A 72,089-nucleotide genomic window follows, 5' to 3' on the forward strand; every position below is an offset into this window, starting at 1 on the left:
GTGTGTGAAGAAATAGATGTAAATGAAGATATTTTGGGATTTTGGGGGTATTTATATCCCTGAAATCCCATTCTCATTTAACCCATCTCAATTAATCCAAGTCCATAACCCACATCCATTACCCGACACTAGCCCGACCCATACCAACTCCTATTCTTTTATTTATTTCCTGATAACCCGAGTAAACTTTCCCTCTATTATTAAGTAATATAATTAATATTATCTTGAAATTTCGGGATGTTACAAGTCTTCCCTCCTTAAAGAGGTTTCGTCCCCGATACCTAACTTATTCCCTATAAAAGGAAAACTTCTTATATTTACACGCTTTATTGAATCGCCTTCGCTTTTTGAGTTATCCTTCTTACTCCTGACTTGTAGTCATCGAGCGGTGATCATGTGTCTTAACTATTACGGTAGCTTGTCCAGGAAGCCCTCGATGTACCAAGTCTCGTATCGCCTTCCCGAGGAACCTTGTTTTATATAATAACGCTAGCTCCTAAGGCGACGCTTTACCATCACACAACTATTTATTATAACCAACATGCATTCAAGATAAATTCATATATCGTTCATACAAAAGCACAAGAAGTCTCAAGTACTTCATAACATAAAAGGAAATCATTCAAGCTTGCTAAACACACATAGGTTCAACTGTAACATAAAACACTCTTTAACTACTAAACATAAAACAGCTGTGACATGCCACATATTCTTCTTAAAGGGACAACACAAACATCATCACTCAAGGAACTATTTAGTACAAGGATAGCAAGGCTAACAGGTAATAACAGTGGCCAGCTGTGACTAGCTGATCACGTTGCTTTCCGTGTCCTATACACTTCCCTTTATGAGTCTATTTGTGCTGGTTCTACTTAAGCAATTAGTCAAATCAACAATCAATTATTCCTATCCCTTTTGTTCACATATATCTTCTTTCTCATTAACAAACTAACAAAACATTAAACTTATAAATATAAAGTTGTGACATATATCTTCTTTATATTAAATTTATAAATTGTATTAAATAAAAAAGAAAATAAAGAATGATAGAGAATGAGCAGAATTGTGTATACCATTGGTTGAAGGGTGATGTTGAAAGATAGAGGAAAAACAGGCTGGATAAACGAGGAGAAATAGAGAAAGTGATGTATACTCCTTAGCCTTAGGAGTAGCGGTGACTAGAGATGTTCAAAACGGTTTGGGACTAGGAACCGGAACCGGTTATATTCAAAACCCCCTTTTAAACCGGTTCCAGGCTCGAACCGGTTAGGGAACCTAACCGGTTCTCCCACCCTCGGACCCCTAACCTATCTAACCGGTTCTTACCGGTTCCTAACCCGGTTCCTGTACCGTAACCGGTTCCAACCGGTTACAGTGTAAAAAAATTTTTTTTTTTTTCGTTTTTCGTTTGCATTTGGATTCTAAACTACGATTCGTATTTGTATAGCATGAAAAATAAACAAAACAATTAACATAAAATTCATTTTATTTACTTTTAGAAGTTCAAAAAAAAAAGGTTACATGTTTTAAAATCTTCAAAAACAAACTAACAAAACATTAAACTTATAAATATAAAGTTGTGACATATTATTTCTAGAAAAGCCTTCTTGTTCGTCGTAATTATTGAGCGGCGACTTCTTCCTCGGAATTACTTGTAGAAATGCCTTCTTGTTCGTCGTGCACTCGAACATCAACTGGTGTTTCATCTTCGAGAGTGGTTACGTGTTGAATACGATCGATTGAGTCCAAGTGATCCTTTAAGCAAATGCACATCTCCACCGACTCCGAATTTAGTCTTGTTCTTCTCACCGATATTACCCTGCCACTAAGAGAAAAAGCGGATTCCGAAGCTACCGTAGAAGCTTGGACGGTTAGTAAATCACGGGCCATGGTGGCAAGAATCGGAAACTCGGTTTCCTTTACCTTCCACTAAGCCAAAACATCAAAAGTGCCATATTCCTCTTCGGATAAACCGGTAGAGTAATCATTTGCACTATACCTTCCTAGTTCGCTTGAAGGGGTGTTACCCCTTTGTTTTTTAGCTGTTACGTTGCGAACGGTGTTCATAAGGCTAATCATGGGATCTCGTACTCTAGTAGCACTTGAACTTGATGAAGACCCCCCCGGCATAGGCATGTGTATGTTTGACCCATTTAAATAAAAGTCATACATAAATTTAAAATTCAAGTTAAAATCATTTTTTGCCTCTGTTGAAAAGTTTGGGTCAATTTCTTGCATATCTAAGGCTGAAAAATTTTCGTCTATCACACATTCAACCCCCGTAACATTTAACATTGGGTTTAAAGCGGCGGCGCAAGTAAAAACCGGTGGCAATTCAAGAAAGTATTTTTTTAATTTAAACTTCATTGGTAATATGATGTTTGAAAACATTGGACTTTTATTTTCAAATTCTTTAAGATTGTTAACGATTAAAAATAACTCCGAAAGAACCAAGGGACTTGTCGGATAATACGTTCCCGATAGTTTCGTAGTTGATGTTTTAAAAACTTCTAGAAAAGTCGATAAGTCATTGATAATTTCCCATTTTTCATTTGAAAAGGGGATTGCCAAATCATTCTCGGCAAGACTAGAATGAAACATTTGTAAAGTTTCTCTTTGTTCCAAAGCACTTTGAAACATTATGCAAGTGGAATTCCATCGATGAGGTACATCCCAATTAGCTCCCAAAGCTTTTCTTCCCGTATCTTTACAAAATTTTCTATATTCCATTTGTCTTTTTTTACTTTTCTTAAAAACATCATGTATCATTAGTCTAAAATCGTTTATAACCGATGTAACCTCATCCGAAGCAAGTCCGTCTTGCACGATTAAATTAATGATATGTGCAACACACCTTGAGTTAAAAAATACACCATTGCAAATCGGCGTATATTTTAATTTTAATTTATCAACCGCCGATGTATTATTCGACGCGTTATCAAATGCCATTGAAAATATTTTATTTTCTAGTTTATAAGTATTTATAACATAATCTAAAATTTCAAACAAATTATCTCCCGTATGTAGATACTCAAAGAGTTCGAAAGCAATGGTGCGTTTCATCATTTCCCACGATGACGGGTCTACCCAATGAGCGGTGACACAAAGATAAGATTCGGGTAGACCATGTGGAGCCGACCAAACATCACTAGTTAAGTTTATTCCCGTATTTATATTTTCAAAATATGCAATTAGTACCTCTTTGGCCTTCTTCCACAATTTTAAACAATAACGTTTAAGAGTTTGACGACTTACGTGAGTGTATTGTGGTTGAAGCGTATCTCGAATCATGGCGGTTAAGCGAGGGTTGTCGAAGTGGCTAAACGGCAAAGCTTCTTGAATCACAAACTTTGCCATACGATCTTGAACTCGATCAATTTGGTATGTAAATATTCCGCCTTCACTATCCATTTGTGTTTGTTGCGAATCGACGTTCTTTTTCAACGCCTTGCAATACGGTTTTTCGATGTGTTTCTTCAAATTTGAATTCGAAAGTTGGTTTAAATAAATCCCACAAAACTTGCACCGAGCCTTCAATGAATGGTCACTCAATTCAACCAAATCCCAATTGCACCAAATCTCTTGATTACGATTATGAGGTACAATACGAACGAAACTTGGTTCGGCGTTGGAACCTTGACCAACCGATGATTGTGAGGCAGCCATAACAACAAATATGAATATAGAAGAAGAGAAAACAAGAGATTAGAGAACTCAAAACGTTGTAATAGCGTTTTTTTTGTATTTTTTTGCGTTCGGGTTTGCGTTTTGAGTGTTGTGATGAACCCATGACACCAAATACCTATTTATACTAGTAGTGGGGTGCTTGGGGGAGCCAAAAAAACGGCTATTTTTGACCCCAACGGTCAAAAAACGGCCAAAAAAAACGATTTCCAACGGCTATATTCGATCCAACGGCTAGAACCGGTTAGGAACCGGTTCCGGATGGTTCGGTTCCAGAACCGGTTCCGGTTCGGTTCCGGTTCCTACCCGCCCCCACTCAGAAATGCAAGAACCGGTCACGGATCATCGGGTTGAATCAGATAGGGTCCGGTTCCTACAAAAAACGGGTAGGAACCGGTTCGGGTCTGGTTCGGGGCTACCGGTTCGGTTCCAGGAACCGGTTTCGTTGAACATCTCTAGCGGTGACAATCTTGACCAAAACCATTTTAAATAGGTCAATTTAGTTTAATTAAAAAAATTATATGGTTTAATTTGGGACATCTATTTTAGCTTAAATGATCAAAATTGGTCACTTGAAATTCTATCTTATTATTTTCAAGTCAAAATGGGTGGAAAAATTTTAAAAAATAGGTCGATGCGGGTTAGTGTAATAAGAAAATGTGTAAGTTTCAGGTCGGATAGGTTTCGGCACAAAACGAATTTTGGATTGGAACGTGTTCGGTTTAGATTTTGCCTCACAACATCTTTCGAGCCGACACAAGTTTTCGCACGGGATGGGTTCGATCCGTTTTGGTTTTGTTTTCGTCGATTTTTTCGATTTCGGCTAACTTCTCGAGGTTTTTTTTTTTGGAATGAGGACAACGGATAAAACATTTTAATTTTTTTCTTTTTTGTTTTTAATTTATATTTTGAGTTATTATTTATTTATTAATTTTTTTAGAGGATTTTGATCTTAATAGAAAACCAGTCAAAAAAAATTTCAAAAAAAAAATAATAAAAAAATCATAACTTAAAATATAAATAAAAAACAAAATTTCTAAAAAAAAATTAAAATGTTTCCACCAGTATCCTCGTTAAAAAACACGAGACTTGTTCCGCGACCCTAACTTTTTCCGACCCAAACCAAAACAAATCTTTTTTAATTGACCCGTTTTAACTCTAACTCATTCTGACCCTAACTCGTGTCAACCCATAATCCGTCCGACCCAACCCAACCTATTTGCCATCCCTACTTAGAGTTCCAAATGCATACATGTCCAAACATTATTAGTAGTACCAAATTTGGATTTCTAGAAGTCAGAAAAAACTTACCCTTCGGGTATATATCTATACATCTCGTTACGGGCAAAATGAAACTTGGGAAAGAAAAAATTAAATGCACCTTTACCGTAAAGAAAGAAAGTATTCTACAAAATGTTACATCGAACTAGGAGAGTTATTGTAATTGGGCTTAGCGGGGTGGGGGTGGTTTAAAAACCATCACTTGCTCCTACCAATACAAGTGTGTCCCCTTACCCCACCACTTTCCATCACTAGTAATGGAATTTTGGTGGGGGTGGTGGTGTGGTGTGGTGTGATGGAATTTTTTTTTTTATATATTTTTTTACAACTTAAAAATTAAAAACAATAGTAAATTAAAAAAAATAAAAGTTACATTAAACAATCTACTCCTCGTCCGAATTCGGAAATTCCAAACCTAAAGAACCTACAAGTTCAACTCGATCATATCTCAACCGATGGTGAATATCTTCGTTCCGCAAGTCTAATTGCACGTTCTCAGGAATGAGAACTTGAGTAGGAGGATCCGGCACCCAATCTAGAGAAATTGCACGTCCGTCTTCTTTTATTAGCATATTGTGCAATATGATGCATGCATATAATATGCTAGAGATCATGGGTTTTTTCATTGCACGAACCATTCTTCGCTTGCTTCGACGTCCGCTACAATCTTTAAAAATAAAGATTTCGGCAAACGAAACCGACCCCTGAACGTCTCGTCATTGTATTTCGGCTCCTCCACAAAATAGTCGTTCATTAGCACTTCGTGGGCATGTATACGATCACGATCCACCATTTTTTCTTTGGATGGCTCGGGCCTTCAAGTTCGTTATATAACAACGGGAACCATTCAACAATGTCATCGATGGATATTGAGGTTGATACGTCTCACGTGCCATTGATGGATATTGAGGTTGATGAACAATTGAACTACATCGAGCAACCGATAGAGATCGCTGATCGCAAGGAAAAGCAGCTTCGTCACAAGATTATACCTTTGGTAAAAGTGATATGGAAACACCGCAAAGGATCGGATGCTACTTGGGAAGCCGAGGATGAGATGCGCAAGTTTTACCCTAGTTTGTTTATGTAATAGTTAGGTTTCGGGGACGAAACCTCTTTAAGGGGGGAAGACTTGTAACATCCTAAAATTTATAATGTGAATAAAGAAAGTTATGTTAGTGATTTCGCGTTTTTAATTATTAATATCGAGTAGGAGCGGATCAGGGACGTGGATTAATTGAGATGGGTTAAATAAGAATGGGATTTCAGGGATATAAATACCCCCAAAATCCCAAAAATATCTTCATTTACATCTATTTCTTCACACACTCAAAACACACACATTCTAACCGATCAAGATTCGAAGCCGAGACCCAAGATTTTGTTGATAGATCTGAGTTGGTAAGGTAAGAACAAATCCAACAAAGCTAATATTACTGAAAATGGTTAGGATTGGATGGGTTAACCGGACCCGAAACCCAAACTGCCCAAATCGGACCCCTAAAACGTCGATTTTAGGCCGATTTGATGGTTGGGATTTGTAGGCGCCGATCATACGATTCCGTGGGTACCAAAATCGAGTTATTTGGCTAAGAAACGAAGGATTTATGGGCAAACAGATCTGCAGCGCGATAACTTCGCCTGCAAGATTAAGTTCGCCTGATGAACTTCGCCTTCAAGCGTAACTTCGCCTAAGGATAACTTCGCCTACGGCCAAGTTCGCCTAAGGATAACTTCGCCTGAAGCCAAGTTCGCCTAAGGATAACTTCGCCTGAAGCCAAGTTCGCCTAAGGTTTAACTTCGCCTGAAGCCAAGTTCGCCTAAGGTTTAACTTCGCCTGAAGCCAAGTTCGCCCGAGGTTTAACTTCGCCTAAAGTGAAGTTCGTTTAGAAAATAAATTAAAAACCTAATGGAAAATGTGTTAAGACAGTTAATGGAAATAAAATTTTTCCAAGCTGACCTGGCAGCTCGACCCCAGCCAGGGGCTCTGCCCCTTGGACCCTGCTAGGGGCTGCCGCCCCTAGACCCCGCTGCCAGGGGCGCTGCCCCCGGACCCCCGTTCGTTGTGGGTAGTAATTAAGACTAGAAAGATGTTATAAGTAGTGATAGTTAAATTGATATGTATACTTGTTATACAGTCAGCCGTGCACAACTGAAGAAAGGGATTACGATCAACGGAGAACGTAACCGTGTTCAGGTGAGTTTCTAGCCCCATTTATGTGTTATGTTTTCGGGGCTGTGTGCATACTCAATATGTTTGTTAATACACTTATCCTAAGAGATAAGTGTATGCCTTATGTGGATAATGTGAAATGTATGAATGATTGCTTGATGGTACGTGAACGATCTTCGGATATTGCACGTACTGTCAGGTTGTAACGCTATGTATAAGGTAAGTATGTTATGTATGTTTATGTGTATGAACATGATAGAGATAATAGAAGAAAGAAATGATAATGTATGGTTGTATGGTTACGAAAAGGGTACCGAGCCCTAATAATACTCGAGGTATGATGTATGGTTGTATGGTAACGAAGAGGGAATCGAACCCTACTAATATTCGAGAACTAGGGAACCGAACCCTACTAATATTCGAGGAAGAAGGGTACCGAGCCCTAATAATACTCGAGGAAAGAGGGTACCGAGCCCTAATAATACTCGAGGAAAGAGGGTACCGAGCCCTAATAATACTCGAGGAAAGAGGGTACCGAGCCCTAATAATACTCGAGGAAAGAGGGTACCGAGCCCTAATAATACTCGAGGAATGTAGGGCGTAATGCTCTTTATAACATAAGATATGAAAGTAAGTTAATACAAAAGAAAGTAAGAAAGTATGAAAGTAAGAAAGTAAGAAAGTATGAATGTAAGAAAGTATGAAAGTATGAAAGTATAAAAGTATGAATGAAAGAATATAATGTTTTGTGAATGGTATGATTATGTGATTATCTAGAACTCACTCAGCGTAGCTGACTTTTAGTATGCACGCAGGTGAGTAGGATGAGGCAGCTCGCTTGAGGAGACACATGGCACTGAACAAGAATCTGGCATCTGAAGACCTATGATGTGTTAATTTTAATGCTTTAATGTGAAAGACAACAAATGTTTTGAGACAAGTTATGAATTATGTAAAGTTTTATGAAAGTTTTGTATTCCGCGTAAATGTTTTAATTAACTCTGATATTTAGAACTGTGTTTATGAGTAAATCCAACACGAAAGTAGGGCTACCGGTAACGGGGCCTTACAAGTTGGTATCAGAGCATAAGTTCGAGAGATTTAAGCATCCTACATGCTTAGACTCGAACAGAGTATGGGATTTAAGTAAGAAAGGAAAGAAGATGCCAGTTCAAGAATGCCATGTGTCGCTCAAGCAAGATCAGTAAAGGTAAATGGTATGATTAAATGATATATGTTAATGGGAAAGAAAAGATATGTGAACGACAGGGATAGGAATAATTGATTGTTTGATTTGACAAACTGCTTAAGTAGAACCAGCACAAATGGACTCATAAAGGGAAGTGTATAGGACACGGAAAGTAACGTGATCAGCTAATCACAACTGGCCATTGTTATTACCTGTTAGCCTTGCTATCCTTGTACTAAATAGTTCCTTGAATGATGATGTTTGTGTTTTCCCCTTTAGAATACATATGGCTGGAGCTGGAGAATTTGTTGAAACTGGGGGTCGCACTGGGCGTCGTGGCTGGCCTCGTCTTGTCCGGCAACCCTCGGTAGAAGAAGCTTCCCACACCGAAGATGAAGGAAGCGCAGCTGGAGGAGACCAGAACAACAACGAGGAAGTTCAACTTAGCCCTGCAGTTCAAGCAGCCATTGTTCAGGCTGTAGTTGCTGCTGTGAAGAACCTGAATCCCGAAGGATCTGCTGGAAGCCGTGAACGAACTGCTGAAGGGGCGGGTGGTGATGGTAGGAAGGATGGGGAAGGTGAAAGAGGGGCCTCGAGTGGGGATAAGTCTGTGAAAGTCGATGATAGGAGAAGAGGACAAGGTGGGTGCAGCTATAAGTCCTTCAAAGGATGCGACCCGCCAAAGCTGACCGGGTTGGGAGACGCAATCGCTACTCTCCAATGGATAACCGCTATGGACAAGGTTATCCGCATTAGCGAATGCCGTCCCGACCAAGCTGTGGGTTATGCTACTCAGTCATTCGTAGATGAGGCTATGTATTGGTGGGAGAGTGTGGAGCAGAGGAAGACCCGTGAAGAGATCAAAGAGATGAAGTGGGATGATCTGAAGGAGTTAGTGATGATGAAGTTCTGTGCTGACGCCGAGGTTGAAAGGGCGGAGATGAAATTCTTAAACTTGAAAGCTGGGACAATGACACACCGTGAGTACACCACCGAGTTCAATCGAATGTCCAGGTTGGTGCCCGATATGGTCAACACTGAGGCAAAAAGGATCAAGTGTTATGTGAGGGGATTACCACAGAGAGTTCGCATGTTAGTCAGAACAAGTAAACCTACTACTTTCGATTCTGCTGTCGAACTCGCAGAAATGGTTTATGCAGACTTGGTTGCGGATGATGTGGTGGTGGGAGATGAGAAGAAAGAGAAGAAATGGGTCGCTCCTGCTAAACGACCCGGTACCCAGATATGGAACCCTAAGAACAAACAGCCGAGAGTTTGGGAGAACAGGTCGTGCAAGACTTGTGGCAAGGCGCACAGTGGTGCGTGTAGGTGGGGAAAGGGTTCGGATACATGTCATAAGTGTGGAAAGATACATGCCGGGGAATGTAAATTTGGGTCGAATGTTTGCTACAAGTGTGGGAAGGCAGGTCATTATGCTCATGAGTGCAGTTCTAAGCCTGCATGCTACAAGTGTGGTAAGACAGGTCACTTTGCTAGGGAGTGTACCGAGAGTGAAGCTGGAGGTAGTGGAAGGAAAGATGCTGATCAAGCCAGGCCAAGAACTAGAGCCTACATGCTGACTCAAGAACAAGCCAAGCAGATTCCGGATGTTGTCACAGGTACGTTTCTCGTGAACGGTGTTTCCGCTATTGTATTATTTGATTCGGGCGCAAACAAAAGTTTCGTAGCCACACCATTTAGTAAACTAGCTAAAATGAAATGTTGCCGAGTGTCTGAGACCCTTATAGTAGAAACCGCTAATGACACTTCGGTTAAAATAACAAAGATGGTTAAGAACTGTAAGATAGAATTGGAGGGACATGAGTTCCCGATTACCTTGTACGTTATGACCTTGGGAGGGTTCGATGTGGTTTTGGGTATGGATTGGTTGTCTGGGTTTGAGGCTCAGATAGTATGTAAGAGTAGGATTATAAGGTTAAAGTCATTGGATGGTAGCGCGGTAACGGTCTATGGTGATAAGGAAAGTTCCGGGCTTAATGTCATTTCGATGATAAAAGCTGTGGGTTTACTAAGGCGAGGGTGTGGTGCCTACCTGGCGTATGTTGTCAACGCTACGGCCGAGACGAAAGAAATGAAAGATGTTCCTATTGTGCGCGACTACCCAGAAGTATTCCCTGAGGATCTTCCGGGGTTGCCACCGGAGCGAGAAATAGAATTTCAGATAGATTTAATACCAGGAGCCCAACCTGTCGCGAAAGCGCCTTACCGTCTAGCACCGTCTGAGATGAGAGAATTGATGTCCCAACTGCAAGAACTCCTAGACAAGGGTTTTATCAGACCGAGTGTTTCTCCGTGGGGCGCACCGGTTTTGTTTGTGAAAAAGAAGGATGGAAGTATGAGAATGTGCATAGACTATCGTGAGTTGAATAAGCTTACGGTAAAGAATAGATATCCTTTGCCAAGGATTGATGATCTGTTTGACCAACTGCAAGGTTCAAGTTGGTTCTCACGAATAGATCTCAGATCAGGCTACCATCAGCTGAAGGTGAAGGAGGCAGACATCCCTAAGACAGCGTTTCGAACGCGGTATGGACACTACGAGTTCCTCGTAATGTCATTCGGTCTGACAAATGCTCCTGCAGCATTTATGGACATGATGAATAGGGTGTGTCGGCCGATGTTGGATAAGTCGGTTATCGTCTTTATTGACGATATATTGATTTATTCAAAGAACGAATCTGAACATACTGAGCATCTGAGAGAGGTATTGGAGACTCTGAAGAAAGAGAAGCTGTATGCCAAGTTTTCGAAGTGCGCGTTCTGGTTAAGGGAAGTGCAATTTTTAGGTCACGTGATTAATCCGGAGGGGATAACCGTGGACCCGGCTAAGATTGAAGCGATAACGAATTGGAAGACTCCGCAGAATCCGACTGATATACGAAGCTTCCTAGGGTTAGCTGGCTATTATAGGAGATTCATCGAAGGTTTCTCCAAGATAGCCGCACCGCTGACCGGTATGACCCGAAAGTCGATAGTATTCAGTTGGGGGAAGTTTCAGGAGGAAGCCTTTGAAGAATTGAAGAAGAGACTCACGCAAGCTCCAATCCTTACTTTACCCGATGGCGACGAGGATTTCGTTGTTTGTGCTGATGCCTCGCATCAAGGGTTAGGTTGCGTGTTGATGCAACGAGGGAAGGTGATAGCTTACGCGTCTAGACAGTTGAAAGTCCATGAGAGTCCTTATCCGACGCATGATTTGGAGTTAGCAGCTGTAGTGCATGCTCTTAAGATATGGAGGCATTACCTGTACGGTACTAAGTGCACTATCTATACAGATTATAAGAGTTTAAAGTACTTCTTCGAGCAGAAAGAATTGAACATGAGGCAGAGAAGATGGTTAGAATTGATAAAGGATTACGACTGTGAGATTAAGTATTACCCCGGTAAAGCTAACGTGGTCGCTGATGCGCTAAGTCGTAAGAATGAGGAAGTCCTTGCAACCGTGAAGTCATACAAGTTGATCATGAACTCAAGTCTTTTTGAAGAAATCATCAAAGTGCAGTCAGAAGTGTTAGTAGATGAAGGGTTAGTAAAGAAAGAAAGGAATTATGGCCAGCAAGATGAGTTGATGGAAAACACTCATGGAGTTAAAACTAGATTTGACCGTATGTGGATTCCACGCCATGGTGATCTTAGAAGTCGAATCTTAGATGAAGCTCATAAGTCAAGGTACTCAATCCATCCTGGAGCTACAAAGATGTACCAAGACTTGAAAAGAGATTACTGGTGGCCAGGAATGAAGAATGATGTAGTGGATTATGTTAGTAAGTGCTTAACTTGCTTACAAGTCAAGGCCGAGCACCAAAAGCCTTATGGGAAGATGCAACCGCTAGAGATACCTGAGTGGAAATGGGAACACATCACCATGGATTTCATAACTAAGCTACCTCGTACAGCTAAGCAACATGATACCATCTGGGTGATTGTGGACCGTTTGACCAAGAGTGCTCACTTTCTGCCCATACGAGAGGCCATCTCGTCAGAAACGTTAGCAAGCTTGTTCATCAAGGAAGTGGTAACCAAGCATGGAGTACCGTTATCGATCGTGTCTGATAGGGATACACGGTTTACTTCGAGGTTCTGGAAGAAATTTCATGAAGCTATGGGACGAGGTTGAACATCGGTACGGCGTATCATCCTCAAACCGATGGACAGTCCGAACGGACGATCCAAACCCTTGAGGATATGCTACGTGCTTGTGTTTTAGATTTTGGTGGAAGTTGGGATGATCATCTGCATCTGGCAGAGTTCTCCTATAACAACAGTTACCATTCAAGTATTGGTATGCCACCGTTTGAGATGCTGTACGGTAGACGATGTAGAACCCCGGTGTGTTGGGGTGAGATTGGTCAGAAGGAAATGGGAAGCATAGAAGTGGTTCAAGAAACGTCTTCAAAGTTCGATCAGATCAAAGCAAGAATGAAAGCCGCTCAAGACAGACAAAAGTCTTATGCAGATAAGCGGCGACGACCAATTGAGTTTAACGTGGGTGACTATGTGATGCTCAAAGTCTCGCCTTGGAAGGGGATTATCCGTTTTAGGAAAAGAGGAAAGTTGAGTCCGAGGTACATTGGACCGTTCAAGATTGTAAAACGTGTGGGTGAAGTAGCTTATAAACTGGATTTACCCGATGAGTTAGAAGGAATTCATTCAACCTTCCATGTTTCTCATCTGAGGAAGTGTCTAGCTGATGACACGTCTCACGTGCCATTGATGGATATTGAGGTTGATGAACAATTGAACTACATCGAGCAACCGATAGAGATCGCTGATCGCAAGGAAAAGCAGCTTCGTCACAAGATTATACCTTTGGTAAAAGTGATATGGAAACACCGCAAAGGATCGGATGCTACTTGGGAAGCCGAGGATGAGATGCGCAAGTTTTACCCTAGTTTGTTTATGTAATAGTTAGGTTTCGGGGACGAAACCTCTTTAAGGGGGGAAGACTTGTAACATCCTAAAATTTATAATGTGAATAAAGAAAGTTATGTTAGTGATTTCGCGTTTTTAATTATTAATATCGAGTAGGAGCGGATCAGGGACGTGGATTAATTGAGATGGGTTAAATAAGAATGGGATTTCAGGGATATAAATACCCCCAAAATCCCAAAAATATCTTCATTTACATCTATTTCTTCACACACTCAAAACACACACATTCTAACCGATCAAGATTCGAAGCCGAGACCCAAGATTTTGTTGATAGATCTGAGTTGGTAAGGTAAGAACAAATCCAACAAAGCTAATATTACTGAAAATGGTTAGGATTGGATGGGTTAACCGGACCCGAAACCCAAACTGCCCAAATCGGACCCCTAAAACGTCGATTTTAGGCCGATTTGATGGTTGGGATTTGTAGGCGCCGATCATACGATTCCGTGGGTACCAAAATCGAGTTATTTGGCTAAGAAACGAAGGATTTATGGGCAAACAGATCTGCAGCGCGATAACTTCGCCTGCAAGATTAAGTTCGCCTGATGAACTTCGCCTTCAAGCGTAACTTCGCCTAAGGATAACTTCGCCTACGGCCAAGTTCGCCTAAGGATAACTTCGCCTGAAGCCAAGTTCGCCTAAGGATAACTTCGCCTGAAGCCAAGTTCGCCTAAGGTTTAACTTCGCCTGAAGCCAAGTTCGCCTAAGGTTTAACTTCGCCTGAAGCCAAGTTCGCCCGAGGTTTAACTTCGCCTAAAGTGAAGTTCGTTTAGAAAATAAATTAAAAACCTAATGGAAAATGTGTTAAGACAGTTAATGGAAATAAAATTTTTCCAAGCTGACCTGGCAGCTCGACCCCAGCCAGGGGCTCTGCCCCTTGGACCCTGCTAGGGGCTGCCGCCCCTAGACCCCGCTGCCAGGGGCGCTGCCCCCGGACCCCCGTTCGTTGTGGGTAGTAATTAAGACTAGAAAGATGTTATAAGTAGTGATAGTTAAATTGATATGTATACTTGTTATACAGTCAGCCGTGCACAACTGAAGAAAGGGATTACGATCAACGGAGAACGTAACCGTGTTCAGGTGAGTTTCTAGCCCCATTTATGTGTTATGTTTTCGGGGCTGTGTGCATATTCAATATGTTTGTTAATACACTTATACTAAGAGATAAGTGTATGCCTTATGTGGATAATGTGAAATGTATGAATGATTGCTTGATGGTACGTGAACGATCTTCGGATATTGCACGTACTGTCAGGTTGTAACGCTATGTATAAGGTAAGTATGTTATGTATGTTTATGTGTATGAACATGATAGAGATAATAGAAGAAAGAAATGATAATGTATGGTTGTATGGTTACGAAAAGGGTACCGAGCCCTAATAATACTCGAGGTATGATGTATGGTTGTATGGTAACGAAGAGGGAATCGAACCCTACTAATATTCGAGAACTAGGGAACCGAACCCTACTAATATTCGAGGAAGAAGGGTACCGAGCCCTAATAATACTCGAGGAAAGAGGGTACCGAGCCCTAATAATACTCGAGGAAAGAGGGTACCGAGCCCTAATAATACTCGAGGAAAGAGGGTACCGAGCCCTAATAATACTCGAGGAAAGAGGGTACCGAGCCCTAATAATACTCGAGGAATGTAGGGCGTAATGCTCTTTATAACATAAGATATGAAAGTAAGTTAATACAAAAGAAAGTAAGAAAGTATGAAAGTAAGAAAGTAAGAAAGTATGAATGTAAGAAAGTATGAAAGTATGAAAGTATAAAAGTATGAATGAAAGAATATAATGTTTTGTGAATGGTATGATTATGTGATTATCTAGAACTCACTCAGCGTAGCTGACTTTTAGTATGCACGCAGGTGAGTAGGATGAGGCAGCTCGCTTGAGGAGACACATGGCACTGAACAAGAATCTGGCATCTGAAGACCTATGATGTGTTAATTTTAATGCTTTAATGTGAAAGACAATAAATGTTTTGAGACAAGTTATGAATTATGTAAAGTTTTATGAAAGTTTTGTATTCCGCGTAAATGTTTTAATTAACTCTGATATTTAGAACTGTGTTTATGAGTAAATCCAACACGAAAGTAGGGCTACCGGTAACGGGGCCTTACAGTTTAAGAGTTTGACGACTTACGTGAGTGTATTGTGGTTGAAGCGTATCTCGAATCATGGCGGTTAAGCGAGGGTTGTCGAAGTGGCTAAACGGCAAAGCTTCTTGAATCACAAACTTTGCCATACGATCTTGAACTCGATCAATTTGGTATGTAAATATTCCGCCTTCACTATCCATTTGCGTTTGTTGCGAATCGACGTTCTTTTTCAACGCCTTGCAATACGGTTTTTCGATGTGTTTCTTCAAATTTGAATTCGAAAGTGGGTTTAAATAAATCCCACAAAACTTGCACCGAGCCTTCAATGAATGGTCACTCAATTCAACCAAATCCCAATTGCACCAAATCTCTTGATTACGATTATGAGGTACAATACGAACGAAACTTGGTTCGGCGTTGGAACCTTGACCAACCGATGATTGTGAGGCAGCCATAACAACAAATATGAATATAGAAGAAGAGAAAACAAGAGATTAGAGAACTCAAAACGTTGTAATAGCGTTTTTTTGTATTTTTTTGCGTTCGGGTTTGCGTTTTGAGTGTTGTGATGAACCAATGACACCAAATACCTATTTATACTAGTAGTGGGGTGCTTGGGGGAGCCAAAAAACGGCTATTTTTGACCCCAACGGTCAAAAAAACGGCCAAAAAAAAACGATTTCCAACGGCTATATTCGATCCAACGGCTAGAACCGGTTAGGAACCGGTTCCGGATGGTTCGGTTCCAAAACCGGTTCCGGTTCGGTTCCGGTTCCGGTTCCTACCCGCCCCAACTCAGAAATGCAAGAACCGGTCACGGATCATCGGGTTGAATCAGATAGGGTCCGGTTCCTACAAAAAACGGGTAGGAACCGGTTCGGGTCTGGTTCGGGTCTACCGGTTCGGTTCCAGGAACCGGTTTCGTTGAACATCTCTAGCGGTGACAATCTTGACCAAAACCATTTTAAATAGGTCAATTTAGTTTAATTAAAAAAATTATATGGTTTAATTTGGGACATCTATTTTAGCTAAAATGATCAAAATTGGTCACTTGAAATTCTATCTTGTTATTTTCAAGTCAAAATGGGTGGAAAAATTTTAAAAAATAGGTCGATGCGGGTTAGTGTAATAACAAAATGTGTAAGTTTCAGGTCGGATAGGTTTCGGCACAAAACGAATTTTGGATTGGAACGTGTTCGGTTTAGATTTTGCCTCACAACATCTTTCGAGCCGACACAAGTTTTCGCACGGGATGGGTTCGATCCGTTTTGGTTTTGTTTTCGTCGATTTTTTCGATTTCGTCTAACTTCTCGAGGTTTTTTTTTTGGAATGAGGACAACGGATAAAACATTTTAATATTTTTCTTTTTTTGTTTTTAATTTATATTTTGAGTTATTATTTATTTATTAATTTTTTTAGAGGTTTTTGATCTTAATAGAAAACCAGTCAAAAAAAATTTCAAAAAAAAAATAATAAAAAAATCATAACTTAAAATATAAATAAAAAACAAAATTTCTAAAAAAAAATTAAAATGTTTCCACCAGTATCCTCGTTAAAAAACAAGAGACTTGTTCCGCGACCCTAACTTTTTCCGACCCAAACCAAAACAAATCTTTTTTAATTGACCCGTTTTAACTCTAACTCATTCTGACCCTAACTCGTGTTAACCCATAATCCGTCCGACCCAACCCAACCTATTTGCCATCCCTACTTAGAGTTCCAAATGCATACATGTCCAAACATTATTAGTAGTACCAAATTTGGATTTCTAGAAGTCAGAAAAAACTTACCCTTCGGGTATATATCTATACATCTCGTTACGGGCAAAATGAAACTTGGGAAAGAAAAAATTAAATGCACCTTTACCGTAAAGAAAGAAAGTATTCTACAAAATGTTACATCGAACTAGGAGAGTTATTGTAATTGGGCTTAGCGGGGTGGGGGTGGTTTAAAAACCATCACTTGCTCATACCAATACAAGTGTGTCCCCTTACCCCACCACTTTCCATCACTAGTAATGGAATTTTGGTGGGGGTGGTGGTGTGGTGTGGTGTGGTGTGGTGTGATGGAATTTTTTTTTTATATATTTTTTTACAACTTAAAAATTAAAAACAATAGTAAATTAAAAAAAATAAAAGTTACATTAAACAATCTACTCCTCGTCCGAATTCGGAAATTCCAAACCTAAAGAACCTACAAGTTCAACTCGATCATATCTCAACCGATGGTGAATATCTTCGTTCCGCAAGTCTAATTGCACGTTCTCAGGAATGAGAACTTGAGTAGGAGGATCCGGCACCCAATCTAGAGAAATTGCACGTCCGTCTTCTTTTATTAGCATATTGTGCAATATGATGCATGCATATAATATGCTAGAGATCATGGGTTTTTTCATTGCACGAACCATTCTTCGCTTGCTTCGACGTCCGCTACAATCTTTAAAAATAAAGATTTCGGCAAACGAAACCGACCCCTGAACGTCTCGTCATTGTATTTCGGCTCCTCCACAAAATAGTCGTTCATTAGCACTTCGTGGGCATGTATACGATCACGATCCACCATTTTTTCTTTGGATGGCTCGGGCCTTCAAGTTCGTTATATAACAACGGGAACCATTCAACAATGTCATCGTCCGAAGACGAAGAGTTATCGGTGTCTAGCGGAAACGAGTTGCTCGGAAAATCCATATTTTTTTTGTTTTGAATTGAAGTGGTGAAGAAATAGGTTTTTGTAGTAGAAGATTGAGAGTGTTTTAAGTTGGATTTGATTTTGAGTTGGAATGAAATGGTTGTTAATTTATATTGTTTAAATTATTTTTTTTTAATCACCCAACCCCAACGGTCACCCCCCTCCCCAACGTTCAAATTTATTGGTATTCACCACGTGATGGCCATCACGGCCGGACCCCCATCACGCGTGATGGGGGGACCGGCGGCGGTGTTAGTGAGGCCATCACGCGTATAACGGACCACCCCCACTTCCCTTAGAATTGTTTTTTTCTTCTTATAAATTTTGCTTCCACTTTTATTAATTTTTGTGAACTTCACAATATATTATATTAAGATGACATGATATTTTGGCTACAACCAGAAATACAATACCATACTTAAGTAAAAGCTAATGACTCCCAAAATTACACATTAACTTGATCAAGCTCCATTGTTTGTTGAGAAGAATATGTTTTATCTTTACTGTTTTTTGTAAACTTGTATTCCCCATAGAAATAAGAAGCAAATCCCCATAGAGACAAAACAAGTGAGACTCCTTTCTCGACTTGAAACTTTTCTTTATAGCAAACAACGGCTAATACCTCTGTTATAGGAAGAAGAACCGCGATTATAATTCCTGATAGGAGTGATGACGCACAAAAGATAACTCCAATGGCTCCTAAGAAGAAACATTGCCAACACAAAGCGCTAACACACAATATCAAATAATATATTGCTTTTCCTAATTCAAACTCGGCTGCCTCTGTGGGAATCACCTACAAATAATAGGATTGAACTCAAATCAATAAATTTTATTTCACTTAAAATATACATAACTTTTTATTTGTATAGTTGCAGGGCTCGTTCAAGATATATGGACAAAATGGTTTTCTAATTATATATGAATTAAACTTGCATTTTAAAGAATCCACTAAAATTTGTTTATTTTTACAAAATTATCATGCCAATCAATAGGATACTAATACATAGGGTTTGGATCACATAGAAATTAAATTAGCGTTTTCACTGTGAAAATCAAGTAGTGTAATTATATATAAAAATAAACAAATTAAATTTGTTTATTTTTACAAAATTATCATGCCAATCAATAGGATACTATTACACTATGTTGTATATATAATTACACTATATTGTATATATAATTACACTACTTAATTCATACAATTAACACGCTAATTTAATTTGTACGTTAATTTTCCACTTAATACATATTCCTTTTTATGTTTCTCTTGATTTTATGATGTACTATAATTAATTAATTAATTATATTGTTGAAAATATATAGAAAGAGAAACAACTGGGAGGATATAATCACAATCTTCGTAGAAACTTTGGCATCTTCTTTAGGCTGAGGGGTGTGGGGGGCGCGAGAGGGGGCGCGAGTGGAGGCGTCAGCCAATAATATTGTGACGTGTGGCAGAGAGAGAAAGTTGATAAGATGGGTGTTGGTAGTGGTGATCGCGCCCCGGGGCATGGTGTGGAGGGGCGCGAGAGGGGGCGCGAGCGGTTTTTTTTTTTTTATTTTTTAAATGTAGTAAAAAAACGTATTATTAAAAAATCGCAAAAATTATTTAAAAAACACACATTTTTTTGAAAATTCATATAATAAAAAAAACATACTAAAAATTAAACAAACAATAATATTTAATAATAAAACTAATCTAATACAAGATCCTCTGGTCGCCTCGCCCACAAATGTTCAACCAACTCATGTCGAAGATCCCCGTGTATCTCACGGCTCTTGATATTTGCTACGTTATGAAGTTTTTGTTGATCACTGATTGTGGACGGTTGTGGCGGAATGTCACCTTGGTAGTTTTGGCATATAGCTTTGCCCTCGTCTTCTAACGTCATGTTGTGTAGGATAAGACACGTGTAGACGACGTCCATTATCCTCTCCCGAGTCCAATAACGTATCGGGTTCGCCAGAACATAATATTGTTTTTTATAGCTCCAAAAGCTCTTTCAATATCTTTTCTAGCAGACTCTTGCTTCTTCGTAAAATACTTCCGTTTGTCGGCGACTGGATCTGTAAAAGCTTGAACTAACACAGCCCATTCGTTGTAAATACCATCGACCAGATAGTACCCGTACTTGAAGAGTTCTTCATTTGCAACAAAAGATTGAGGTGGTTCAACCCCGTCGATAAGGTCGTTGATCAAATGTGACTGATCGATAACATTAAGGTCGTTATTTGACCCAGCAACACCAAAAAAAGCATGCCAAAACCAAAGATCCTGTGACACCGCCGCCTCAAGTATGAGGGTCGGCCCTTCATGATCACCACGGTGGAACTGACCTCGCCAGGCCGTTGGACACATAGCCCATCCAACATGCGTACAATCGATGCTACCTAGCATCCCAGGAAAACCATGTTTTTCTGCGTGCACCTCATATATGCGTTGGATGTCATACGTTGTAGGTTTACGCAGATAACTCCGAGCGTAAGTCGATATGACTCCTACGTACAATATATATTAAAAAATGTAATAAATATTTAATAAAAAGTAAAATTAATGTTTTTTACCTTGGCAGAAAAAATGAAGGGATTCACGTGCAACCCTTTTCGACATCTGTAAATACTCATCCAAAGCGTCCGACGAGATGCCGTACGCTAGTTGACGGATAGCAGCCGTGCATTTTTGAAGAGGGGTAAAACCGGGAAGACCCCTAGCATCCTCCCTTTGTTGGAAAAAGGGATACCGTGCCTCTAAATCACTCGCTATACGCGTGAACAATTGCCTGCTCATTCGAAAACGAGTTCGAAAATCCGACTCCGCGTATACCGGTTGAGGGCTAAAATAATGCCTCATCAAAGTATCGTTAGCACCCGATCGATCACGATCACGAGGTGGTGCTCTAACCCTCGGGAGTCGGGGTTGATGGGCTTGATTTTGCAAGAGATTTACCACGGCTGCGGTCAAAACTCCCCCTACATGAAGAAGCAAATCATCCTCTTCGGAGGAGTCGGAATCAGACGAGTACGACGACATTATTTTTAAAAAAAAAAATGGGACGATGGGTTGTTTGGAGATTGAAGTTGTGTTTGATATGGTAAAAATGGGTTGATTTAGGGGTATTATATAGGATTTTGTAAAGGTTTTTTTAAAAAAGTTTGAAAGAAATGGGTAATATATAGGAAGTGTTGTATAAAGAAATGGGTAAGTTTGGTGTTTTTTGAAGTTGTGTTAAAGTGTTGTATAAAATGGGTAATATATAGGAGTAGAAAATTTTTTTTTTTTTTTAAAATTAAGAGCCAACGGCTCATTTTATCTTTCAAACGGCTCTTTTCACCACTCCCCATACCCCTCACGCTCAACCTGTCCCGCGAACCCCCTGGCGCCTGCCTCTATTTCCGCGCTCGCGCCCCTCTCGCGCCTCGGTGGTGTGGTGCTCGCGCCCCGGGGCGCGAGTGGCTGTCTTCTTGCGCCCTTTCTCACGCTCTACACCCCTCAGCCTTACACGGTGGAGATGGGTGAAGGTCACTCTTTTTTTTTTTTAGGGATTGATTGGAATAAAAGGACATACTTGTGGGGTCGTAAGAGAAAATTGGGAATATTATCCAGTCATTGTTAATTGACGTAGTCAACTCCTATAGTCATATATAATCATATGTTCTAAATACATTAAAACATGAAATATATACAAATAAAACTTTTAAAAGTTCTCTAGTTGCTTTCTATATCTCTCAAGTCATCAGCTTGTTTTATTTGTAAATGAAGGTTTCTCATGCATTTAACCGAATTCACGGGTATTGGTCTCATCAAACCCAGATAACCGTTAAACGGGTTATAAGATCTCATAACTCATTAAATTAAAAACTAATCTCATTAAATATTTGATATGAAAATCTTATAAAATAGGGATATACTAAAATTTAATATGTGTTTTTTTAAATATTATTTACAATTAAGAAACAAGTTTATAGTAAAAAAAATAAGCGAGTTATGAGCTTCACCAAACCCAGATAGCTTTTAAGCGGGTTATAACATCTCATCTATTTGTGAAACTTTTCTTTCATTAAACCTTAAGTATATAATTAACTTTCTTACAATAAATAAAATTAAAATTCAAAATAATATATAAATATTATAAACAAAAAATAAAACAACCTCCGTAATACGGAAGATAAAAGCTAGCACATGATAATGAGAATTTGAAGGATGAGAAACAAAGTGATTTTTGAAAACAAAGCTGTTATGGATTCAAAGATTTTAGAATATATTAAATTTTTGGGTTATCTTTGTATTAAAAAAAGGTCGTCGTTCAAAGTTTTAAATTTATTATCGATGTAATTTCTCCTTGCCTGTTTAATAAAAGTTGTCTTTAAGAAAAAAGAAAGATAACTAATACACTTTTAATAATATTTTGCAAGTTTATATAATAATATATACAGCATTTAAGTAAGAACATATGGTTTAAAAAAATACATATAAAATTGTTTAAAAGTTAACATTTCAGATTGTTTTTCTCGTAGTAATTTATATTTATATTGATGCTCATTAATATATTAAAAAAAATATGAAGACGTATTTAATAGAGAAAAAAGAATTAATTTACATATGAAAAGGACAATGCTGATACATATAAGATTTATTTGCAATACGTTCGCGGAAAAAAACATTTATGATTTATTTAATAATCAAAAACCAAATAACTAATTTTACGTGTCTTTGAAAATATTCTTATTGATGCCTAAGCTCTTTGTCACTTCTATCATTACATCGATTCCTTATCTTATCTGTTACCGAATAAAAAACTGAGTTGTGGTTCATATATTTGGAGCACATTTTTTTTTATTTGGTCAATGAATATATTAATTAGTGAATCTTCTTATGCACTAGTGTATGCATTATAATATAGTTATGCAAACACGACATTCTATTTAGTAAATATATAGCTAGTGTGTTTACGATTGTATCCATGCATATATATTAGTGAATAAAATAATTTTATTTTAGATGGCGGGCGTGAATAAATAAATTATGAATGTTAGATTTATATATGCATGTATTTATAAAATGGGTTAAGCTTTGGGCTATGTTTACAATATATCGCCGTTAATTAAAAAAAGGGTTAAAATAACTTAGCAAATTTAGGATAAACATTACTATCTTATATGGTAGAAGCAAATATGCAATGAAGTGCACAAATTTGTATCATAGTGTGCCAGATTATGTAAATAGTGTAATATCTTTTCGATGGTTACAAAGAAATTATCCCACAAAAAGGGGTTGAAGTATATTGCTTGGTCCTATTCATAAAGTACTTTATATAAAGGTTTATTCAACTCTGAAATAAGTTTTGATATTCTTTTAATATTGCTACTTCATAAAAAGCCAGGATCCAATAGACTATATAATGTAATAACTTATAATAAAAATAAATAATAAAAGATTGTTATGCTGGATTTTTCCCCCTATAATGCCCCTACTATATTAGTTCACATGCATGTGTATAAAGGTATAACTTAGAAATGCAATTATAACAAGGATTGTAAGTTATTAATGAAATTAAGTGTTATATATATACATTATTAAAATATATATTTTTAGTCTAAACAGGCCACACAGTTTGACAGGTTTTTGATGGATTAAATTTAAGTTATATCAGGTTAAATAAGTTGTAATCAAATTGTAAACAAAGTTGACGTACAATAGTATAATAAACTAGGTTAAATCCCGTGTTATACACGGGTGGAAATATATAAAACTTTATATATATATGTGTGTGTTATACATTTTAATGAATTGTAAACGACAAATTATCTAACATTATTAATATAAGGTGTCACATTGTTGTTTTAATTAAAAAAATCCAACATAAAAAGAAAATCAGAGATAAATAATAATATAAAACATATTTCTTACTTATACCATGAAATATAAAAAGACATAATAATTAAAACTTCATCATGTACTGAAATCATATGTTGTAAGCTATGAATTGTAAACATATAGATGTTGTAACATGTTGTGTACTATAAAAACTATTTTTATTGAAATTATAGAACATATAAGTACACAACATAAAGAATGCTATAGAAATGAACATAATGAGATATAACAATTATAATTTTGATTGAACCGTTAAATAAATCAACAATAAAATCCAAATTTCTTGACTTAAAACATCATTTCAATCCAAACGTCCATACTTTCAGTCCAAACATTCTTAAATAATTTCTGAAAATCCAAAAAAGATAAAATAGCCTTTGTTACTCAATAAATGGTGATTATAACCATTTATTTTGGAACATTCTCCAACTTAGGAATTAATGTTTAAAATTAAATTGTTTATTAGGTGGATAATTTATTTATAAAAATTGTATATTTGGCAACCTATGTGGATAACCTAATTAAATGACATATGAAAAAGATATGTTAGCTTTAATAGTATAGTAAGATGAAACATGAATGGAGTGACAGGTTAAACGTATAATTAAAATATTTTGAAAAAAGGTTATGTTATAAATTTAAATACTTAACGGTTGACATGTGGGCGCGCGCTATCATGTAATAAAAATAATTAGACGTAAGTAGATAACCTTACAATTGTTAAGTAATCATGCATTCTTTAACTCACACGCTAACACACTTCTGTTAGCGTGTTAAGCTCACGAAGAATAACCCGATATATATTATATTCAAATATAAGTTTCTTAAGAACGTTACTAAAATCTAACTTTGTATATAACGGTATAAACTATATTCAAATCTATGCTATACAAATATCATGAAATCATAGATGCTATATATGAGTGAGTAAAAACACCAAGTTGTACCTTGAAGTCGTTGTTGAAGATCATTCCGACCGTACAGAATATAGTGGCGAACAAAGACATTATCGTCTGAATCTCCAACACCAATGTATACGTTATCTCCTGTTTCGCCTTGTTATATGTTAGTTCTATCAACGGCAACACAAACCCATACAACGCCGATGCCGCCACCGTCATCACAAACCCCATCACATACCTCTTCTTACTCTCACCCTCCGGCCGGTCACTACTCGTATGCAACGCCAGCACCGCCGCCCCGACCGTCAAAAGCACCACCGCGTTAATAGAATACGGTGTAAACTTTTGTTTCACAAGAATGAAAGCAAAGAACGCAGTAAACCCTAGCTGGGAAGCGATTATTAACGCGGAGGTGGACACGGGGAGGCGGGCGACACCGTATGCGTAGAGGTAGTCATCGAGACCGGTGAGGGTACCAATGAAGGCTACCGCACATAATAACCTGTAAAATAATGAAAACCCATTAGGTATACTTTATTATTAATCAATTATATAAAAAATATAATCAATCAACTACTATCTAACAATATAATAATCAAACTCTGCTTTGTTTACAAACTCTAATAATATATTATGTAATATAATCAATTATATAAAAAATATAATCAATCAACTACTATCTAACAATATAATAATCAAACTCTGCTTTGTTTACAAACTCTAATAATATATTATTATTAAAAAATAATCAAACTCTAATAATATATTATGTAATATGACCTTGGACGCATGTAAATAAACGTCGTTCGTTTATTGTTTATATCTTTTTGGGTAGCACGGCGGTGGAGATAGAGAATTATGAGGACGATAATGATGAGCGGCCACCCTGCGGTTTCTAGGCACGACGATAACCAGACACGGGTGCCGCCGTGGATGAAGTAGAGCCGCATGATCAATGGGCCACCGCAGGTGCCGATGGATAACAAGATGCAATTGAGGATTAGGAGTGTCTTTTTCGCCGCCGGACTAACTTTAGCAGTCATAGGCCTGGTGGTGGTGGTGGCAGCGGTGGTTTGTTTATGGAGTTCCAACTTGTCTGAATTGTTAAAATTCATGTTTTGGGTATGAAAAGTATATTTGTGTACTTAATTATGTAAATTGGTATTTTTTTCCCCTAGTGGGGAGGAGAGGAAGAAATAATACAAAGAAACATATAGTGTGCGTGGGTTTTTATATTGTGATGTTAGGTATGAAAAAGTGTGTTTTGGGAATATATCACGGTGGTAAGTTGGTAAAATAATATATGTAGTCATTAACATTTTATTTTATGTATTCCATAAATTGGGAGGATATGGAGAGGCATGGGATCGAGCTCATTTAAGCTCGCGAGCTGGATTGAGTTTGATATGTAAAATTCGGGCTCAAGCTCGTTTATTAAATGAGCCTTAGATATAACAGCTCGAGCTTGGGCTCGTTAATTAAGTTTTTAACAAGTCAACTTCAAGTAGCTAATGAACGGTCGGCTCGTTTACACTTTCTACTGATGATGCGTGAAGAAGAGATCAAATGAAGAGAATAAACAGATAAAAGAGTAATCGTAATGCACATGCGCATATTTCTCCTAGTGTTGTTCCGTACATATGTTTAATTAATAGAATATTGAGGTTTTATCCTACACAAATACGGGCCGGGTATCAACCTACACACATGAAAGGATGCTAATTCATTAATTGTTTGTTTTAAACTTTTTACCTAACAACACATGTGCACACACACCCTAGCCTGTACTTCATAGAATAATTTGTGTGTGTATATATCTATATATGCTTTAGGTTTTGAGAGCTCAAAAGAAATACTTCACTTAATAATTGGTTTTGGTATGGAAAAATTTGTGTGTTTTGTTGTTTTTTCCTTACATGATGTGTTTCTATTTGACAAAGTATGTGTACTCTCACACATGTTTTTAAGATATATAGGGTGTTTTATGTATGCGTTATGTTTTTGTAATTTAAACATTTTTGTATTTCATGTTCATTGTATCTCGTTTTGTTCATTAGTTCTAATTCATATGTTTTCAGGCATATTGCATTATGTTTCAAGCATGATGCTTTAGTTTGTATGTTTCAAACACGGTGTTTTAGTCTTAAATTTTAGATGACCAACGCGATGTATATGAAAGACGATTTTCAAAAGAAAGTTGTGAATTGAAGATGACCAATGACACGTGAGAAACATACATAGTATGTTAGTTCATATAAAATCTAAATGCAATGTTTTATCTCATATTAAGTACTAAACATGCGTGTTAACTCATATTTGTATTAGATTGTTATAGTTTATATAAAACTAGCTTTAGAACCCGTGTGATGCACGAGATACTTAAAAGAAAATATAATTAAGCTATAGAAATTAAATGATTAAATTTAATAAAAAAAATTATATTTTATCAAATTAAATAATTTTTTAAGTTCAAAATATATTTTCTAATGAAATCTTCATATGAATTTCTGGGGTATTTTCACACAATTTCTTTATATTCATGAAAAAGATACACCTTGTTTTATAAGTTATAATTATATTTTTAATGGAATATTGAATTCTAACAAAAGATGATAAAATGTTTCATTATAAATGACATAAAAAAGAACATCATATATAAAATTAACATGAATAAAAAATACTTTTGTATTACAGTTTTGAAAAAGATTGATGAAAACTCTATAGATTTATAAAGGTTGAATTAATATGTGAGAATAAAATTTTTATTCATTTATATAATTTTTTCGTCTTTATCATCTTAAACCTATAAATATTATTCTATAAATTGATTTAATAAAAAAAGGTAGATATGATTTTATTAAATATGTAAATATTTTGATTGTATATACATAAATACTTACAAATTTTTAATCCCTATAATAAGTGGCGGAGGTATACCATGGCCACCGGGTTCGTTCGAGCCCGGTATTTTTTCGGTTTTATATGTAGCTATAGTATCGAATTAAGGAACGAACCTATTCTATTTCAGTGAGCGAACCCATTAGAAAAGAAAATGAGAAAGAAATAGAAAAGGAAAGTATGTTGGTTGTTTTGGATTTGCAGGTATGCTAAAAGGGATGCAGAAAGACATTTGTTGTTATGCCCCATTCTAGAATCTTTTTATATAGGGTTAAATGAGTTTTGAGCTTTAAACCCAACATAATAGTTTAAGAGTAGAAGACAGTATATTTACTTTTGTTATTTTCATTTAATTTACTGAGTACTTCAAAACGATTTAGATTCTTTTAACGATGGTAAACAAATTTAAATTTATTATTAGGTAATGAATTCTAAAAAATTAACTCTGACTCCCGATTAAAAACTTTTGGTTCAACCTATTAAATATAACCCATTAGTTGTGAGTAATATTAGTTCTATTAGATAGGGTTCCTTTTAATGTAAAAAGTCCAAATTTAATATATATTTTCGGTCTCTTAACTTAAAATGTTTAAGTTTCGTCATTACATCCATTCATCTTTTTTTTATTTTGATTTCAAATAATCAAATCCTATATGAGTTCAAAAGGCAAGGTTAGTTTTTTTTATGAGTAAGGATTATATAAATGATGTTTGCATTTGTTATATCAAAATAAATTCCATTTTAAAATCGTGATTGAAAGTGTTAAAAATTATATTCAAAACATGAAAACACGTAGGAAATAGTTATAATACATAATTTAAAATAACTTTGTATTTATTGAATGTTGACAATGATGTTTTGTTACGATAGTGATATTGCATTTTATTTATACGATTCGACCTGCCCCGGCCCAAAAATTTCAACGCTGAAAAAAAATTCAAGTATTGAAAAATTTCAAACCCATAGAAAAAATTTATAACTCCGCCACTGCCTATAATTTAGGTAATTATTTATTTGATTAATTAAAGGATATATATATTGATATTACGCTAACATAAATATATTTTCATTAAAAATAGAAAATAGCTTGAGCAGGAAATGCATGCTTGGAATGAATATTCAAGTAACACGTAGTATTCATTTATTAGAATAGGTAGAGATAGATAATAGTTATTGTTTTAATTCTTGTTTATTTTGTTTAGCTGTAATAAAAATTGTGAATTAAATTTATATATTTTCCGAGCATGGTGTTTTCCAAAGGGTCCTGCTAGGGACACCCACTTTTGCTAAAACACCTACTAATATGTACCGTATAGGACTATACGGAGGGTTATAAAGAGGCCCAATATGCCTCAATACGCCTCGTATAGCTTTATACGGGGCGTATTGGGGGTGTCTCTAACAAAAATGAGGGTGTCTCTAGAAAACCTCTTTCCAAATCGGTACCAATGATTAAGGAAATTTTATTTTTTAAATTAGTTTTTTTTCTTTTAAAATAGTGAAAGAAAACACTATTACCCTTTTTTAATACAAGAACAAATGATACAACGTACTGTAGCATTTATTGCTAAAAGACATGCTTTAATCTAGTCCACTCATGATGAATCTTATTCAAGGATTAATAAACTTTTCTTAGGACTTTTTAACAAACTAGTTTTTTTAGTATAACCCACCTCTCACCCTATATATGTGTTCTATATGTGTGCATGCGCGCGGTTTGATTATTATTTTTTTCTTTTTTTCTGGTGGGGTAAAATAAGTTGATAAATTAGTAGATGATATAAAGGTTATTATGGTGCCACATTGTTAGTTTAGAGAAACATGGTGTCATCTCGTGTAGTAGAAAAAAGAATATGTACTGCACAAGTTTTGTTGCATAAAGTACAAAAGCCTATCTAGTTTATATTCTAGAGCGAAGTTGTTCCCTTCTATTCATGTTTTACGAATCTAATACCTGACCAGCACTAGATGAAACAATATTAAAGAATAAATTCTGAGAGGGACCTCACCACAAAACACTATCTAAGTTCTACCCAACTACCTAAGTCCACACCTATGGGTGGCTTTTGTGGCATGCTCATATGGGCTTTTGTGGCATGCTCATATGGACAATAACACTAATTGCATGATGATGTGTTTTTTAAGGGTAGTGACAAAATTCCTCCTTTCTATTGATCGATGTTCAGCAAAGCATGATATGCTTAGTACTCTTCCCTTACCTCCGTAAAAAAAAGTATTTAAAGTAGAAGAGTCACAAATGAAAGATCAAAACTGTATAATCATATTTGTATTAGATTGTTATAGTTTATATAAAACTAGCTTTAGAACCCGTGTGATGCACGAGATACTTAAAAGAAAATATAATTAAGCTATAGAAATTAAATGATTAAATTTAATAAAAAAAATTATATTTTATCAAATTAAATAATTTTTTAAGTTCAAAATATATTTTCTAATGAAATCTTCATATGAATTTCTAGGGTATTTTCACACAATTTCTTTATATTCATGAAAAAGATACACCTTGTTTTATAAGTTATAATTATATTTTTTAATGGAATATTAAATTCTAACAAAAGATGATAAAATGTTTCATTATAAATGACATAAAAAAAAACATCATATATAAAATTAACATGAATAAAAAATACTTTTGTATTACAGTTTTGAAAAAGATTGATGAAAACTCCATGGATTTATAAAGGTTGAATTAATATGTGAGAATAAAATTTTTATTCATTTATATAATTTTTTCGTCTTTATCATCTTAAACCTATAAATATTATTCTATAAATTGATTTAATAAAAAAAGGTAGATATGATTTTATTAAATATGTAAATATTTTGATTGTATATACATAAATACTTACAAATTTTTAATCCCTATAATAAGTGGCGGAGGTATACCATGGCCACCGGGTTCGTTCGAGCCCGGTACTTTTTCGGTTTTATATGTAGCTATAGTATCGAATTAAGGAACGAACCTATTTTATTTTAGTGAGCGAACCCATTAGAAAAGAAAATGAGAAAGAAATAGAAAAGGAAAGTATGTTGGTTGTTTTGGATTTGCAGGTATGCTAAAAGGGATGAAGAAAGACATTTGTTGTTATGCCCCATTCTAGAATCTTTTTATATAGGGTTAAATGAGTTTTGAGCTTTAAACCCAACATAATAGTTTAAGAGTAGAAGACAGTATATTTACTTTTGTTATTTTCATTTAATTTACTGAGTACTTCAAAACGATTTAGATTCTTTTAACGATGGTAAACAAATTTAAATTTATTATTAGGTAATGAATTCTAAAAAATTAACTCTGACTCCCGATTAAAAACTTTTGGTTCAACCTATTAAATATAACCCATTAGTTGTGAGTAATATTAGTTCTATTAGATAGGGTCCCTTTTAATGTAAAAAGTCCAAATTTAATATATATTTTCGGTCTTTTAACTTAAAATGTTTAAGTTTCGTCATTACATCCATTCATCTTTTTTTTATTTTGATTTCAAATAATCAAATCCTATATGAGTTCAAAAGGCAAGGTTAGTTTTTTTTTATGAGTAAGGATTATATAAATGATGTTTGCATTTGTTATATCAAAATAAATTCCATTTTAAAATCGTGATTGAAAGTGTTAAAAATTATATTCAAAACATGAAAACACGTAGGAAATAGTTATAATACATAATTTAAAATAACTTTGTATTTATTGAATGTTGACAATGATGTTTTGTTACGATAGTGATATTGCATTTTATTTATACGATTCGACCTGCCCCGGCCCAAAAATTTCAACGCTGAAAAAAAATTCAAGTACTGAAAAATTTCAAACCCATTGAAAAAAATTCTAACTCCGCCACTGCCTATAATTTAGGTAATTATTTATTTGATTAATTAAAGGATATATATATTGATATTACGCTAACATAAATATATTTTCATTAAAAATAGAAAATAGCTTGAGCAGGAAATGCATGCTATTCAAGTAACACGTAGTATTCATTTATTAGAATAGGTAGAGATAGATAATAGTTATTGTTTTAATTCTTGTTTATTTTGTTTAGCTGTAATAAAAATTGTGAATTAAATTTATATATTTTCCGAGCATGGTGTTTTCCAAAGGGTCCTGCTAGGGACACCCACTTTTGCTAAAACACCTACTAATACGTACCACATAGGACTATACGGAGGGTTATAAAGGGGCCCAATATGCCTCAATACGCCTCGTATAGCTTTATTCGAGGCGTATTGGGGGTGTCTCTAACAAAAATGAGGGTGTCTCTAGAAAACCTCTTTCCAAATCGGTACCAATGATTAAGGAAATTTTATTTTTTAAATTAGTTTTTTTTCTTTTAAAATAGTGAAAGAAAACACTATTACCCTTTTTTAATACAAGAACAAATGATACAACGTACTGTAGCATTTATTGCTAAAAGACATGCTTTAATCTAGTCCACTCATGATGAATCTTATTCAAGGATTAATAAACTTTTCTTAGGACTTTTTAACAAACTAGTTTTTTTAGTATAACCCACCTCTCACCCTATATATGTGTTCTATATGTGTGCATGCGCGCGGTTTGATTATTATTTTTTTCTTTTTTTCTGGTGGGGTAAAATAAGTTGATAAATTAGTAGATGATATAAAGGTTATTATGGTGCCACATTGTTAGTTTAGAGAAACATGGTGTCATCTCGTGTAGTAGAAAAAAGAATATGTACTGCACAAGTTTTGTTGCATAAAGTACAAAAGCCTATCTAGTTTATATTCTAGAGCGAAGTTGTTCCCTTCTATTCATGTTTTACGAATCTAATACCTGACCAGCACTAGATGAAACAATATTAAAGAATAAATTCTGAGAGGGACCTCACCACAAAACACTATCTAAGTTCTACCCAACTACCTAAGTCCACACCTATGGGTGGCTTTTGTGGCATGCTCATATGGGCTTTTGTGGCATGCTCATATGGACAATAACACTAATTGCATGATGATGTGTTTTTTAAGGGTAGTGACAAAATTCCTCCTTTCTATTGATCGATGTTCAGCAAAGCATGATATGCTTAGTACTCTTCCCTTACCTCCGTAAAAAAAAGTATTTAAAGTAGAAGAGTCACAAATGAAAGATCAAAACTGTATAATCTCAAACCAAACATATTTATTACCCATAGATGAAAGACTCAATCAGTAATATTCTCAAAATTTACGGATGAAATCAATGTGATGAACATTAAACTACATAACAGTGACTTTTTGTGTAAAATATAAAGAGATTATGAACTCTTTATTCCTCTAGTCAACAGCCAACACAGACTAAAACAAGCACACTTCGAGTTTAGCCCATTTTAGAACAACTTCACTAAAGCCCAAGCTAAAACAAGCCCAAACACAACCTTCCTAAGCCCGGCATACTGAGCCCACAACCGCTATGGCCGGCTTATCTCACTCAATATACATGTTTAACGCAAAACATAAGAATAAACCAAACATTAGACAAAATGAAATAAAAACACGTGTTTGATAATGAGTTGATCTTTTCAACAAGAGGTGAAAGAACACTTTTATCCCTCTTATTAACGATATATGAAAAAATATTATTGAATACCCAACCATGTCAGATTCCCTTTCCTCTCCCCCACCCGCGTTATATTCTTCACACTTCGATTCAAAAATTCAATCTCTGACTATGCTTTTGGTTATAGGTTCATTTGTGTTTTGTACGGAAAATCCATGTTACACTTTCCATAACATGGGTCGATTAGGATAGTGTAAATTTACTCGGTCCCCATATATGCTTCGCCCGCACATGAATGACATCTTTTTATAGAGAAGTGTGGGGCCTGTGGGGATAATCTTTAACCACCCATACATATTTGAAAGCGAGTCTAGAAATACATATACCATTCAACATGCATGCTATGTATATATACTCTAAAGTGCCATAACGTAATAATTAAAAAAGTGACAATAACATACCACCTAATATCAACACAAACTATCATGTATGATTAATCCTCTTCACCAATTAACCCACCTAAAATTCTTTCATTTTTATCCACCCCTTTTCTCACACCACCACCACCAAATGGCAATCATCCACCACCGGAAACTCCTCCAAGAACAATATTCCGACCAAAACTCAACGTGTTTCGATTGCGGTCCAACATGCCGATACAAATGCAGCTACCCCGAATTCTACTGGCCGCCGCAGCCTCCACCCACACCGCCCCACACCACCACCGCACATATATCACCTTATGTCATAATAATAGTAACCTTACTTGCCAGTGCATTCCTCTTCTTCAGCTACTACCTCATCATGGTAAGATGCTCTACTCGCTTCCGGCGGGCCCCGTCCACCCCAATCTCCCGCCAAGATCAAGGCTTTCCTGATCAAGAACACGGGTTTGAAGTTGATCATCCCATTTGGTACATCAACACCATTGGCCTCCAACCATCGGTGATCAACTCGATCAGTGTCTTCAGGTACAAAAAAGCCGATAACTTGATCGATTGCACCGATTGTTCTGTTTGCTTGAGCGAGTTTCAAGATAATGAGACGTTACGTTTATTACCCAAATGTAACCATGCATTCCATATTCCTTGTATTGATACGTGGCTAAGTTCACATACCAATTGCCCGCTTTGTCGGGCTGGCATTATGAGTTTGAATGATCATAATACTTCCCCGATGAATGGATCGAGCTCAGATACACGTGTGGTGGAGAATTTGGTTGATGATGGTGAGTCTGGTGTACCGGAAATAGAAATTTGTGATGAAAATGAAGATTCGAAAACTGAGTATGAGTCTGCTGCGGCAGCAACAAGGTCGATGTCCATGGATTCTGCAACGATTGCGGATATTATTGTTCGGGAAATTGAAGGAGGCTCCGGAGATTCAATGGTGAATATTGTGAGTCTTGGTGAAATCTGAAGATTAATAGATATGAATTTTGTTTAAACTTTAGGAAAGTTTTTATTTTTTTGGTAAATCAAGATCATGTAATGAAAATACTGTATATATCTGAGTGATATGAATACATAAATTTGTGTTTGGTGGTGACTTTTGATGCTAAGTTTGCTCTGTGATCTATAACTAGTTGTAGTTTATTAAATAATTTGCATATTAACAGTAATTCAAAAATTAATAAAAATATATACAACAAACAAGATTTAATCTGATTTGGTCCTTAGGGGTACACGTGAATTCTTATAAATAAAACCAATAGAATTTCGGTTGATTTGGTACTTTGTGTTGCACGTGAGTTCCAATTTCAAACGGACGGCTAGACTATTAGATAGCGTTTGATATAAATAAATGATATGGGAAATGGAATGAATTATTGTACGGGAAAATTGAAAGAATTAGAAGTGGGAGTTTGGTGTTTGGTCCGGGCACCATAACTTTGAGTTTGACAGTCGCTTTCGATTGTAAGTTTGGTCTCTATGATCTAATAGTAGTTGTAATTTATTAAATAAGCATAGCTACAAAATTTGAATTTTTTTTTAAACATACCAATAAAATTGGTCTGATTTGGTGAGTTACACGTGGGTTAAAAAATAAAAAATAAAACTAACAGGATCATTTGGTACTTTGGGCTAAATAAGCAAAAGAGTGGGTTTTGTAAAAAGTCATCCAATGGTATCGAATAAAGAATCCACTTTGTAACAAGTCATCCGACTGATACTTTCTAACCCAGATTAACAGAGAACGAATTGCAACTAGGGCTGTTCAAAAAGCTTGAGGCTCGAAGCTCGGTCTCGTGGCTCGCTCAAAAAAAGCTCGATTAAAACTGGCTATAAAAAGTTGATTTGAAACATCCTGGGCTGATTTGGATTAGTTTTGTAACTGAGCCAAAATCGACTCTGGCTCGGCTCGAGTCATGGCTCGGCTCGTGGGCTCGATCTTAAGCTCGTTAATTTCAAAATCAAGCTAGAGCCTACTTAAGTTACCTCGTTTAATTTCGAGCCCGAGCTCGAAAACACCCTGGCTCGACTCGGGCTCGACTCGTGAACAGCCCTAATTGCAACCCTCAAGATCCCAAGACCACTCATTTGACAAGTCAGGCCCATTTAACATCCTAAAAAAATGTTGGGCATTCGAGATTACAATGCTTGGATAATTTGAGAATCGTGAACCACTTTCATGTTGAAATAATTCGGTGGTTCTCTAAAATTCTCAATCGGATAAAACTCAGAATGAGACAAGAACTTGGTATGATTTTGTGTGAATTTTCAAGAACCAGAAGAAACAAGAGTCATAACCAATTGATTCAGAATTCGTATTACAGGGATGGGGTCAGAAACTACCGAAGACACTTATCCATTTGAAATTTGGATTTCAATAAAGTTGCGCCCAAATTTGTGACCTATTTTTAAATGTGACAATTTCTGGGAATTAAAATTCTAGTGAATTCGACCCAATCTGCGAGCCCTGCTACAGTGGCATTGGCCCGGACCCCCCCCCCCCCCCCCCCCCAATATCAAGGGCCCATTCAGAACCCCCAATGCTTAGGTGTTTCACCCCTAAATGTTATTATAAACTAAAATAAACAGGCACCTCACACCTCTTACTTGTTTGATGAATTTTAATTTAACTTTTTTATGATATATTACGATGTTTCATGAAAATGTACCCATGGAAGTCTATATATATATGTATTGGTCTAAATCATCTATATACGAGGTAATCCAAAGTTAAATACAAATTTACTTACAGTTTCTCAACGTTCATGCTCTAGTTTTATGCCATTGATTGTTTTTTTTAACGGAAAACTCGCACACTCTCTATCTTACTTTAAAATCTAAACTTTTTGTCTACTTTGATACTTGATGAAGCTTCACCCCTTTAGTCTTGTTGTTTTAAGTATATTATTTCAAAGAGGATTTCGTGAGACCCGATGCACTTTACAGGGTTAAAATGGTTACACAACCCAACTTTAGAACTTTAAATCTGATATAAGGACTTAAGGAGATATAAATTGAAATATAATATGAAAACCATGTGAAAGCATGTAACTGAACTAATTCTATTATACGTATGAATTTATTGGATCCATCTCCACTGATTGTTGAGAATATTGCGTGTCATCCTTTAACCTCTTTGTCAACTTATATTCCCCATAGAAGTAAGAAGCAAATCCCCACAACGACAAAACAAGTGCAACTCCTTTCTCGGCTTGAAACTTTTCTTTGTAGAATATAACCGCTAATACTTCTGTTACTGGAAGAAGAACGGCGATTATAATCCCTGATAGCAACGAAGATGCACAAAAGATAACTCCAATAGCTCCCAAAAAGAAGCATTGCCAAATCAAAGCACTAGCACACAATATTGCATAATATTTTATTTGTCCTAGTTCGAAATCTTTTGCCTCCCTTTGAATCACCTACAAACAACCAAATTCACATTCCACAAATGAGTGGCTTTGAACAACTTATAACACTAAATGAAATAAGTTTGTATCAATCGAGAAACTAATATAAGAGATTTTATTACCATATATTATGGATTTATGCATATATTATTGCATATATTGTTTCCTCATTTATTCTTGTTTCCGTTGCTAAGTTTCATCTCTTATCTATCCCCTTGTAATTGTTCATTGAAATATAAAAAAAGTGAGGTATTTGCTGTTAAAAGAAAACGAGTTAAGGATTCAAATACTGTCGTGTACGAGTTTGATTGTATCATGAGTAAAGTGCATGCCGCCAAAAAAAAAGAAAAAGAAAAGAGTCAACTATTATGCACGAAAAGAAACAATATCTACCAACACATTTTACTATACAAACCTATACAAAAATGCAATTTGAATTTTAATAGTTGATACTAATGATTTATCAAGAAACATTAATAATTTTCATTTATGTTGCCAAAGACAGTCACACTCGCATAATAATCATAGAGTTACACTTGATTGTCACTGATATCACACACAAGCAGAACATGCTTTCAACTTTCGCTCAAAATCATTCATTAAGTAAATTCTGGTGGGAGATGATTATCAAGTGGAATTGTCTTTAGCCACACAATATATATAAATTCAGGATGCTATTGATTAAATCGACCATATGATTTATTTTAAGCATTGAGTAATAGTCTAAATCTTAATTAAAATCTAGCTAGCTTGTCTTTATGAGAAGACATACTATATATAAAAAACTTATACAGCTAATTTTCTATAAATACATTGAATAAGAACTCGAACAACTGAACTTTTTGTATATATGACCTAGAATTCCATATATGGCAATCATAATTGAAATTTGGGCATACTCTTGTGGAGATAAGTCAGGGTCTCTTGTTTTTATATGGACTATTGCAAATACGGACAAAGTTGTAGGGCCAAATGTTGAAATGCCCAACCAATTTTCAAAAATTGTTCTAGCTATATATGTGAAGCATTGTTTAAGACAATGACAGTATTTTAGCAACCACGACTAACTGGCGGTGGCTAGCATTTTGATGATTAAGTTAGGTACGACATTAAGGTTTTAAGCTCTAACATCATATGGAACTAAAATATTTTCGAGGTTCCTTTTAAAAATAGAGGTTGCATGTCATTCGCATAGAATATGGTGCACGGGCGGATCTAGGATTGAGCGATAGTTCGCACCGTCGCTCAATTTTTTTCACAAAGTATATTTTTAATATAATTTTTTTTTCTTTTTTAGTTTATGTATTGGCTACTTCTAAACACATTTTATATAACCCCGCTACCTCTTTATGTTATATTTTATTTAATCTAAAATAAAAATCAAACAAAGATTCATTGCATTATTAAAAACTTTTTTTTTATGTGGGGACCTTTGTTTAACGCTTCTTCTTTCTAGTTATAAAAGTTTCTTTTGTTGGTAGTTAAAAAAAACTATTTAAAAGAAGGGATATGTTATTCGTATACCCTTTGGTTATTCACACACCCTACATACGATCGTATAGGGCCTATACTATCGTATGGAACCTTACTTGAAAGGATGTGTGAAGAAGTCAGAGGGTGTGTGGATAACCAAAGCCAAAAAGAATGAGTGAATATGATGTTATAAGAAGTTGTACCTTGAAGTCATTGTTGGCGATCATTCCGACCGTACAAAAGAGGGTTGCTAAAAAAACACATGACTATCTGAATCTCCACCACAAGTGTATACGTAATCTCCTGCTTTGCCTTCTTGTATGTTAGTTCTATCAACGGCAGCACAAACCCATACAACAACGCAGCCGCCACCGTCATCACAAACCCCATCGCATACTCCTTCTTACTCTCTCCCTCCGGCCGGTCACTGCTCGTATGCAACGCCAGAACCGCCGCCCCAACCGTCAACAGCACCACCGCGTTAATCGAATACGCCGTAAACTTTTGTTTCACAAGAATGAAAGCAAACAACGCAACGAAAGCGAGGTGGGGTGCTAGGATTAGGGCTGACGTGGATATGGGGAGGCGGGCGACGCCGTAAGCATAGAGGTAGTCGTCGAGACCCGTGATAAGGCCGATGAATGCAACCGCGAAGAATAACCTTCAAAGTAATGAAAACCCTGTTAGGTGTAGTGCATAATTGATCAACTGCATATAGAAGTATACAGTAATATAGAAGTACAATAATTGGTCAACTATGCAATGCATAATTGATAACTGTATATAGAAGTACAATACAGATATATACAAGGAAAGATAACCTTGGACGCATGTAGATGGCTGTTGTTGGTTTGTTTAATTTTTCGGTTGTACAACGGAGGAAATAGAGGGTTATGAGGAGGATAATGATGACGGGCCAACCCGCGGTTTCTAGGGACGATGATAACCATACGCGGTTGCCGCCGTGGATGAAGTAGAGGCGGGTTATTAATGGGCCGCCGCAGTTTCCGATGGCTAGTAAGATGCAGCTTAGGATTAAGAGGGTGGTGGTTTAACTTTGGCTGTCACTTGTGTGGTGGTGGAACTAGTGGTTTCTTCATGGTTCTCCATGGTGTTAAATTTGTTAAAATTAGTTTTGGGGGAAATAATATAGGATATTATTGTTGACCAATGTTTGTGTGTTGTATTATTGTAAGTGTTTTATATGTGCCCTACGTATCACAAATCCAGAAGGATATATAATTGTGAAGAGTTACGTTGATGAAGCTATACTGACCTCTTAATGCATCTACTATAACAAAAGTTGTCTGAAACGACCAGGTTTTAGCGACAAAAACAAAACATTCCTAAATGGCGTCGGTAGGCAATAGCGGCGACGAGTTGTCACCACATGTCTCGTCGTCATTGCTTTGACGCTAAGGTGGAAACTGTCACCAATTAGTCGTCGCTACAAGATCTGTAGGTCCCGTGACGGATTTAACAACTAAGTTCCCAAGTTAATCTGGACCACTAGCTAACGGAAATCACTAGTGGTTAATCTAGATTTCGGATCTTGGAGTGTTGGTTATTTTCCAAGAAGGTAGGAAAGAAAGTGAGGGTAGAGAGAAAGAGCAGAAAGGGTTTGTGTAGGAGAGTTTGGCAAAAGCTAGTTTTTCATGTAAAGTCTTTACTATTTATATTGAAAGACTTTCATGCTTCTATTCACTTTATTAACGGCTCAATGGGCTTAAACATACAAAGGGCCTCAGGCCCAGACACCAAATAAACAAAATCGACAAGCTACCTAGATACAATATAAACTGTCTAAGTAAATACAAAAGACTAATATACAAAACTGGGTTCTATAAGATTGTCCCTACAAACTTTTTCCAGTTAATAAAAAGGATTAAATGAAATACAATTCCAATCTTTAGTTGACGAAATCTATCAAATACTGTGATTTGAAAGGCTAGATTATTCGCCAAAATCAATCAAATACTTAAACGCAATGAATTTATGTTGCTGTGGGGGTGGGGGTGGGGGGGGGGGTTAACTATATATCATGGCTTTTAAACATTAAATAAACATAACTTTGCAACTGAAAACATACACAAGCTTTACACATGAAGGTAACATAATAATGTAGATTGTCTTAACATAACAAAATCATAAAACTTTTAAATTTCTGGATGTCAATCCTCAGCTGGATAACCTTGCCTCAGTGCCAGCCCATCCTTATTCAACCTCGGGTACGTATGTGTTATTGTTGAAATCTGAGTTACATAAGCACTTCATATAGCATCATATATAAGTTACATAAGTTTTTTGCCTAAATCTACCCATTCAAGGATCATAATAACCCCAACTTCAAATGGTTGTCGCCGTTAACTTCACATACACAATTGTATAATTTCTTATTGGCCACAAAGGCATTGCCAACTTCATGCCGTACAAGGGCCTAATGCGTGCTCGTACAAAGGCCTAGATATGAGGGGCTTAACACTTATCCATACGAGGGGCCTAACCATTTACCATGGATTAGACCTTTCACTAAACTTATAAAACATTTATATTAAAACTTCATACTTAACCTTTCTCACGTTCCGATACCCATATGCACCACCCCAAAAACATTTTAAAATGGGTATTTAGAACTCACCTAATAGTCGTTAACTAATTCGTGTTAAGTTGTCTAAGTTGGAACAAACGTCACCCGATCTACATAAAAGTCAATCCACAAAAACTCATCACATACTACAAGTGGCGTGGAAGCACGCAGACAGTGTCGCAGGGACTGTTTGCCTAACTTGCTTTAGGTCTTAAAAGTGTTGCTAAATACCTTGGATTTGTGGTTGATTAACGAATCGTCGTTTACTGTTTTACTCGTTTCAGTCTTATCCTCTAGGTTAACAACCATTATTAAAAAAATATGGGCAGCAAAAGAGTATAAAAAATCTATTATGTTTTAAACCGGTTTGTCAGGTTTATAGCGGTAATTAAAAAAACGGCCGGTACGATTTTTAGCAAACCGTCCAAGAATACCGTGCTCTAAATATCGGTTACCTTATCGAAATCCGGTATAATCAGCTAATACATACTGGTTTTTAAAACATTGCATGTCTACAAAAGATAGTATCTGATAATGCCTGTAAACAAGGTACAATATTTGACATAAATCATTTAAAAGATTAATTAGCTATTATCAAATAGCCATTATCCTAAAAGGATCAAACACTTCTAAACTTCTATTTTATTGAATAACTTCTCATAATGCCCTTAAACCAATTTCTTTAACCGGGTACTAGCTATTATCCTTTCGTCCAACGTATTTTGTTGTGGGTCAACGTGTTAGATATGATTTAGCACACAATATACACTATTTAAGTTCATATGAAATACTTACAATGTCCATCTCTCGACTTATGTTACAATAAACGTTCGTAGGTCCGACTTATGTCACAATATGCACTACGCGAAACCTCATTAAGTAATCGGGTATACTTGTCCAACCACGAGTCAACACGCGGCACAATTGTACAGGCTACGTGTCAAGAGGTGGCAGAGAGTCGCTTCGCGCGAAGTGAACGGACATGGACTCTGTCCTTCGTGCTACGCGAAGAAGCCAAATTTTGACTATAAAAAGGGGAGTGACGGGTTTGAGTCATTTCATCCCAAAGTTCACCCCCAAAAACACATACTTAGCCTAGGGAAGCCTACCCGATATCTACTACGTGCCGACATCCTGTTTTCTTAGAATTCGTGCAAAGATCGAAGTCCCGACGCTTTGTTGATCATTTAAGCGTGCTAGTACCAAGACCCTGCCAACCAAGTTGTCACTCTTTATTATTATTAGCATTCTCGAGTGTCCGCTAAGATAGGATCTACGTTTAAGTTATTTCAAGTATGTTATAAATAGCTTAGACTCAGTCAAAGCTATGGTCTTTTAACCTTGAAAAGATTATTAAAGCATTCACAAACATTTTCAATAAACGTTACTTCTATAAGAAGTAAGGTTAAACAAAATTATATTTTTGACAGACATGTAGTAACTAGAAGGGGGCATCACTAGTAATGAGTTTTTGCCTAAAGAAGGTAATTCGTATAAATTCCAATCAACTGCAGGACCCGTTTACTTACCTGGAGAAACTCGCCAACGTGTTAGAACCTATTAGGCCAAAGAATGCTATATCAAACGTCACACACATACAAATATAATTTTAAAGACGAACATTCGCAAACCTAATCATGGTTAAAACCAAACTTAAGGTCTGCAGTCTAATCAAGAAATACTATCAAGGTAATCTTACAAACCTATTTATTTATAGGTTAACATAATTCACATTCATATCAAGAAGGTTTATCAACAACACACCGACGGTACATGTGAATATGTTAAACCTTTACAAACAGTCAAAACAGATTTATTCTCTATAAGATAAACAGGTTGTTTGTCTTAAAGAGTCAGTCAAACATTTACATGAGATTACGTGATCTCTAAACCGTTGTAATACAAAATAGATAATAAAAGCAACTCCGACTAATTACACATGTGTATGAATCCAAACATAACTGTTAACCCTAAACATTCAAAGGTTGTGTGGCCGCGGCCTAACAGTCATAGCTAGTTCTCCGGTATTGGCTACGTGGCACGAAGAAATTTGTGTGTGTGTGTAGGGCAGTGTTACAGATACCGAAATAGATATATTTCCGCTGAGCTTGTCAAGAAACATAGGTTTTTATTATGATTGTAGTTTAAATGATTTTAAGAGTCAAATGTTTCACCAGCATATAGCTGACGTATTTTATTCCCACATTGCAGGTAACTGAGTTCAATAGAAATAGCAAGAATTAGAGTCATCAAAGGCATATAAGCTCGCGCTACAAGATGGCTCGATTTTGATTATAAAATCCTTGTAATATAAACAATATTTTGTAAACCGAATACTCGGGCATTTTAATTCCAGAGTAAATTTTCAAGGTAAATTAATATTATAATAACTTAAAGTCTTCTGCTAAAATTAACACATAAACTCTGATATATTAACAAAGCAAGTACCAACTGAGAGTCACACGCCTGAGTCCTAAGTGTCACACCCCCACTAGCCTGACATGGACGGATAATAAGGCACTGGTTGAAATGGAACACCGCCCTGGCTTCCCCACTTCACGCGTGACGGGGTCTGCGTGAGGGTAGTCAGGCGGGTCAAGCGGGGCATCTGAAGTAAGTAAGGTGGATTGAAATCTTAAGATTTCAATCTTAAGATTATTGGGTTTTAAGTTTTTAAGGTTGATTATTGGGTTTTAAGTTGGATATAGGTTGATTATTTGGGTCCTCTGAAGTAAGTAAGGTGGATTGAAATCTTAAGATTTTGAAGGTGTGATTTAGGTATTTTGAATTTGGAGAAGATGATGTACAGGTGGGTTTTAGGTTGGATATAGTTCTTTTTCTTGTATTCCTTTATTAATAAAATTGTTAAGTTTAATTTTTTTTAATAAAACTAATTTTTTTATAATTTTTTTATTGAAAAACCATTAATAAAATTATTAATAGTATGAAATATCATTTATAATTATTTTTTTTTATATTTTCAGAATTAAATTTAATGATTCGTGGTAATTTAACTCTTTATATTAAATTTATAAATTGTATTAAATAAAAAAGAAAATAAAGAATGATAAGGAATGAGCAGAATGGTGTATACCATTGGTTGAAGGGTGATGTTGAAAGATAGAGGAAAAACAGGCTGGACAAACGAGGAGAAATAGAGAAAGTGATGTATACTCCTTAGCCTTAGGAGTAGCGGTGACAATCTTGACCAAAACCATTTTAAATAGGTCAATTTAGTTTAATTAAAAAAATTATATGGTTTAATTTGGGACATCTATTTTAGCTAAAATAATCAAAGTGGGTCACTTGAAATTCTATCTTGTTATTTTCAAGTCAAAATGGGTGGAAAAATTTTAAAAAATGGGTTGATGTGGTTTAGTGTAATAAGAAAATGTGTAAGTTTCAGGTCGGATAGGTTTCGGCACAAAACGAATTTTGGATTGGAACGTGTTCGGTTTAGGTTTTGCCTCACAACATCTTTCGAGCCAACACAAGTTTTCGCACGGGATGGGTTCGATCCGTTTTGGTTTCGTTTTCGTCGATTTTTTCGATTTCGGCTAACTTCTCGAGGTTTTTTTTTTTTGGAATGAGGACAACGGATAAAACATTTTAATTTTTTTCTTTTTTTGTTTTTAATTTATATTTTGAGTTATTATTTATTTATTAATTTTTTTAGAGGTTTTTGATCTTAATAGAAAACCAGTCAAAAAAAATTTCAAAAAAAAATAATAAAAAAATCATAACTTAAAATATAAATAAAAAACAAAATTTCTAAAAAAAAAATTAAAATGTTTCCACCAGTATCCTCGTTAAAAAACACGAGACTTGTTCCGCGACCCTAACTTTTTCCGACCCAAACCAAAACAAATCTTTTTTAATTGACCCGTTTTAACTCTAACTCATTCTGACCCTAACTCGTGTCAACCCATGATCCGTCCGACCCAACCCAACCTATTTGCCATCCCTACTTAGAGTTCCAAATGCATACATGTCCAAACATTATTAGTAGTACCAAATTTGGATTTCTAGAAGTCAGAAAAAACTTACCCTTCGGGTATATATCTATACATCTCGTTACGGGCAAAATGAAACTTGGGAAAGAAAAAATTAAATGCACCTTTACCGTAAAGAAAGAAAGTATTCTACAAAATGTTACATCGAACTAGGAGAGTTATTGTAATTGGGCTTAGCGGGGTGGGGGTGGTTTAAAAACCATCACTTGCTCCTATCAATACAAGTGTGTCCTCTTACCCCACCACTTTCCATCACTAGTAATGGAATTTTGGTGGGGGTGGTGGTGTGGTGTGGTGTGGTGTGGTGTGATGGAATTTTTTTTATATATTTTTTTACAACTTAAAAATTAAAAACAATAGTAAATTAAAAAAAATAAAAGTTACATTAAACAATCTACTCCTCGTTCGAATTCGGAAATTCCAGATCTAAAGAACCTACAAGTTCAACTCGATCATATTTCAACCGATGGTGAATATCTTCGTTCCGCAAGTCTAATTGCACGTTCTCAGGAATGGGAACTTGAGTAGGAGGATCCAGCACCCAATCTAGAGAAATTGCACGTCCGTCTTCTTTTATTAGCATATTGTGCAATATGATGCATGCATATAATATGCTATAGATCATGGGTTTTTTCATTGCACAAACCATTCTTCGCTTGCTTCGACGTCCGCTACAATCTTTAAAAATAAAGATTTCGGCAAACGAAACCGATCCCTGAACGTCTCGTCATTGTATTTCGGCTCCTCCACAAAATAGTCGTTCATTAGCACTTAGTGGGCATGTATACGATCACGATCCACCATTTTTTCTTTGGATGGCTCGGGCCTTCAAGTTCGTTATATAACAACGGGAACCATTCAACAATGTCATCGTCCGAAGACGAAGAGCTATCGTTGTCTAGCGGAAACGAGTTGCTCGGAAAATCCATATTTTTTTTGTTTTGAATTGAAGTGGTGAAGAAATAGGTTTTTGTAGTAGAAGATTGAGAGTGTTTTAAGTTGGATTTGATTTTGAGTTGGATTGAAATGGTTGTTAATTTATATTGTTTAAATTATTTTTTTTTAATCACCCAACCCCAACGGTCACCCCCCTCCCCAACGTTCAAATTTATTGGTATTCACCACGTGATGGCCATCACGGCCGGACCCCCATCACGCGTGATGGGGGGACCGGCGGCGGTGTTCGTGAGGCCATCACGCGTGATGGCCGTGTATAACGGACCACCCCCACTTCCCTTAGAATTGTTTTTTTCTTCTTATAAATTTTGCTTCCACTTTTATTAATTTTTGTGAACTTCACAATATATTATATTAAGATGACATGATATTTTGGCTACAACCAGAAATACAATACCATACTTAAATAAAAGCTAATGACTCCCAAAATTACACATTAACTTGATCAAGCTCCATTGTTTGTTGAGAAGAATATGTTTTATCTTTACTGTTTTTTGTAAACTTGTATTCCCCATAGAAATAAGAAGCAAATCCCCATAGAGACAAAACAAGTGAGACTCCTTTCTCGACTTGAAACTTTTCTTTATAGCAAACAACGGCTAATACCTCTGTTATAGGAAGAAGAACCGCGATTATAATTCCTGATAGGAGTGATGACGCACAAAAGATAACTCCAATGGCTCCTAAAAAGAAACATTGCCAACACAAAGCGCTAACACACAATATCAAATAATATATTGCTTTTCCTAATTCAAACTCGGCTGCCTCTGTGGGAATCACCTACAAATAATAGGATTGAACTCAAATCAATAAATTTTATTTCACTTAAAATATACATAACTTTTTATTTGTATAGAGTTGCAGGGCTCGTTCAAGATATATGGACAAAATGGTTTTCTAATTATATATGAATTAAACTTGCATTTTAAAGAATCCACTAAAATTTGTTTATTTTTACAAAATTATCATGCCAATCAATAGGATACTAATACATAGGGTTTGGATCACATAGAAATTAAATTAGCGTTTTCACTGTGAAAATCAAGTAGTGTAATTATATATAAAAATAAACAAATTAAATTTGTTTATTTTTACAAAATTATCATGCCAATCAATAGGATACTATTACACTATGTTGTATATATAATTACACTATATTGTATATATAATTACACTACTTAATTCATACAATTAACACGCTAATTTAATTTGTACGTTAATTTTCCACTTAATACATATTCCTTTTTATGTTTCTCTTGATTTTATGATGTACTATAATTAATTAATTAATTATATTGTTGAAAATATATAGAAAGAGAAACAACTGGGAGGATATAATCACAATCTTCGTAGAAACTTTGGCGTCTTCTTTACACGGTGGAGATTGTGAAGGTCACTCTTTTTTTTTTTAGGGATTGATTGGAATAAAAGGACATACTTGTGGGGTCGTAAGAGAAAATTGGGAATATTATCCAGTCATTGTTAATTGACGTAGTCAACTCCTATAGTCATATATAATCATATGTTCTAAATACATTAAAACATCAAATATATACAAATAAAACTTTTAAAAGTTCTCTAGTTGCTTTCTATATCTCTCAAGTCATCAGCTTGTTTTATTTGTAAATGAAGGTTTCTCATAAATTTAACCGAATTCAATGGTATTGGTCTCATCAAACCCAGATAACCCTTAAACGGGTTATAAGATCTCATAACTCATTAAATTAAAAACTAATCTCATTAAATATTTGATATGAAAATCTTATAAAATAGGGATATACTAAAATTTAATATGTGTTTTTTTAAATATTATTTACAATTAAGAAACAAGTTTATAGTAAAAAAAAATAAGCGAGTTATGGGCTTCACCAAACCCAGATAGCTTTTAAGCGGGTTATAACATCTCATCTATTTGTGAAACTTTTCTTTCATTAAACCTTAAGTATATAATTAACTTTCTTACAATAAATAAAATTAAAATTCAAAATAATATATAAATATTATAAACAAAAAATAAAACAACCTCCGTAATACGGAAGATAAAAGCTAGCACATGATAATGAGAATTTGAAGGATGAGAAACAAAGTGATTTTTGAAAACAAAGCTGTTATGGATTCAAAGATTTTAGAATATATTAAATTTTTGGGTTATCTTTGTATTAAAAATAGGTCGTCGTTCAAAGCTTTAAATTTATTATCGATGTAATTTCTCCTTGCCTGTTTAATAAAAGTTGTCTTTAAGAAAAAAGAAAGATAACTAATACACTTTTAATAATATTTAGCAAGTTTATATAATAATATATACAGCATTTAAGTAAGAACATATGGTTTAAAAAAATACATATAAAATTGTTTAAAAGTTAACATTTCAGATTGTTTTTCTCGTAGTAATTTATATTTATATTGATGCTCATTAATATATTAAAAAAATATGAAGACGTATTTAATAGAGAAAAAAGAATTAATTTACATATGAAAAGGACAATGCTGATACATATAAGATTTATTTGCAATACATTCGCGGAAAAAACATTTATGATTTATTTAATAATCAAAAACCAAATAACTAATTTTACGTGTCTTTGAAAATATTCTTATTGATGCCTAAGCTCTTTGTCACTTCTATCATTACATCGATTCCTTATCTTATCTGTTACCGAATAAAAAACTGAGTTGTGGTTCATATATTTGGAGCACATTTTTTTTTTATTTGGTCAATGAATATATTAATTAGTGAATCTTCTTATGCACTAGTGTATGCATTATAATATAGTTATGCAAACACGACATTCTATTTAGTAAATATATAGCTAGTGTGTTTACGATTGTATCCATGCATATATATTAGTGAATAAAAATAATTTTATTTTAGATGGGGGGGCGTGAATAAATAAATTATGAATGTTAGATTTATATATGCATGTATTTATAAAATGGGTTAAGCTTTGGGCTATGTTTACAATATATCGCCGTTAATTAAAAAAAGGGTTAAAATAACTTAGCAAATTTAGGATAAACATTACTATCTTATATGGTAGAAGCAAATATGCAATGAAGTGCACAAATTTGTATCATAGTGTGCCAGATTATGTAAATAGTGTAATATCTTTTCGATGGTTACAAAGAAATTATCCCACAAAAAGGGGTTGAAGTATATTGCTTGGTCCTATTCATAAAGTACTTTATATAAAGGTTTATTCAACTCTGAAATAAGTTTTGATATTCTTTTAATATTGCTACTTCATAAAAAGCCAGGATCCAATAGACTATATAATGTAATAACTTATAATAAAAATAAATAATAAAAGATTGTTATACTGGATTTTTCCCCCTATAATGCCCCTACTATATTAGTTCACATGCATGTGTATAAAGGTATAACTTAGAAATGCAATTATAACAAGGATTGTAAGTTATTAATGAAATTAAGTGTTATATATATACATTATTAAAATATATTTTTTTAGTCTAAACAGGCCACACAGTTTGACAGGTTTTTGATGGATTAAATTTAAGTTATATCAGGTTAAATAAGTTGTAATCAAATTGTAAACAAAGTTGACGTACAATAGTATAATAAGGTTAAATCCCGTGTTACACACGGGTGGAAATATATAAAACTTTATATATATGTGTGTGTTATACATTTTAATGAATTGTAAACGAAAAATTATCTAACATTATTAATATAAGGTGTCACATTGTTGTTTTAATTAAAAAAATCCAACATAAAAATAAAAACAGAGATAAATAACAATATAAAACATATTTCTAACTTATACCATGAAATATAAAAAGACATAATAATTAAAACTTCATCATGTACTGAAATCATATGTTGTAAGCTATGAATTGTAAACATATAGATGTTGTAACATGTTGTGTACTATAAAAACTATTTTTATTGAAATTATAGAACATATAAGTACACAACATAAAGAATGCTATAGAAATGAACATAATGAGATATAACAATTATAATTTTGATTGAACCGTTAAATAAAGCAACAATAAAATCCAAATTTCTTGACTTAAAACATCATTTCAATCCAAACGTCCATACATTCAGTCCAAACGTTCTTAAATAATTTCTGAAAATCCAAAAAAGATAAAATAACCAAGTCTCAAAATTTTAGAAAATAACAATGAAGACAATTAATAGCCTTTGTTACTCAATAAATGGTGATTATAACCATTTATTTTGGAACATTCTCCAACTTAGGAATTAATGTTTAAAATTAAATTGTTTATTAGGTGGATAATTTATTTATAAAAATTGTATATTTGGCAACCTATGTGGATAACCTAATTAAATGACATATGAAAAAGATATGTTAGCTTTAATAGTATAGTAAGATGAAACATGAATGGAGTGACAGGTTAAACGTATAATTAAAATATTTTGAAAAAAGGTTATGTTATAAATTTAAATACTTAACGGTTGACATGTGGGCGCGCGCTATCATGTAATAAAAATAATTAGACGTAAGTAGATAACCTTACAATTGTTAAGTAATCATGCATTCTTTAACTCACACGCTAACACACTTCTGTTAGCGTGTTAAGCTCACGAAGAATAACCCGATATATATTATATTCAAATATAAGTTTCTTAAGAACGTTACTAAAATCTAACTTTGTATATAACGGTATAAACTATATTCAAATCTATGCTATACAAATATCATGAAATCATAGATGCTATATATGAGTGAGTAAAAACACCAAGTTGTACCTTGAAGTCGTTGTTGAAGATCATTCCGACCGTACAGAATATAGTGGCGAACAAAGACATTATCGTCTGAATCTCCAACACCAATGTATACGTTATCTCCTGTTTCGCCTTGTTATATGTTAGTTCTATCAACGGCAACACAAACCCATACAACGCCGATGCCGCCACCGTCATCACAAACCCCATCACATACCTCTTCTTACTCTCACCCTCCGGCCGGTCACTACTCGTATGCAACGCCAGCACCGCCGCCCCGACCGTCAAAAGCACCACCGCGTTAATAGAATACGGTGTAAACTTTTGTTTCACAAGAATGAAAGCAAAGAACGCAGTAAACCCTAGCTGGGAAGCGATTATTAACGCGGAGGTGGACACGGGGAGGCGGGCGACACCGTATGCGTAGAGGTAGTCATCGAGACCGGTGAGGGTACCAATGAAGGCTACCGCACATAATAACCTGTAAAATAATGAAAACCCATTAGGTATACTTTATTATTAATCAATTATATAAAAAATATAATCAATCAACTACTATCTAACAATATAATAATCAAACTCTGCTTTGTTTACAAACTCTAATAATATATTATGTAATATAATCAATTATATAAAAAATATAATCAATCAACTACTATCTAACAATATAATAATCAAACTCTGCTTTGTTTACAAACTCTAATAATATATTATTATTAAAAAATAATCAAACTCTAATAATATATTATGTAATATGACCTTGGACGCATGTAAATAAACGTCGTTCGTTTATTGTTTATATCTTTTTGGGTAGCACGGCGGTGGAGATAGAGAATTATGAGGACGATAATGATGAGCGGCCACCCTGCGGTTTCTAGGCACGACGATAACCAGACACGGGTGCCGCCGTGGATGAAGTAGAGCCGCATGATCAATGGGCCACCGCAGGTGCCGATGGATAACAAGATGCAATTGAGGATTAGGAGTGTCTTTTTCGCCGCCGGACTAACTTTAGCAGTCATAGGCCTGGTGGTGGTGGTGGCAGCGGTGGTTTGTTTATGGAGTTCCAACTTGTCTGAATTGTTAAAATTCATGTTTTGGGTATGAAAAGTATATTTGTGTACTTAATTATGTAAATTGGTATTTTTTTCCCCTAGTGGGGAGGAGAGGAAGAAATAATACAAAGAAACATATAGTGTGCGTGGGTTTTTATATTGTGATGTTAGGTATGAAAAAGTGTGTTTTGGGAATATATCACGGTGGTAAGTTGGTAAAATAATATATGTAGTCATTAACATTTTATTTTATGTATTCCATAAATTGGGAGGATATGGAGAGGCATGGGATCGAGCTCATTTAAGCTCGCGAGCTGGATTGAGTTTGATATGTAAAATTCGGGCTCAAGCTCGTTTATTAAATGAGCCTTAGATATAACAGCTCGAGCTTGGGCTCGTTAATTAAGTTTTTAACAAGTCAACTTCAAGTAGCTAATGAACGGTCGGCTCGTTTACACTTTCTACTGATGATGCGTGAAGAAGAGATCAAATGAAGAGAATAAACAGATAAAAGAGTAATCGTAATGCACATGCGCATATTTCTCCTAGTGTTGTTCCGTACATATGTTTAATTAATAGAATATTGAGGTTTTATCCTACACAAATACGGGCCGGGTATCAACCTACACACATGAAAGGATGCTAATTCATTAATTGTTTGTTTTAAACTTTTTACCTAACAACACATGTGCACACACACCCTAGCCTGTACTTCATAGAATAATTTGTGTGTGTATATATCTATATATGCTTTAGGTTTTGAGAGCTCAAAAGAAATACTTCACTTAATAATTGGTTTTGGTATGGAAAAATTTGTGTGTTTTGTTGTTTTTTCCTTACATGATGTGTTTCTATTTGACAAAGTATGTGTACTCTCACACATGTTTTTAAGATATATAGGGTGTTTTATGTATGCGTTATGTTTTTGTAATTTAAACATTTTTGTATTTCATGTTCATTGTATCTCGTTTTGTTCATTAGTTCTAATTCATATGTTTTCAGGCATATTGCATTATGTTTCAAGCATGATGCTTTAGTTTGTATGTTTCAAACACGGTGTTTTAGTCTTAAATTTTAGATGACCAACGCGATGTATATGAAAGACGATTTTCAAAAGAAAGTTGTGAATTGAAGATGACCAATGACACGTGAGAAACATACATAGTATGTTAGTTCATATAAAATCTAAATGCAATGTTTTATCTCATATTAAGTACTAAACATGCGTGTTAACTCATATTTGTATTAGATTGTTATAGTTTATATAAAACTAGCTTTAGAACCCGTGTGATGCACGAGATACTTAAAAGAAAATATAATTAAGCTATAGAAATTAAATGATTAAATTTAATAAAAAAAATTATATTTTATCAAATTAAATAATTTTTTAAGTTCAAAATATATTTTCTAATGAAATCTTCATATGAATTTCTGGGGTATTTTCACACAATTTCTTTATATTCATGAAAAAGATACACCTTGTTTTATAAGTTATAATTATATTTTTAATGGAATATTGAATTCTAACAAAAGATGATAAAATGTTTCATTATAAATGACATAAAAAAGAACATCATATATAAAATTAACATGAATAAAAAATACTTTTGTATTACAGTTTTGAAAAAGATTGATGAAAACTCTATAGATTTATAAAGGTTGAATTAATATGTGAGAATAAAATTTTTATTCATTTATATAATTTTTTCGTCTTTATCATCTTAAACCTATAAATATTATTCTATAAATTGATTTAATAAAAAAAGGTAGATATGATTTTATTAAATATGTAAATATTTTGATTGTATATACATAAATACTTACAAATTTTTAATCCCTATAATAAGTGGCGGAGGTATACCATGGCCACCGGGTTCGTTCGAGCCCGGTATTTTTTCGGTTTTATATGTAGCTATAGTATCGAATTAAGGAACGAACCTATTCTATTTCAGTGAGCGAACCCATTAGAAAAGAAAATGAGAAAGAAATAGAAAAGGAAAGTATGTTGGTTGTTTTGGATTTGCAGGTATGCTAAAAGGGATGCAGAAAGACATTTGTTGTTATGCCCCATTCTAGAATCTTTTTATATAGGGTTAAATGAGTTTTGATTTTTAAACCCAACATAATAGTTTAAGAGTAGAAGACAGTATATTTACTTTCGTTATTTTCATTTAATTTACTGAGTAAATTATACTTCAAAACGATTTAGATTCTTTTAATGATGGTAAACAAGTTTAAATTTATTATTAGGTAATGAATTCTAAAAAAATAACTCTGACTCCCGATTAAAAACTTTTGGTTCAACCTATTAAATATAACCCATTAGTTGTGAGTAATATTAGTTCTATTAGATAGGGTCCCTTTTAATGTAAAAAGTCCAAATTTAATATATATTTTCGGTCTCTTAACTTAAAATGTTTAAGTTTCGTCATTACATCCATCCATCTTTTTTTTATTTTGATTTCAAATAATCAAATCCTATATGAGTTCAAAAGGCAAGGTTAGTTTTTTTTATGAGTAAGGATTATATAAATGATGTTTGCATTTGTTATATCAAAATAAATTCCATTTTAAAATCGTGATTGAAAGTGTTAAAAATTATATTCAAAACATGAAAACACGTAGGAAATAGTTATAATACATAATTTAAAATAACTTTGTATTTATTGAATGTTGACAATGATGTTTTGTTACGATAGTGATATTGCATTTTATTTATACGATTCGACCTGCCCCGGCCCAAAAATTTCAACGCTGAAAAAAAATTCAAGTACTGAAAAATTTCAAACCCATAGAATAAATTTCTAACTCCGCCACTGCCTATAATTTAGGTAATTATTTATTTGATTAATTAAAGGATATATATATTGATATTACGCTAACATAAATATATTTTCATTAAAAATAGAAAATAGCTTGAGCAGGAAATGTATGCTATTCAAGTAACACGTAGTATTCATTTATTAGAATAGGTAGAGATAGATAATAGTTATTGTTTTAATTCTTGTTTATTTTGTTTAGCTGTAATAAAAATTGTGAATTAAATTTATATATTTTCCGAGCATGGTGTTTTCCAAAGGGTCCTGCTAGGGACACCCACTTTTGCTAAAACACCTACTAATACGTACCACATATGACTATACGGAGGGTTATAAAGGGGCCCAATATGCCTCAATACGCCTCGTATAGCTTTATACGGGGCGTATTGGGGGTGTCTCTAACAAAAATGAGGGTGTCTCTAGAAAACCTCTTTCCAAATCGGTACCAATGATTAAGGAAATTTTATTTTTTAAATTAGTTTTTTTTCTTTTAAAATAGTGAAAGAAAACACTATTACCCTTTTTTAATACAAGAACAAATGATACAACGTACTGTAGCATTTATTGCTAAAAGACATGCTTTAATCTAGTCCACTCATGATGAATCTTATTCAAGGATTAATAAACTTTTCTTAGGACTTTTTAACAAACTAGTTTTTTTAGTATAACCCACCTCTCTCCCTATATATGTGTTCTATATGTGTGCATGCGCGCGGTTTGATTATTATTTTTTTCTTTTTTTCTGGTGGGGTAAAATAAGTTGATAAATTAGTAGATGATATAAAGGTTATTATGGTGCCACATTGTTAGTTTAGAGAAACATGGTGTCATCTCGTGTAGTAGAGAAAAGAATATGTACTGCACAAGTTTTGTTGCATAAAGTACAAAAGCCTATCTAGTTTATATTCTAGAGCGAAGTTGTTCCCTTCTATTCATGTTTTACGAATCTTCATAAAAGATATATATTCAATGTTGTTTGGAAAGTTATTATGCAATTAACTTTCTTCAAGGTTTACTGGTTCCAAAGAGTTTATGCCAAAAGGGTTTTAGAGCATCAATCACTTGTTTAGTCGTATTTATAAAAGGCGAAACACTTTTTTTTATAAAGGTTTATTCCATGCTCAATTAAGTTGCAATATATTTGTTAATACTTAATACCACTTCTCAAATAGTCAAATACGAGAATGTTATGATGAAATTTTGCCTACGAGGCCAATAATGCAGAAGCACTCTGGAGTTTATTTCTTATTATGTTTTTTTAATGGCCAACAAATCTTTTAAATGGGCTACCGGCTAAATTCATAATATAAGGATATGCTTGCCTTTCTATCTGGGAAAAACTCTCGCCTAAGGCCAACGTCCGTGAACACTCACCCGAAGGCACGACAGTGCGGTGAGATAAAACTCGTTCAGCTTAAGGATCCAACTAGTGAACACCACCTACTCGCCTGGTCCCCCATCATCACCTGGTGCGGCCGAAACTAAGATGGGAACAGGAATCGAACACGGATCACATGGAACTCCAAGTCTCTTTCTTATTACTCCACCACAAGTTCGTTGGCTATTGGACTTTATTTCTTTCTTTCTTTTTTTTTTTGAACAGCAAGGCTTATATATAAAAAAATATAAATAAGAGTACATGGAAAATGATTCAAATAAGAATAAGGAATTTTCTAAAAATGGTAAGAACAAATAAAATTTTGACATGTGGCATTATAACCTATGGTGAAAGAATAATTCTAGGAAACTATGTCGGTTATAATGGTGAAAGAGTAATTCTAGAAAACTATGTCGGTTTTTGTTAATTTTAAATCTCAACCATTGATTAACATGATCCAATGGCTATGATTTATTCATAGTCTTTCTAGAAAACTACTTCTTTTTAGTATAACCCTCCCTAGAGTACATGTTAACAGACACCTCAACAAGAAGCTAAGGAACAAGCCCAAGAAAGATAGAAAGAGCTAAACTAAACACCTAATACACCATTCCATCCGGCTTAAAACAAACCATAACCTCCACTCTTTTTTTTTTTTCGCACAGCAAGAACATAAAATAAATAAGAACCAGCGGGAAGCTGGGAAAGATACAAAAACTGAAAAGAAAACTTACATGAGAAAAACAAAGAAAAGCAACAAGTGCCAACCGAAAGATTTATCAATCCTTAGTACAAAGCAACAGAGAGTTAGCCCAAATAGACCAAACAGCTTCATTGAGCTTTGACCTAAGTTTAAACCACCCAAACAAACTCCTTTTAATTTCTTCAACCGTGGAGTCAATGGACACTATCCGAGCGTTAAACACCCTCTTGTTCTTTTGCTTCCAAATGAACCAAAAAGTGGAGTATGTGAAGGGGTATGCACCCGCCTTAACATAGAGCGGGGCGGGTTAACCCACAAGATATAGACAAGAGGCTTGAAATCAGGATGTCATGAAGACACAAAGCCAAAACCTATGCGCAAGCGCATGAAACATCTGCGCGTGGCGCATATCACATACGCGCAAGCGCATGAAACATCTGTGAGAATAAAGAGAAGACCTTGCGCATCCCCGGGATAGGCGCATAAAGGCCGCGCGTAAGCAACACACAACAAATGAGACAATAGTCTAATCCAAATCAGGATAAGGACAACCATGATTGTACTCATCAGGCAACCTTCCAGAAGGTATCTTTTAAGGAATAAAGAATGTGCTGATGTTGACAGCTGCCAATGAAGGGTGGACAACTCAGCAAAGCCCATGTGCCACCACGTGATGGCACATGGGTCAGGTGAAATACCTTGGTCAGAGAATAATCAATAAAAGAGCACCATGTGTCCTAAGTACACGTGGCGCGAAGCAATAGGAGGAGGCCAAAAAAGCCCTAATTGGGTCTGAGCCCAATCATTGGAAACCCTAATACTATAAATACCACACCACCTCCACAGTTGGAGGCAGGCAAGAAAATATATTCTAAGTCCTTTACTCATTTTTACATCCTGATTATCTTCTCCTACAATACCTGATTCTCACACCGGAGGGTTACCCCAAAGAGGACCCCTCTGTCCCTTTCTGAGGGGTAAGCTCACGGTGCTGTTCGTTTTGTAGGTGGAAGAACTCGTATCTCGGAAAACCATCGGTGATATAGCACACTCGTACCCGAGGAACGTTGATCGTATACAAGTAAGTCGATACACGCTTCTTCATTGGCGTTATCACCTGTTACAACGGCAACAAAACTACTATTTCATCAATTTTCTCTTCACCATGGTTTCCGGTGTTCGAAACAATGATCAAGCTCTGGAGGATAATGAGCTTGAGGATGTTAATGAGGGACATCAGGTTCTGAGGGCGCCGCGTGACACTGCGCGCACCACCAGTAACCATCCCTTCAACACAACACCTCATAGTCAAACTGAAACTCCCCCAGACGATCTCACGTTCCAAAATCTGACTGGTGCAAAACAAAAAGGACCAATGGGCCCGGAAGTTGAAACCAATGACCCTAAAGAATGGCTCATAAACGAACAACGGCGTTTAATGGACAAATACAATGAGTTGGTAAAACACAAAAAGTTAGCCGATTTAACACAAAGGCTCGCATTTGATAAACAAACCATTCAGGGAACAACAAAAAAGACGCGCGCGCTGGAAGACGGTCATTCTGTTCACACCGAACAAGCTGATATTAGTGATGTGGAAGAGGTGCACAGCATGAAGAAGACGCGAGATACTCATGCAGGAGGTTCACAGCTTCGCGCACACATGCACATAGCACCTGGAGCCAAAGCTGATATGGATTTATACACACCATACAACCCACAAGCGAAAGAGCAAGTGGACGTAACCACACCATATAGGCCAGCCATCTTGGTAAAACATTCAAAATCAGCTGAGCGCATCGCGAAGGCTCCCATTCAACACAAAACCAAGATGCCAAGTGGTTTAGGCAAGTACGATGGTACAACAGATCCAGATGATTTCTTACAAGGTTTTTATAACACTGGAAACTTAGAAAGCTGGACGATGCCAACATGGTGTCACATGTTTGCTCGCTGCCTCACGGGCGCAGCGCGTGTCTGGTTCGAAAGCTTGCCGACAGGACAAATCGATGGGTTCGAAGAGCTATTGGAAAAGTTCCAGGCTCACTTTGTACAGCAGCGCAGACACACGCGCGACCCCGATGACATCATGCACTGCGTACGCAGGAATGATGAAACCATGAAAGACTACATAACTCGTTTCAATCAGGAATCTCTTGCAATTGGAGGCATCACTGAACAACTCTTGCGCGTGGCCTTTATACAAGGTGCGCGCAGTGATCAACTCCGCAGAGCTCTCGTGAGCAGAGAAGGCATGCCAACCACTTGGGCTAAGCTTATGGAAGCATCGCGAGTCTTCGCGCGAAATGAAAAACAAATTGCCCAAGACAGAGCAAGAGATAAAGGGCATCAAACAGAAGCACCACGCAACAATGAAAAGAGGCGCAAACAAAACTCCGTATGGTCCAGGTTGCAACAAACCAATTATTCTCCTACAGAAAAGCAAGCGCAACAAAGTTCACCCCAACCCCAAAAAGACATTCTTAATCGCGGAGAAGGTGACAAGAAGGAAGGCGGCAGAGAGCCTAACAGACCTCTACCAAGAATATGGACTCCCATCACCAAAACGCCTTCGCAAGTGTTAAGCACAGAGAATGTCCAGTTTAAAAACCCCAGGCCATTACTCCATAAGGGACCACCGAACAGTGGCAAATATTGTGAGTTTCACAAATCCACAGGGCACAACACTGATGCATGCCATCATATGAAGGATGCGATCGAAAAAGATGTGAAATCAGGCAAGTTGGCTCACCTGGTGAAAAATCCAAGACCAGAGAACGAACAACCAGACGGAGCCTCAGCCAGTAAAAAATTCAAAAGAATCTGTGTAGCTGAAGGAAGAAGGCAAGGGCAAAGATCGAGGAAGAGAAGCGCGCAAATCCAAGGGGATTGGCGCGAGCAACAAATAATCTTTCCAAGAATCAGAGGAGGCCCGTCTATCAGCAGCCCTCTAGTCATCACTGCACACATCGCTCATTATGAAGTGTCAAGAGTCCTGGTGGACACCGGTAGTGAGTCAGACATCATGTATGAGCAATGTTTCAGGAAGTTGGATCCAGCAGACCAAGCAAGGCTTGAAGTTGTGAGTGCACCAATCTCGGGTGTCTCAAACGAAATTATTCACCCCCTAGGTCAGATACAATTCGAACTAACTATGGGGGATGAGAAGCACAAGCGAGCTGAAATTGTCAACTTCCTGGTCTTGCCCACCACTTCATGCCATAGTATGATCTTGGGCAGAGGAACGATTGCCCAATTCAACGCTATACCATCACCAGCGCATGGCGGGTTGGGGTTCCCAACACCAACAGGAGTAACATTTGTGTACCGAGATCACCTATGCGCAGTAATAAGTATACCTCGAGAGGGGAGAATGAAGCTTCCAGTGGCAAACAACGCTCCAAAGGAATGGATTCTCAACCCAAAATTCCCAGAACAAACAATCACAATCGGAGCTACGATATCAGATGACACAAGAGTGAGAATGAAAAGATTGCTCACAACGTATATGTCAGTCTTCGCGTGGCAACATTCCGATATGACTGGGGTTCCGCGAGACCTGGCGCAGCACTCTCTCAACACATTCAAGTCCGTGGAGCCAATTGCTCAAAAGAAAAGAGTCATGGGAGACGAGAAGACAAAGGCCATGAATAAGCAAGTAGAAGATCTACTGCGCGCGAATATCATTCGCCCAATACGATATCAAACATGGGTAGCCAACCCTGTGATGGTAAAGAAGAGCAATGGGTCATGGAGAATGTGCATTGATTTCAAGGACCTCAATAAGGCGTGTCCAAAAGATTGTTACCCCCTCCCAAACATTGACATGAAGGTGGACTCTGTGGTGCCATTTAAGCTCAAATGTTTCCTGGATGCCTATAAGGGCTATCACCAAATTCAAATGGCACCACAGGATGAAGACAAGACTGCTTTCAGAACTGACAAGGGTGTTTTCTGTTACACAAAAATGCCCTTTGGTTTGAAGAATGCAGGAGCCACTTACCCGAGCAAATGCACATTCGGTGTTGAAGAAGGGAAATTTCTCGGCGTAATGGTCACCAAGGATGGTTTCAAGGTGAACCCAGAGAAGGTGGAGGCTATCCTCGGCATGCCCTCACCATCCACCATGAAAGAAGTTCAAAAGTTGAATGGTAGATTGGTATCAATTAACAGGTTCCTAGCAAACCATGCAAGCAAATCTACCCCATTCATTAACACACTGAGAAATTGCTTAAAGAAAAGCCAATTCAAGTGGACGCCTGAGGCCGAGCAAGCTTTCAGTGAGATAAAAGAATGTCTGATAAATCTGCCTGCGCTCACAGCTCCACTACCTGATGAAACTTTAACGTTGTACCTGTCAGCAGGAGAGCGCGCCATTGGTGCAGTATTATTGGTGGATCGCAAGGGAATCCAAACACCAATTTATTATGTAAGTCGGGTGCTGACAGATCCTGAGACGCGCTACACCATCATATAAAAGTTAGTTTTATCACTAACGCATGCGTTGCGCAAGCTTCACAGATATTTCAATGGTCATCCTATTGAAGTCCTGACTGATTACAACATCCAGCAAGTCTTGCGACGTCCCGCACTCTCAGGAAGGCTGACAAAATGGGCTCTGGAATTAGGGGAGCACACGATCACCTATAAGCCTCGTCCAGCAATCAAGGGACAAGTCTTAGCTGATTTCATCGCAGAAATCCCTGAAGGAAAAGTCGAAGAGGCTCAGCGCGAAGTAGACCCTCCGCAAGCCAATAATGAAGAAAACGTTTGGAGATTATTCACTGATGGAGCTTCAAACAACGAAGGGTCCGGCGCAGGCCTCAAATTGGTGGATCCAGAAAATCATGAGTATACTTACGCAATCAGGTTGGATTTCAAGAGCACCAACAATGAAGCTGAGTATGAAGCCCTGCTGGCTGGTTTGCGCATCGCGCACAAGTTCGGAGTTAAAAAGCTAGAGGCTCATGTAGATTCATACCTGGTAGCAGCACAAGTCAATGGCCTTTATGATGCCAAGGAGAACACCATGCCTCTGTATCTAGAGCAGGCGAAGAAACTCACCAAACAATTTGACTTTTTCAGAATCATACACATTCCGCGCAGTGAAAATAAGTCTGTCGACGCGCTAAGCAAGATGGCATCAACCAGTTTCGATCATTTTGGCAAAGATGTCAGGGTGGAAGTAATGAGCAACCCGTCGGTGGGAGCGAAGTCCGTTCTTGTAATTCACACAACACATTCATCATGGATAACTCCAATAATGGAATTCTTGAAGGAGGGAAAGTTACCAGACGATCGCGCACAGGCGAGGAAGATAAGACACAAGTCGCAGAACTACGAAATGCTCGATGGTACGTTATATCGACGCTCTTATCTTGGACCACTCATGAAATGCCTAGACGCTGAGGAAGCAAGCTATGTGATCAGAGAGATACACGAAGGAATCTGTGGAATACATGCTGGCCCGCGCATGGTGATCGCCAAGGCAATGAACGCAGGTTATTATTGGCCAGGCATGTACTTGGACGCGTTAAAAGAGATCCAAAAATGCAAAGCGTGTCAGAGCTATGCGCCAAATACCATGCGGCCAAAGAACAACTTGATTCCGGTGACCTCTGCATGGCCTTTCCACAAGTGGGCAATCGATATTGTGGGTCCCTTACCACAAGCGCCAGGGCGAGTAAAGTTTTTGGTAGTGGCAGTAGACTATTTCACAAAATGGGTTGAAGCCAAGCCACTGGCAAAAATTACAGCCGATGCAATGAAGCAATTTATTTGGAGCCACATCGTATGCCGTTTTGGCCTGCCCATGGAAATCGTGAGCGACAATGACAAACAATTCACTGACAGGAAGATATCCAGTTGGTTCAAGGAATTGCACATCAACCAGGTCTTCACTTCAGTATACCACCCTCAAGGGAATGGTCAAATGGAACGCGCGAACCAAAGCTTGCTGAATGGGCTGAAGAAAAGGTTGGAGGGAGAGTCCCATGCATGGGTCGAGGAGTTACCTAATGTCCTGTGGGCGCACAGGACATTAAGCAAAACCAGTAATGGCGAGTCCCCGTTCAGCCTAACCTATGGAACGGAGGCTATGATTCCAGCAGAGATTGGATGCCCATCCTGTAGAGTGCTCATGATGAGTAAGACGGATAACAAGCAAGAAAGGAGGTTGGATCTCAATTTGCTTGAGGGACGCAGAGAGGCGGCTATCATCAGTGAAGCCAAATACAAGAAAAAGCTAGAAAAATACTACAATCAGCGCGTGAAAGAATGCCACTTCAAGAAGAATGATTTTGTCTTTCGGAACAATGAAGCTAGTCGCGCAATACACCCGGGAAAGATGTCTCCCAACTGGGAGGGACCTTATCAAGTCTCGGAAGAATTGGGAAAAGGCGCATACGCTTTAAAAGATTTAAATGGAAAGAAGATCCCGCGCACATGGAACGCAGCACAACTTAGAAAATGTTTCATGTAAAAGTTGTCAAGTTTGTAATCAAGGCTTTTTAAGCCATTATGAATAATGATGCGCTCTATATGCGTTCTATTACCTTTTGCATACATGTTTCACACTTCCCTTTATTAATTTTGAGCAATATGACAACATTGTATTGACATCAAACTAAAAATAAAACGAAGTAAAACATACATGCGCGAGCTTCAAGCTCAGACGCGTTAACGAGTTTTAACTCTAAAACGTCAGGGCCTTAGCCCAATAATATGAGCCTTAGCTCAAATTACTCATAGCATCCATCCTACGTATTGCGCAGCTGGACCATAAAAATACCTAAGCACAACTAAGGCAAAGCACATGCCAAAGCATGAGTTGTTAAGGTCTCAGGTCGGGGCCGCGCATGGGATTATAATGGATATAAGCAGAGTAACACATACTGACACGTAAAGGCTAAAAAACTCATTCATAATTCCCTATAATAAATGCACGATAACGTCGCGCAAAAGAGGAATAATGAAATGCCAAGGCACGTGTCAGCATATTCAGAATATCGCAAAAAAAAAAACTTGAAATATGACAACTGTTAAGGATTAAGTAAAAATAATTTCCTTACAACCTTGTTCAAGTTTCAATGTGTAAGCATACCTTATATTCAACAAGCACACACATGCAATATAAAGAGATGAATTGGGAATGCGCAAGATGCGAATAAGGGAAAAACAAAATTTCATTCCGAAACATAGAAGTTTACAAATTTACAAATGATGAGGTAAAAACTACAATCACAAAAAAAAAAAAAAAAAAAAAAAAAAACAAGAAGGGCTTTTCAAGTCTCTGTGTTAATATCAGCCTCTTCATCTTCCTCATCATTATTTCCTCCCTCAGCATCTGGCGCAGCCTGCTCCTCGTCATCTCCAAACTTACCATAATCAAGCTGTTCGTCTTGAATATAGTCGTCTTCTGTCATGATAGCGTCAGGAGTAGGTCCTTTGGCCACGCTAGAGCCGCTGGCAGAGGTAGCGTTGCCCGCGCCATCATCATTGCCACCAGTCCCTTCACATTCATCAAGTAATTTCTTTAAAGCGCCAAGATCGGGCTGGTCAGCAAGCGCGGCTATCTGCAAGTCACAAGGAACAGTATAAGTACCAAAGATTATGAAAATAAGTCAAGTAAACTCATTAAGGTTAAAATACATGCTCAAGGATGGGAATTGGAGTATTCAAGTACTTCTCCCCCACCTCAGCCATGTCAGCGCAGATAGCGTCGAGCTGATAGGGGTAGTCGGATGGATTCTTCTTTAGCATGCCATATTCATAACCATCCTTAAACCCCTCAGCCCGACCCACCAAGCGCGACGCCGCATTACAGTCCATCACAAGGGTCTGAAACTCGTCTGAGTACATGGCATAAGCGCAACGAGTCACACCCTGTGAAATCAGCCATTGACGGTCCTGCGCGAGGGCAGAAACAGACGTCTCAAGAGCAGGGATTTGAGAGTTTAATAACTTAACAGTTTCCTTGACTTGTTCTAGCTCTTCTTTGTCAGACGCTGCTGCCGCCAAGGCTTCATTCTTTTCCGCTCGCGCAGCATCGAGCTCTTTCTTCAGGCGCGCAACCTCAGTCTCCAATAAAGATTTTTCAGTATTAACCTGCGCAATAGTTTGGTCACGCGCCTCCACTGCCAACTCCAGGTCACGCGCTTGACGCGCCTACTTGGCCGCATCTGCCTCTGCCACTTGAAGTTTCTCCCGCGCAGCTTGCAGCTCAAGCCCGCGCTTCACAAAAGCAGCGTTGGAACTTGCCCGGTTCTCGCTAAGTTCTGCTTGGAGTTTCTCAGCTTTCTCTCGGGCATCAGAAAGATTCCAAGCAGAAATCTTAGCCTCTTGCTTGGCCTCCACAAGGGCATCACGTACCTTTATATAATCATTGCGAAGCTCTTGGGAGGCAGCAAAAAACGCAGACCCAGCAAAAAGGTGGTCATTAAGCAAATCCACGCGAGCGTGGTCCTCTTGAAACCTCCTTTCAGCTGGAGGAACAGAGTGAGCCCAAAAGTCTTCACATACGCCCAAGGATTGGAATGAGCTCTCTTCAGTGATACTCCAGCTCGGGCGGTATATGTGATCGGCTCCCTACAAACACAAAACAACGCAAAGAAACGTTTTAGTTATCTAAACACTAACTCGGAAGTCTGCACAGCGGAGCAAAATAAACTTATACCTGAGGAGAACCGGCAGAAAGATTAACGCCAGCTGATGAGCTCCTGCCTGCCCCATGAGAAAAAGGCTGCGCCACGAAATCTCGTGGCGCTATAGGGCTTACGCAGCCACCATCAAAATTTTCAAAATTAACCTCCTCGTCATCCTCTATAACAGGTCTCTTCTCCTGCGACTTGGAAGAATCAAAAATAGTCTCGCGAGGAGGGCTGCGCGCAGGAGGAGGTGAGGGAGGTCTTGACGCTGTTAGAGTAGCGCGAAATATAGTCTCCTGCTCCTTAGTGATCCCAATGAGGGGAGATTCAGTACTTGTTGGAGCAGGAGCAGAACTAACGGCGCCAGCGCTAGCAGTGCCACCAGCAGCTTGTGTGCCAGCTATAATTCCTATGAAAAAACCAACAAGGAGAAATGATTCATGACTTGAACTAAAGGAAAAAATCAGACAATCAAAGCGCAATAAATACCTTGGCGCACCGCAGTCCGCGAATTAAGCATCGCCATGAAGTCTATTTTCCCCCTTTCTGAGGGCAAAGCAGAGGACTTCAAAACAATTTTCGGCATAGCCTTGGCACCTTGCTGCGCCTGAGGTTGAGCCACCAACGTTGCCGGCTCTACAAACATTTGAGTGAACAAAGCTTTATTAATAACTCTATCGGAATCACGCTCATAAAACCACAAAATATAAACAAAGTATACCTGTTGGAGAAGATGAAACAGCAGGCGCAGCACCGCTTCCCTTGTCTGCCGCGCGCAGAGATGAGGTGGCAGCACCATACCTCGTGTGGACTGGAGGATTGCCCACACCTTGAGGCAAAGAAGACGAGGAAAACTTGGAAGTAAAATCCTTGGTTTTCTCAAGTCCCTTCACTTGAGTAGGAGGAAGATTCTGGGCAACAGAGGCATCATCTTTTTTCTGTTTTTTACTGGCCCCTGCGCCAGTTTTGCCTTTAGCCTTGCGCTTGAGTTTTTGCGCTTCAGCTTCTTCCTCTTCCACAGGCTCCAACCCATAATTAGCGAGCGCATCTACAATACGCGCAACAAAAATGTTAAATCCAAATTTGGTATTCTAAGGGCCTAAACACAAATACAAGGGCTTACCAGGCGCATCGCTGTCAAAGCAAAATTCTAAGTCGACAGGGATGAACATATCATCGAAGCGATCAGGGAAAGCAACTTCCCCAACGTTCAGGGCGACAGAGCCACCTTCTGTATGCTCGTCATATGCGGCGTGGATGTATTCCTTGCTTTCTGCATAAAACAAGACAAGTGATATCAGCAAAACGAATTATACTCGCGCAAAATTAATGCAATGAACAAACAACCCACCTGAGCCATCAACATGGATGACAGGCTCAGTCTCGCTGTCAGTCCACCTCTTGCTCATACCAACCCCCACCAACGTTTCCTCGCAAATATTCTTGGCGAAGGATGGTTCAGCAGTTATTTTTTTAACCCACGCGCCAGATGGATTCTTAAGAACGTCATCATCCGCGGGCGCGGAAGTAATCGCGCGCATGGTCATACGAATGGGAATAACACCGGCCTTGATATAAAAGAATTTTTCAGCCCAGTCATGAAGGCTTTTGAAGGTAACAGTGCAACACTTAACCTTCTGACTGCGCGGTGTGAATGAGAACCAAGAATCTTGGATTTTCGGCTTATAAAAAAATTGAAAGCGCCGGGGGGTGGGCTCCTCGCGCTGAGCTTTGCACATGAACTCAAAATGAGTCATGCGCACTAATCCACAGGGATGGACTTGAGATATATGAATCCCGTAAAATTGGAGGAGCGCACCTATAAACCTCGTCATCGGAAGACGAAGATTACAGCGGGTGAAAAAGTGAGAATATAAAGAGATGTAGCCGGCGGGAGGATCCGCCGCCGTCTGCCCGGCTGCCGGGAGCAGACAACCATACTCAGGGAGAAAACCCTGTGAAGCAATGAGACTATCAAGCTCAGGCTGTTTCAACTTGCAGGGGATCTCGTCCCATCTTTTCGCCGTTTTATTCTTTCCCCCCTCCTCCGACGAAGCCTCGGCAACCCGAATACCCTTGCCGGTTTTCTTCAAAGTAGACATAACCACTGATTTTACACGGCCTTTACTAGGGGAAATTGTGGTGTCTGGGTTATCAGACATACAATTGCGAATCGAACAATATGGTTACTTTAAGCACGGAATTCAGGGACGAAGACGAAAGCTCTTAATCGGAATGTAAATGATAAGCAAAAGCTCTGAAAATGACAGTGGAGATGAAGAAAAAACCGTTCCAAAGGTTTGGTTTTATAGGCCCAGGGGAGAGAAAGAGAAACAAGTAATAATCAGATCTACGCTCACGCGCCCCCACTCGCAGGCGTAGGCCAACATAAGCGCGACACGTGTTCCTGACACTGCATGAGGAGACGTGAAAGGCCACTGTAGCACCTCGAGCACACGAAAGGTCTGACACATAACGTCTCTATTTCTGATGCATGTCAACACCAACCAACCACGTGCATTGACGATTCGTTTTAACCAAAGGGATGGAACTTCGCGCAACGCGCGTACAAGAAAAGAAAAAAGTAAAAACAAGCCCTATTGAAAAAGCAAACTATTAAGTCTAATATCTATCTTACCTCGCTCGCGCGAGACAAGACACACATTAGACTGGGGGGGCTTGAAGGGGTATGCACCCGCCTTAACATCGAGTGGGGCGGGTCAACCCACAAGATATAGACAAGAGGCTTGAAATCAGGATGTCATGAAGACACAAAGCCAAAACCTATGCGCAAGCGCATGAAATATCTGCGCGTGGCGCATATCACATACGCGCAAGCGCATGAAACATCTGTGAGAATAAAGAGAAGACCTTGCGCATCCCCGGGATAGGCGCATAAAGGCCGCGCGTAAGCAACACACAACAAATGAGACAATAGTCTAATCCAAATCAGGATAAGGACAACCATGATTGTACTCATCAGGCAACCTTCCAGAAGGTATCTTTTAAGGAATAAAGAATGTGCTGATGTTGACAGCTGCCAATGAAGGGTGGACAACTCAGCAAAGCCCATGTGCCACCACGTGATGACACATGGGTCAGGTGAAATACCTTGGTCAGAGAATAATCAATAAAAAAGCACCAGGTGTCCTAAGTACACGTGGCGCGAAGCAATAGGAGGAGGCCAAAAAGGCCCTAATTGGGTCTGAGCCCAATCATTGGAAACCCTAATACTATAAATACCACACCACCTCCACAGTTGGAGGCAGGCAAGAAAACATATTCTAAGTCCTTTACTCATTTTTACATCCTGATTATCTTCTTCTACAATACCTGATTCTCACACCGGAGGGTTACCCCAAAGAGGACCCCTCTATCCCTTTCTGAGGGGTAAGCTCACGGTGCTGTTCGTTTTGTAGGTGGAAGAACTCGTATCTCGGAAAACCATCGGTGATATAGCACACTCGTACCCGAGGAACGTTGATCGTATACAAGTAAGTCGATACACGCTTCTTCAGTATGCAATCGCGATCAATAAGCGCCTATCACATTTACTTTGAGGTTCCTCCGTGATGTCCAAAAGATGTTTGAAGGAGTCTAGACCAGTGAAGTCCCACCTGCACCAAATTGAGACTAATCTCCAGATCGCTTTGGCCCGGTTGCAATCCAAAAAAACATGTTTCGTCGACTCAACCTCCGAAACACACGCTCGACAGTCGGTTGATAACAAAGACATACCTCTATTAATTAGGTTAGGCGCAACATGGATTTTATTTTGAAGCATCCTCCATACGAAGCAGTTGATTTTAATTGGGACCCAAGTTTTCCACCCACAAACTGGAAGTTCGTCGCCATAAATTGCGGTTGTCATTACCCGTCTCATAGCATGGACCGTGAACCTACCCGAAGAGTCTTCGGTTCAACGCCAACCGTCCTCCATACCTCTGTTAAATGAGAACAACTCAATCATTTCCTTCAGGTCAAATATATCAGAAATCTCTAATGGGATAAGTTTTTTTTAGACCATTCAAAAGAAACCGACACTCTCCCGGACTCATTCGGAACAACCAACTCACTAAGCAGACAACTTTTTTTTGTCGACAATTTGTAAAGATCTGGGAAGAGATCCTTCAACTTGAATCTCCCAAGCCACACATCCAACCAGAAACGAATCGAGTTACCCACACCCACCTGTCTAACAAATGTCCCTTTCAAGTCGATCCTGAAGTTCAAGAAAGATTTACCAATTTTTGCAATCTCTTGCCAAGGTCCGCGAATGGACTGTTTCGCCATGTTCCTATCAACTTGAAATCGACAGTAGTGAATAGATTTCACACATGTAGCAAATAGATGGTCTTTGTCCGTTCTCCACCATTTGGCTAGAAGAGCCAAATTCATCATTTTAAGACAGCCGACACCTAAACCACCGTATCGTTTAGGCTTTATGACACAATCCCTAGTTGCCCAATTTGTTTTTCTTTTATCTCCAAAACCACCCCACAAAAATCTCCTAATTTTCTCGATCTCTTGAATAGATTTTAACGGGGCATGAAACATTGAAAGAAAATATAAAGGCAAGCTGCCAAGGACCGCTTTAATAAGAGTGAGCCTTCCTCCAAAAGACAATGAGGTAGCCTTCCAATGGTTTAGTCTTTTCTTAATCCGATCAATAACGGGTCTCCAGTGTTTGGAGAGACCCATATTCGACCCTACCGGCAACCCAAGAAACGTGAAAGGAAGGGAAGCCAGTTCACAGTGGACTATCCTCGCCATATTGCGTACTTCGGACTCGGTCGCACCAATGCCATACAACTTGCTCTTATTAAAATTAACCTTCAATCCAGAAGCGATGTGAAAACACCGCAAAATATGAGTTAAATTTACCATATCGACCGCGTTCCAATCCGAAATGAACATGACATTGTCTGCATACATGACATGGGAAATAACCGGGCCATTATTTGGCAATGGCATACCTTTTAATAAGTTTTTGTTAATAGCCGATTTCATGACCACGTTTAACCCCTCCATGGCCAAAATGAAGAGAAAAGGCGCGAGGGGCTCACCTTGTTTAACCCCCCTTTTGAAATCAAACTCTAAAGTTGGAGAACCATTGACGAGAACGAATGCTCTCCCCGAAGCAAGGCACGATGAGATCCAATGTCTCCACTTTGAACCAAATCCCATTTGACCCATTACCGAGTCCAAATATTCCCAATTTACCAAGTCGAAAGCTTTGTCAAAGTCCGCCTTTAGTAACAAACATTTTTTATGACAACTCTTGACCCATGAGATGACCTCGTTTACAATCAAGTGGCCATCTAAAACGTTTCTACCCTCAATGTAGACAGATTGTTCATAACCAACTAAAAACGGGATAATTTTTTTCAATCTTGAAGCTAGAATTTTAGAGATGATTTTTGACATGCAACCAATCAAGCTAATAGGCCGAAAGTCCTTAAGAGCAATAGGGTTCAAAGATTTCGGAATGAGAGAGATAAAAGATGCGTTGCAGCCAGGTAATAGAAAACCCCGTTCTTCGAATTCTTTGACAAACAAAAAGAAATCGTGTTGTAAAACATTCCAGAAGTGTTTGATGAACTTGAATGTGAACCTGTCCGGCCCCGGTGATTTATCATTCCCACACTCCCAAACGGCGTCTTTTAGCTCAGATATGGAAAACGGTCTTTCCAACCATGAGCTATCCTCCTCCGATAGAGATTTGAAATTACTGTTCATTAACCGAGGCCTAGAGGTAATTTTCTCACCTAATTTTTTCTTGAAAAAACTGAATGTTTCCTGTTTAATTACCTTTGGTTCCACCACCCAAGTTCCATTGAAAGAGAGACCATTAACTCTAGACTTTTTGATGTTCCCATTAATAAACCCATGAAAAAAACGAGTATTTTCGTCTCCTTCAACATCCCACTTTACCTTTGCTTTTTGACGAAGGTCCAACCGTCTCCTTTGATTTATCTCCAAGATTTTCTTTTATAATCTGCCCTCGCCAATCTATCTACATCCGAGATACCCGTAACTTCAGTTCTAACTTCAATATCGTCTACAAGGCCGATCAGACTGTTTAGTTCGACCTCCTCGGCATTTTTGTTAGCCGAATTCCAAATTTTTATATCGTCTTTAAGATCCTTTAACTTTGACATAAGAGTTAGTTCTTTAGACCACCCGCTCCTACCCGCCCTATTCCAAGAAGATTCAACGACCTCCAAAAGACCAGGCCGAAACAACCAGGAGTTAAAAAACTTGAATGGAATAGGCCCAAACCGAAGATGATTAGCAACGAAAAGTAAAGGGCAGTGATCAGAAAGAACCTTAGGCAAAGCCGTAACCGAAGCCGATGGCCATCTGTTAAGAAAGTCTTTACAAACCAAGAAACGATCAAGTTTGCTCATGAAACGCCCATCGTCGCTCATCCTAGTAAACCGACGACCACCCATGTTGTACTCCAAGAGGCCGGCAAAAAGAATAAAATTGTTAAATTCAGCCATGTGCGTCGCACCCAGAAACTGGTAACCGCTCCTCTTTAACCCTGATTTCGTTGAAATCACCCATGAAAACCCACCACCCAGTGAAGGACGATTTCAATCTAAGTAACTCACCCCAAA

The 72,089-nt window shown here is 37.2% G+C and overlaps 3 protein-coding genes and 1 pseudogene across 4 annotated transcripts; 1 reads left to right on the top strand and 3 right to left on the bottom strand.

Moving 5' to 3' along the window:
- Positions 1 to 18,434: 18,434 nt before the first annotated feature.
- LOC143539263 (purine permease 1-like) lies at positions 18,435 to 25,922 on the bottom strand. The gene is made up of 3 exons (XM_077032620.1): positions 25,634 to 25,922; positions 24,899 to 25,355; positions 18,435 to 18,869 (listed from the first exon to the last, which is right to left on the bottom strand). The coding sequence occupies exons 1-3, from the start codon at positions 25,894 to 25,896 to the stop codon at positions 18,519 to 18,521; spliced, it is 1,071 nt and encodes a 356-aa protein (XP_076888735.1). The 5' UTR covers positions 25,897 to 25,922; the 3' UTR covers positions 18,435 to 18,518.
- Positions 25,923 to 33,707: 7,785 nt separating this feature from the next.
- LOC143539223 (RING-H2 finger protein ATL52-like) lies at positions 33,708 to 34,682 on the top strand. Its single transcript, XM_077032597.1, has one exon. It carries the CDS (start codon positions 33,753 to 33,755, stop codon positions 34,680 to 34,682), a length of 930 nt encoding a protein of 309 aa, XP_076888712.1. The 5' UTR covers positions 33,708 to 33,752.
- Positions 34,683 to 36,765: 2,083 nt separating this feature from the next.
- On the bottom strand, positions 36,766 to 39,783 carry LOC143539260 (purine permease 1-like; annotated as a pseudogene). Its single transcript, XR_013136404.1, has 3 exons — positions 39,420 to 39,783; positions 38,802 to 39,259; positions 36,766 to 37,137 (listed from the first exon to the last, which is right to left on the bottom strand). The product of XR_013136404.1 is annotated as a purine permease 1-like (transcript).
- A 6,761-nt stretch (positions 39,784 to 46,544) lies between these two features.
- LOC143539264 (purine permease 1-like) lies at positions 46,545 to 51,914 on the bottom strand. The gene is made up of 3 exons (XM_077032621.1): positions 51,626 to 51,914; positions 50,891 to 51,347; positions 46,545 to 46,935 (listed from the first exon to the last, which is right to left on the bottom strand). Exons 1-3 carry the CDS (start codon positions 51,886 to 51,888, stop codon positions 46,585 to 46,587), a joined length of 1,071 nt encoding a protein of 356 aa, XP_076888736.1. The 5' UTR covers positions 51,889 to 51,914; the 3' UTR covers positions 46,545 to 46,584.
- Positions 51,915 to 72,089: the final 20,175 nt, after the last annotated feature.

Source organism: Bidens hawaiensis, unplaced genomic scaffold (assembly GCF_021521415.1).
Source record: "Bidens hawaiensis isolate Kalapana, Puna unplaced genomic scaffold, B.hawaiensis_p1.1 tig00011830_1, whole genome shotgun sequence".
Classification (NCBI taxonomy): Eukaryota; Viridiplantae; Streptophyta; class Magnoliopsida; order Asterales; family Asteraceae; genus Bidens; species Bidens hawaiensis.

Excerpts from the sequence above, each read along its gene's own strand:
- LOC143539263 (XM_077032620.1), bottom strand. The coding sequence starts at position 25,896 with ATGACTGCTAAAGTTAGTCCGGCGGCGAAAAAGACACTCCTAATCCTC. Across the intron at positions 25,356-25,633 it reads TTTATTTACATGCGTCCAAG|GTTATTATGTGCGGTAGCCT; the intron begins GTCATATTACAT and ends ATTATTTTACAG. Across the intron at positions 18,870-24,898 it reads TCTTCAACAACGACTTCAAG|GTGATTCCCACAGAGGCAGC; the intron begins GTACAACTTGGT and ends TATTATTTGTAG.
- LOC143539264 (XM_077032621.1), bottom strand. The coding sequence starts at position 51,888 with ATGACTGCTAAAGTTAGTCCGGCGGCGAAAAAGACACTCCTAATCCTC. Across the intron at positions 51,348-51,625 it reads TTTATTTACATGCGTCCAAG|GTTATTATGTGCGGTAGCCT; the intron begins GTCATATTACAT and ends ATTATTTTACAG. Across the intron at positions 46,936-50,890 it reads TCTTCAACAACGACTTCAAG|GTGATTCCCACAGAGGCAGC; the intron begins GTACAACTTGGT and ends TATTATTTGTAG.
- LOC143539223 (XM_077032597.1), top strand. The coding sequence starts at position 33,753 with ATGATTAATCCTCTTCACCAATTAACCCACCTAAAATTCTTTCATTTT.